This window comes from Salmo salar, unplaced genomic scaffold (assembly GCF_905237065.1).
Source record: "Salmo salar unplaced genomic scaffold, Ssal_v3.1, whole genome shotgun sequence".
Lineage (NCBI taxonomy): Eukaryota > Metazoa > Chordata > Actinopteri > Salmoniformes > Salmonidae > Salmo > Salmo salar.
In genome coordinates this window covers 455-72,543 of record NW_025549392.1, presented here as the reverse complement: position 1 = coordinate 72,543, position 72,089 = coordinate 455, and the positions used below count along the sequence as shown (strand labels likewise).

The window sequence follows — 72,089 nt, the reverse complement described above, 5'->3', positions numbered from 1 at the left end:
TGGGCATTAATTCACTCTTGTTCCAATTTATTCTGTATCCCGAGAAGGTACCAAACAAATTAATCACCTCTAGAATAGCTGGAATACTATCTTGGGGTTCTGTTACATAGAGGAGAATGTCATCTGCGTATAGGGAAATCTTATTTAGAGTATGTTTAGTATTATAGCCGTGTATTGCTGCATGAGATCTGATCGCTTGAGCGAGAGGTTCAATAATTAGGGCGAAGAGCATAGGCGACAGCGCACAACCCTGCCTTGTCCCTCTGTGAAGGTTAAATCGGGGCGACAATGATTGGTTAGTGAGTATTCTCGCACAGGGGTTCCTATATAAAAGCTGGATCCACTTTATGAACCCATCTCCAATATTAAATTTCTGTAGGACCTTGAATAGATAGGGCCACTCAACTTGGTCAAAGGCCTTTTCAGCGTCAAGAGATATAACGGCTAGGTCCACGTTAGGTAACCTCTGAGAATACATAATGTTGAATAGGCGCCTGAGATTGAAGAATGAGTTTCTGTTAGGGATAAAGCCGGTCTGGTCTGAATGGACCAATTTGCCAATTAAAGTGCTCAGCCTGTTAGCCAAAGTTTTTGCTAAAATCTTTTGGTCTGTATTAAGGAGGGATATTGGTCTGTATGACCCTACCTCTTCCGGATCCTTACCCTTCTTATGTATAACTGTAATAAACGCCTCATCCAAAGTGGATGGGAGCACTCCATCCTCGTTGGCCTGAACCAACATTTTGTGTAGGTAGGGAGAGAGCATGTTGCTGAATGTTTTGTAGAATTCACTCGGGTATCCATCTGGGCCCGGGGTCTTGCCACTCTTTAGAGATTTTATTGTTTCTGTAATTTCTTCAAGAGATATTTCCTTATTCAGGAAGTTAGAGTCTTCCTGGTTCAGGGCAGGAAGATTACAGTTCTCCAAAAAGTTTTGCATAATTAAGGGTTAGGATCCGCTTTAGATGTATATAAAGTCTCATAAAACTGACGGAATCTGTCATTTATGTCTTTGGGGGAAGAGAGTAATTCCCCAGATGCAGATTTAACTTTGTGAATCATTCTTACGAAGTTGTCTGGCGAGTAGTTTGTGTGGTTTGTCACCAAACTGAAAATATTTTTGCTTGGCATAGAGAAAAGATTTAGCAATTTTAGCAGAGAGGATCTGATTGTATTTCAATTTTAAAGACATAATTTTTTTTATGTTTCTCCCTAGATGGGTGTCTAGCATTCTCCCTATCCAGTAAGTGAATTTGTCCCTCCAATTCTACCAATTCTCTTCTGTTTTGCCTACTCCTGGCAGTCTGAAAGGAGATGATACAGCCTCTCAAATAAGCCTTCAGTGTTTCCCACAATAATGCTGGGGAAGTCTCTGTGTTGTCGTTGGTATCAAAGAAAAATGTAATTTGATCTTTAAGATGTTCACAGAATGTTTGTTCTGTGAGGAGCTGAGGATTCAACCTCCAGACCCTCTCGTTTGGTACGATGTCACCCAATCTCAGGGAGAAGGTGAGTGGACTGTGGTCAGAGATTATAATATCATGATACCTCACATTACAGGTATAGGGGAGTAGTTTAGCATCAACCAAAAAGTAGTCAATTCGAGTATAAACATTGTGAACATGAGAGTAAAAGGAGTATTCCCTACCCGTAGGGTTAGAGATCCTCCATATATCAAATAAGTTCGCATTTTTTATGTAGGTATTGAAGAATTCGCTTGAATAGGAGGTAGGGGTTCGCCGGGTAGAGGATCTATCCAAATATTGGTCTAGTACACAGTTGAGGTCTCCTCCAATGACCAGGTTAGTATGGGAGATATCTGGAATCAGGGCAAGGACTCTTTTGAAAAAAGAGGGGTTATCAATGTTTGGCCCATAGATATTAAGTAGAGTTACAGAAGTAGAGTGGATCTCTCCTATTACGATCACATAACGACCCTCTTTGTCCACAATAGTGGTTTTATGTTGAAAGGGAATTCCTTTCCATACCAGAATCGCTGTGCCTCTCGTTTTGGCAGAGAAGTTAGAGTGATACACTTGCCCCACCCACTTACATTTAAGTCTGTTATGAGAATTGTTTTTCAGATGGGTTTCTTGCAAAAATATAATATCAGACGAGAGTGCTTTCAAGTGGGCTAGGACCTTGCCTCTCTTAATTGGTTCATTTAAACCCTTGACATTCCAGGAAGTGAATGTAAGCCCCGCCCTCCTCTCATTTGTAGTTCCTATGGTGGCCTGCATAGCATGTAAGTTACTAAAAAGGTAAGAAAGTGCACCAAACTATCACGATCAGCATATGTAGCACCTACACCCGAGCAGTATCCAACCCACCCCTCCCCCCTGCAAGCACCTTTACTCTCCACTCTATTCCCCTACTTACCCCAACATTTACCCCTCCCATCAACCCACATTTAACAGGCATACACAAAAAGGAGAGAAAAAAAACATGAAAATAAAAATAATAAACACATTGTCTGGCCGATGCCAAAAAAGCACGGCGCGACCTCGAACAAGAGGTAAAACAAAAATAAAATCCCAACTGTACGTTCACCTCTCATTATCCTAGAACTTCTACTAACATCTGAACTGAGGAGGCTCCCCGCGATTAAAGTGTTCAATTAGCATCTATTAAACCTAAACAGAATAAGTTGCAACTTAAACATATTGTGCACTTAAGCTTCATCTTGGGTCAATCCCTGAGAAAAGCAAGATATAGCATCACAAGATTACATTGCTAAGCAATGCCGGTCTAAACATAAACCATCCGCAACCGAGATAGACAGCAGTACAATTACATATTGTGGGTTAGGAGATGGGAACAAGGATTTCGATAAATTGAACGTACCCCCAATAAAAAAAAAAAAATAATAATAATAAAAATACATTTTTTCCCCCTTCTAAAAAAACAATAGTGATATATATATACACATACACATACATACACATATATATACACATACATACATACATACATACATACATACACACATACATACATACATACCTATATACACACACACATACACATACATCCATCCATACACATACCCACTTGTACATATACATACATACATACATACATACATACATACATACATACACACACGTGCCCATATATACACACACACACACGTGCATACCTACCTACACACACCCATGCGCAAGTATATACACGCATACCCACATACGTACACACGTGCATACATACACACACACATACACTTATGCACATACACCCAAAAATATATACTTATAGAAATAAATATTTAAAAAAATATATATATACACAGGTACACACACACACACACACACACACACATACACACGTCTACATACACACCCCAGAATAGTAATCTACACTAATTTAAAATATACACATACCTAATACTAAAAAGCTAAGAGAAAATAATAATAAAGTACACATAGTAATTACATGTACGCACACCTACACAGACACAAGCCCCACGGAGGTCTGGTGGGAATCTAATCGTGAGAGCGGACCAGGCTATGACAAAGGCAGAACAGCACAAAACATCAACTTGCTATCCAGGTGTCTGCGTCTGCCCCTTCCCAGCCATCACCCCCAGACCTCCGCAAGCAATAACTAACTGGTATGGTAATAGGAATAATGTAATAATTGAAAAATAAATAACGAAACAAAACAAAAATGGGGGAACATAAGTATATCCATCCGAAAGTGTCAATGATCAGACCTGGAAGGCCTCCCAAACAGGCACCACCACGAACCCAGTCGGAATTAAAGTGAAACTGACGTTAAATGAGAGCTCTAACCGCCCTCCATTGGTCATCTCAGCGTGTTACATGTTCGGCAAGCCCTGTCGAGACCGTTTAGTACGGTTTCACCCGTTATGGTATAGTATGGGTTCGAGTCCATGAGCAGACCCTAACACACAATGACAAGGCACTCTAACCTGTACGGGGGATTGGCGTATATTCCCGGATAAACTTCTCTGCGTCCAAAATCGAGGAGAGCCAAATCTTCTCTCCGGAAGGCGGGGTAATTCTTAGTCTTGCAGGGAAGAGCAAGGCTGGGCGAAGATGGAGTTTGTAGAGTTTGGTCATGACATCTCTGTAGCCGGCGCGGTGCTTTGCCACATCGGGCGCATTATCCTCGTAGACACGGAAGGGGTGCCCTTTATGTAACAGGTTGCCCCTCATTCGAGCCTCGCGCAGGATAAGATCCTTGGTCTTGAAACTGTGACAGCAGATGATTACTGGGCGAGGACGTTGGCCCGGTCGAGGCACTGGGACAAGGGCGCGATGTGCACGGTCCAGTTGGGGATCTGAAGCCAAAACATCCGATCCCATTGCATCCTTCAATAGCTTGGCGAAGAAGTCGGTGGGGCGAGAGCCAGCCTCTATCCCCTCTGCCAGCCCAACAACGCGAAGGTTCTGACGTCTGGATCGACCCTCCAGGTCGACCACTTTCACAGAAAGCCTCTGCACACTATCCTGCAATGACGTGCATAGCTTCTCCAACTCGTCGATCCTACCAGCGTTGAATTCAGAGGCTTTCTCAAGGTCCACAATACTCTGGCCCTGCGAGGCGACCGTTCGAATGGTGCTCTCAATTTTAGTGTCCAGTTCAGCAATAGTAGCCTTAAGATCCTCAGCTATAGCAACACGTAGTTCTCCCAAAGCCCGGGTAAGTTCTGTAAGTGTCACGTTGTTACCTGTGCCTTCCGCCATGTCTGTCTCGTTGTTTGGCGGGGAGTAGGCCTCCGAAGTGGATTTATTGTCCTTTGGTCGCTTATTACTCGGCATTTTCACATAGAAAGTTACAATATTGTATTAGAAAGAAACGTTTGTTGTAAAAAGTGCTATAAAGTAGGTTAAGTTAGATTATTTCGCAAAAAAGTTGCAGGAGCCTAATTAGGTAGTGGTGTGTTCTCCAGAGGCTGTGACATTTAGTAACGTTAAGACTCTTTAAGTAAGAGTGATTGAGGTTTGTATATTGTTTTGTGTTTTCAGTGTTCTATATTAAAAGTTAACATGAGCACTCAACCCGCTGCGCCTTGGTCCCTTTCATACGACGACCGTTACAGAACTTCCCACCACCAGCGGACCAAGCAGCGGGGCCCAGGAAGAGGAAGGATCCTGGGCCAGGGAGAGAAGGGAGTGGAGGACATTTTGGACATGGGAGGAGGTAATGGCAGGGGACAAGACCCTGCCATGGAAACAGGTGGAGACAGCAAGGGAGAAACGGCGAAAGTGGAGTGAAGAGCGGGCCCAACGGGGGGGGGCACACGGGTAGTTTGGCTGGGCCAGGGTTAAGCCCCAAGCCAACTCCCCGTGCTTATCGGAAATAGCTTGTTACTGGTCAGGCCCCGTGCTATGGGGTGATGCGCACGGCGTCGAGGCCGAGCATTCACAGGCCGGTGTGCGCGGTGCCAGCGCCCTGCATTTACCAGGGGGAAGCGGGCATCCAGCCAGTAAGGGTGGTACCAGTACTGCGCTCAAGACCGCCAGTGTGCCTTCACGGTCCAGTGTATCCTGTTCCTGCTCCTCGCACTAGCCCTGAGGTGCGTGAAATCCAGTCTGGCACATCCAAAGCCAGCACCACGCACCAGGCCTCCAGTGCGTCAGCCCAGTCCAATTCGTCCTGTTCCTGCTCCCCGCACTAGCCTTGGGGTGCGTGTATCCAGTCTGGCATCTCCAGTACCAGCCCCACACACCAGGCCTCCAGTGCGTCAGCCCAGTCCAACTCGTCCTGTTCCTGCTCTCCGCACTAGAACTTGGGGTGCATGTCTCAAGTCTGGTACCTCCACTACCAGCCCCACGCACCAGGCTTTCAGTGCGCAGTCCCCGTCCAGAGCTTCCGACGACAGTGCCCCGTCCAGAGCTTCCGACGACAGTGCCCCGTCCAGAGCTTCCGACGACAGTGCCCCGTCCAGAGCTTCCGACGACAGTGCCCCGTCCAGAGCTTCCGACGACAGTGCCCCGTCCAGAGCTTCCGACGACAGTGCCCCGTCCAGAGCTTCCGACGACAGTGCCCCGTCCAGAGCTTCCGACGACAGTGCCCCGTTCAGAGCTTCCGACGACAGTGCCCCGTCCAGAGTGTCCGACGACAGTGCCCCGTCCAGAGTGTCCGACGACAGTGCCCCGTCCAGAGTGTCCGACGACAGTGCCCCGTCCAGAGTGTCCGACGTGTCTGACGTCTCCAGTCTGGTGCGTGGGGCTGGTTTTCAGTGTTCTATATTAAAAGTTAACATGAGGACTCAACCCGCTGCGCCTTGGTCCCTTTCATACGACGACCGTTACACCTGCATCGAAATCGCTAAGCAGTTTATTTTGAAGCAGTGTGCCGATGCTTGTATCGCTTTATCGTAAACATGTGTTCAATGACGTCCAAAGCTTCGAAAACAACCACCTGATTGGTTTGGTATTGGTTTTGGTGGAAGACCAAAAGTCTGCACTACGGCGTGTGCCACGTCATTTATAATCATTTGACGATTAAACGATGAAACGTTTGTGGAGGACTGATTTGCGGTTGGTAACTTTTGACTAGTAATTCATTTGATTAATATTACGGTGTTTTCTATTCCATGAAAAATAAAAAAACCTCTTGGTTTCTGTTACGGCTTGGTAGTCGTGGTGGAGGAATGAGGTGCAGGAAGCAGCGAACACAGGGTAGTGGTGTTTTTAATATACACTCACACAAAAACAAATGTTCCCAAACACAGGGGAGAAAACAAATACGGCGTAAAACAACGCCGACACGAACATAAGCCGTCTGACAAGAAACAATCCCGCACAACACGGAAGCGGGCCAGCTAAATTAAATAGCCCCGCTAATTAACCTGTTAGGGCTAGGGGGCAGTATTTACACCGCCGGATAAAAAACGTACCCGATTTAATCTGGTTACCACTCCTACCCAGTAACTAGAATATGCATATACTTATTACATATGGATAGAAAACACCCTAAAGTTTCTAAAACTGTTTGAATGGTGTCTGTGAGTGTAACAGAACTCATTTGGCAGGCAAAAACCTGACAAGGTTTCAGGCAGGAAGTGGCCTGTCTGACAAGGTGTCGTTCTTCTTGTCTCTGTTTATTGAAGAGTGAGGATCTTAGCTGTCCCGTGAAACTTCCTACGCTTGCCATAGGGTCTCAGAAGGCGGCAAAAAGCGGAATCGTGGCTTTGCAGGCTCTGGCTGAAAAAAAAGTAGCGCGTTTGGGTAGTGGCTGGTTACAGTACTGTGAGACTCAGGCTCGTGCCCGCGTCGACCGAAAGCTTTGTTTACTTTCCTCTGTTTAGCTAAATGGACATTCCCGGTCGGAATATTATCGCTTTTTACGAGAAAAATGGCATAAAAATGGATTTTAAACAGCGTTTGACATGCTTCGAAGTAGGGTAATGGAATATTTAGATTTTTTTTGTCACGAATTGCGCCATGCGCGCGACCCTGATTTACCATTTCAGATAGTGTCTGGGACGCACGAACAAAACGCCGCTATTCGGATATAACGATGGATTATTTTGGACCAAACCAACATTTGTTATTGAAGTAGCAGTCCTGGGAGTGCATTCTGACGAAGACAACAAAAGGTAATCAAACTTTTATAATAGTAAAGCTGATATTGGTGAGTGCTAAACTTGCCGGGTGTCTAAATAGCTAGCCTGTGATGCCTGGGCTATGTACTTAGAATATTGCAAAATGTGCTTTCACCAAAAAGCTATTTAAAAATCGGACATATCGAGTGCATAGAGGAGGTCTGTATCTATAATTCTTAAAATAATTGTTATGCTTTTTGTGAACGTTTATCGTGAGTAATTTAGTAAAATGTTAGCGAATTCCCGGAAGTATGCTAGTTCTGAACGTCACATGCTAATGTAAAAGCTGGTTTTTGATATAAATATGAACTTGATTGAACAAAACATGCATGTATTGTATAACATAATGTCCTAGGGTTGTCATCTGATGAAGATCATCAAAGGTTAGTGCTGCATTTAGCTGTCTTCTGGGTTTTTGTGACATTATATGCTAGCTTGAAAAATGGGTGTCTGATTATTTCTGGCTTGGTACTCTGCTGACATAATCTAATGTTTTGCTTTCGTTGTAAAGCCTTTTTGAAATCGGACAGTGTGGTTAGATTAACGAGAGTCTTGTCTTTAAATAGCTGTAAAATAGTCATATGTTTGAGAAATTGAAGTAATAGGATTTTTAAGGTTTTGAAAATCGCGCCACAGGCTTCAAGTGGCTGTTACGTAGGTGGGACGAATTCGTCCCGCCTAGCCCATAGAGGTTAACTAAACTGAACACAGGTGCCCAAAACCAAAAAAGGGGAAAACCAAAAAGGAAATCGGTGGCAGCTAATAGGCTGGTGACGACGACCGCCGAGCGCCACCCGAGCAGGAGGGGCGCCACCGTCGGTGGGAATCGTGACAGTTTCTGTTAGGATGGAACGGAAAATGTGGCGCTGTACAACGTGACGGTCGGCAGTACAGTACTGGGCTATTTAGCTAAAGAAACCCTGTGTAGTGCGGACAGGAGACTGGGGTTCAATTCCCTGACGGGGAAGAAGGAGTAGGCTGTCCTTGTAAATAATAATTTGTTCTTAACCTCTTGAGGATATCCTAGGATAGGGGCGCCACAGCGCATTTTGAAAAAAATGTGTTCCCATTTTCAACGGCCTACTAATCAAACTCAGAAGCTAGGACATGCATATACTTATTATATATGGATAGAAAACACCCTAAAGTTTCTAAAACTGTTTGAATGGTGTCTGTGAGTATAACAGAACTCATATGGCAGTCAAAACCCCGAGACCGATTGAACCAGGAAGTGGAATTCTGAATTGTGGACTCAACTTCACGTCATCGCCTATAATTCACATCAGCAAGCTAATTGAACATAAACGATGGACTTTTTCGACCGAAAATACATCTGTTGTGGACCTGGGATTCCTGGAAGTGTTTTCTGATGAAGACAACTAAAGGTAATGGATTATTGACAATATTATACAACATTAGATGTGAAATGCGATTGTTCCAAGATGGCGCCGAGCTGTATTTACTAGGTCATTTTCTGAGTATCGCATCCCCTTTTATCGCTAAGTGTGATTACCCAGTAAAGTTATTTTTAAATCTGGTATGACAGGTGCCTTCAAGAGATATTCATCTATAAATCTTAGAATGACAATATTACATTTTAAAAATGTTTTCGAATAGTAATTCAGTAAAATGTAGCACTGTTTCCCTGGATGCATTTGACGGGAAAATAGTTAGTCAACGTCAGACGCCGATGTAAAATGCTGTTTTCATATATAAATATGAACTTTATTGAACAAACGAATGCATGTATTGTGTAACATGATGTCCTAGGTGTGTCATCTGATGAAGTTTGTAAAAGGTTAGTGCTGCATTTAGCTGTTTTTTGGTTATTTGTGATGCATGTGGTTGGTCGGAAAATGGCTATGTTGCTGCATTTTACGATGGACTCCTCTAACATAATCTAATGATTTGCTTTTCCTGTTAAACCTTTTTGAAATCGGACGACGTGGGTCGATTCAGGAGAGGTGTATCTATAAAACAAAAAAAACTAAATTTTTAATTAAAATAAAAAAATTATTACATTTTGTAATGCTAATGGCGATATGATTTTTCGCTGGATTTTGATCCCGCTGACGGGATGAGACGCTGTTAACTGATTCCATATGTGTTATTTCATAGTTGTGATGTCTTTACTATTATTCTACAATGTAGAAAATAGTAAAAATATAGAAAAATCCTGGAATGAGTAGGTGTGTCCAAACTGGTACTCTACGTAACTCAACATTTTTATTATGTATCTCGACAGAATAGACAGATCAGAGCAAATGGCTGTCACACTATCTAATGTCACGTAAGACAATTTTTTTTCAATTTTTTATTTAACCTTTATTTAACTGGGCAAGTCAGTTAAGAACAAATTCTTATTTACAATAACAGCCTAGGAACAGCCTAGGAACTGCCTTGTTCAGGGGCAGAATGACTAAACTTTACATTGTCAGCTCAGGGATTAGATCTAGCAACATTTTCGGTTACTGGCCCAACGCTCTAACCACTACCTGTCGCCACGAAATGTATGTATCTTTCCAAGATTGACGAAGTGTAACATGAAAAAGGAATTTGAAGTAAATGGCAACCAAAGTCAAATTTAAGAATCATTGTGGAAAAAGAGGATCTTAACAATGACCCCCAGGCTCTTCCACATCAGGAAAATAATAAATACTGGTATCAGAATCACTTTATTTGACAAGTACATTTGCACATAGGCCTACCTGTAATGTAACTTAATGAATAGCTGCTGCCAGCAATAGACAATGTACAAACAGAATACAGACACAAAGTCAACACATAAAACTCTGGAGTAAAGCTGATTGACAGTGAGGATATTTACAGATGGGAAATATCTGCAGACTCAAGCTCAACTGGTAGAACTGGTAAACTGTTGAACAGCAAACTTTAAAGCTGACAAAGTACTATGTGAAACAGTCTAGTTACCTCGTTGCAGAAGAAGCTGTGGCCAGGCAAAGGCATATGTTTTGATTCTCACATTGATTTATGATGTATAGACTCATTCTTTAGATAATATTACATTTATTTTGTGTTTTTTACATTTTCATGACATTATCAATCATTTCAGATAGCTATATGTATTCATGTGTTAAAGCTACATTCAAATCTTTTAATTTGACAAGTTAATTAATTTCACTCGTACATTTTAGCCCAGTATGTCTTTACTCTTTTGGCCCGTTGTCATCCCATCCCTCCTGACAGTCCCACTGCATGCTTCCAGAGGGAGGAGAGAGAGGATTGGACTGGACTTCCCATCCCTCTTGTGGCTCGTTTGTCTCTGTGTCCCATTGTTTGCATTGTTTGTGTGTGTGTGTGTGTTTGTTTCACACCTCTGTGTGAAGCACTGTCCAGACATTGTCCAAATAATCGTATTCATTATGATGGAAAACTGCTCCTAGATCAGCACTCCTAATCTGAGATGCTTTGTGGACAGAGCTGATCTTGCTGCTGCTCTCTCTCACCTGGCCAGTTGTGAGGGCCAGTTTACAATTCCCTTGACCTGCTACGTCCAGTATGGGAAGGGAGCTCACTGAAGGAGATGATGTGCTTAATGTCACCAGCAGGGAATTTGTAACAAAGTGTCATTTTTTTTGTGTATTTATTTTGCATTACAGTAATGTAGATTTGTAAAATGTGTCAACTGTAATGATCTTACAGCAATATTGATCCCTTTATATTAATTATGTTATTCCCCACAGAGAAGATGAGGATTCCCCCCCACTGCTGTCTCTAATGCTGCCTGTACTGAAGGTTCAACCTCCATCACTCCACAAAGGCCCCAGTCCTCTTCCACTACCCCCACTGCGGGCACTGGCACCACTCCCCTCTGGTGCCAGTTCATCTCAACCCTCAGTTTCCTGTAATCCATGATCAGCTCCTTTGTCTTGCTGATGTTGAGGGAGAGGTTTTTGTCCTGGCACCAAACTGCCAGGTCTCTAAGCTGTCTCGTCATCGTCAGTGATCACCGCCGTGTCATTGGCAAACTTAATGATGGTGTTGGAGTCATGTGCTGCCACGCAGTCCTGGGTGAACAGGGAGAACAGGAGAAGGCTAAGCACACACCCCTAAGGGGCCCCCGTGTTGAGGCTCAGCATGGCGGATTTGTTTTTGCCAAACCTCACAACCTGGGTGCGGCCCTTCAGGAAGTCCAGTGGTCGATTTCAGAGGGAGGTGTTTATTCCCTGGGTCCTTAGATTAGTGAGGAGCTTGGAGGGCACTATGGTGTTAAACACTGAGCTGTAGTCATTGAACAGCATTCTCACATAGGTGTTCCTTTTGTCCAGGTGGGAAAGGGCAGTGTGGAGTACAATAACGACGTGGGAAGTGTCACGTTACCGCAGAGATCCTTTGTAATGGAATGAGATGTCAAAGAAAGACAATAAATGGTCAGACAGGCCACTTCCTGTAAAGGAATCTCTCAGGTTTTGACCTGCCATTTGAGTTCTGTTATACTCAGACACCATTCAAACAGTTTTAGAAACTTTGGAGTGTTTTCTATCCAAAGCCAATAATTATATGCATATTCTAGTTACTGGGCAGGAGTAGTAACCAGATTAAATCGGGTACGTTTTTTTTATCCAGCCGTGTCAATACTGCCCCCTAGCCCTAACAGGTTAAAAAGGCCCTAAAGATTGATGTTTTACAACGTTTGACATGTTTCAACGAACGTAAATATAACTTTTTGTTGTGAAATTTTCTGTGCGCTTCCTACATTTGGATTAGCTTACTGAACGCACAAACAACAAGGAGTTATTTGGACATAAATTATGGACTTTATCGAACAAAACAACATTTATTGTGGACCTGGGATTCCTGGAAGTGCCTTCTGATGAAGATCAAAGGTAAGTGAATATTTCTAATGCTATTTATGATTTTAAATGACTCCAAAACGGCGGGTATCTGTATAGCCTGGTGTATTTTTCTGAGCGCAGTACTCAGATTATTGCAAAGTGTGCTTTCCCGTGAAGCCTTTTTGAAATCTGTCACAGCGGTTGCATAAAGGAGATGTTCATCTATAATTCTTTGAATAACAGTTTAATATTTTATCAACGTTTATGATGAGAATTTTTGTAAATTGCTGTGCTGATTCACCGGCAGTATTGGAGGCAAAATATTTTCTGAACGTCAGGCGCCAATGTAAAATGCTGTTTTTGGATATAAATATGAACTTTATGGAACAAAACATACATGTATTGTGTAACATAATGTCCTAGGAGTGTCATCTGATGAAGATCGTCAAAGGTTAGTGTTTCATTTAGCTGTGTTTTGGGTTTTATTGACACATGTCCTTGCTTGGAAAATGGCTGTGTGATTATTTTTGTCTATGTACTCTCCTAACATAATCTAATGTTTTGCTTTCGCTGTAAAGCCTTTTTAAAATCGGACAATGTGGTTACATCAAGGAGACGTGTATCTTTAAAATGGTTTAAAATAGTCGTATGTTTGAGAAAGCTGAATGACATTTTGTTGTTTTTCAATTTGCCGCCCTGATATTTCACTGGCTGTGTCCCGCAGGTGGGACGCTACCGTCCCACCTAGCCCATAGAAGTGATGTCATCTCTGAAAATGATCTAACGGGTAACATTAAGGAAATAGAAAGGAGTGTTTATTAAAAGTATCAAGTACCATGACTTGTTGCCAGAATTTCTCAGTTTATATCAACTAACCTGGTGTTCCTCTGGTCCTCATCAACTGGGATATGTATTTTGGAAGTGTCAAACCAAACCCTGTGAATAAGAATCAATCAGAAAATCCACATCACATTATAGCATCATTAGGGTGTAATAAATTAACAGAAACTTAAGCTTACATGTTTTGCCTTTCATTGAAGTGGTTGAAGACCATATACCTTTGGGGAGAGAGGAGAGAATCAGTTCAAGTCTGTCATGGAAACATTTCAGCCCACTACGCTATGAAACCACACGCTATTACAGAGACTGACATTACCTGCCACAATTGATATGGTGAAAACAATGTGTAGAAAGGAACAGAAACTCACATCAATACCTTTGTCAGATACAGTGAGGGGAAAAAAGTATTTGATCCCCTGCTGATTTTGTACGTTTGCCCACTGACAAAGAAATTATCAGTCTATAATTTTAATGGTAGGTTTATTTGAACAGTGAGAGACAGAAAAACAACAAAAAAAATCCTGAAAAACATGTCAAAAATGTTATAAATTGATTTGCATTTTAATGAGGGAAATAAGTATTTGACCCCCTCTCAATCAGAAAGATTTCTGGCTCCCAGGTGTCTTTTATACAGGTAACGAGCTGAGATTAGGAGCACACTCTTAAAGGGCTAGGGGCAGTATTGACACGGCTGGATAAAAAACATACCTGATTTAATCTGGTTACCACTCCTACCCAGTAACTAGAATATGCATATACCTATTACATATGGATAGAAAACACCCTAAAGTTTCTAAAACTGTTTGAATGGTGTCTGTGAGTATAACAGAACTCAAATGGCAGGTCAAAACCTGAGAGATTCCTTTACAGGAAGTGGCCTGTCTGACCATTTCTTGAACTTTTTTCCATCTCTATCTTTTACTAAGGATCTCTGCTCTAACGTGACACTTCCCACGTCGTCCATAGGCGCTCAGAGCCCGGGAAAAAACAGAATGTCGTCATTCCAGCCCCAGGCTGAAACACATTATCGCCTTTCTCAAGTGGCCGATCAAGGGACTCTGGGCTTATGCGCGTGACCCGACCGCCCCGCCTTTGTGATTTTTTCCTCTGTTTGCCGAAAAGTAGATTCCCTGTTGGAATATTATCGCTTTCTACGAGAAAAATGGCGTAAAATTGATTTTAAACAGCGGTTGACATGCTTCGAAGTACGGTAATGGAATATTTAGAATTTTATTGTCACGAATTGCGCCATGCGCGCGACACTTCTTTACCATTTCGGATAGTGTCTGGAACGCACGAACAAAACGCCGCTATTCGGATATAACGATGGATTATTTTGGACCAAACCAACATTTGTTATTGAAGTAGCAGTCCTGGGTGTGCATTCTGATGAAGACAACAAAAGGTAAATAAACTTTTATAAAAGTAAATATGATTATGGTGAGTGCTAAACTTGCCGGGTGTCTAAATAGCGAGCCCGTGATGCCTGGGCTATGTACTTAGAATATTGCAAAATATGCTTTCACCAAAAAGCTATTTTAAAATCGGACATATCGAGTGCATAGAGGAGGTCTGTATCTATAATTCTTAAAATAATTGTTATGCTTTTTGTGAACGTTTATCGTGAGTAATTTAGTAAAATGTTAGCGAATTCCCCGGAAGTTTGCGGGGGGTATGCTAGTTCTGAACGTCACATGCTAATGTAAAAAGCTGGTTTTTGATATAAATATGAACTTGATTGAACAAAACATGCATGTATTGTATAACATAATGTCCTAGGGTTGTCATCTGATGAAGATCATCAAAGGTGAGTGCTGCATTTAGCTGTCTTCTGGGTTTTGGTGACATTATATGCTGGCTTGAAAAATGGGTGTCTGATTATTTCTGGCTTGGTACTCTGCTGACATAATCTAATGTTTTGCTTTCGTTGTAAAGCCTTTTTGAAATCGGACAGTGTGGTTAGATTAACGAGAGTCTTGTCTTTAAATAGCTGTAAAATAGTCATATTTTTGAGAAATTGAAGTAATAGGATTTTTAAGGTTTTGAAAATCGCGCCACAGGCTGCAAGTGGCTGTTACGTAGGTGGGACGCAAGCGTCCCACCTAGCCCATAGAGGTTAAAGGGAGTGATTGGATTGAATGCACTTAGCTGTTTCTCTGTGCATGACAATTCTCCCTAGTTGTTACCACCCCTTGTTAGTGGGCAAGACTGGCCATGATTGAAAATTTAAACCCAACCCTAAAATATCCAAGGATTTAGGAACATCATAGTTTTCCCTAAATATTGCAAATCTTTGGAAGATATATCTTTATTTTAAGACCAGAATTATGCTATTTACACTTTGTAGTCAACTTTGGCCCTTGAATCAATGTTTGACTAATATTGATGCCACAGGATGATTTCAACCAGTGAAGTTGTTTTTCTGGTTCAGATTCTGTATGAGGTGGGTATTGCAAGTATACTTTAAGGTGGGACAAATTAGCACGCAAAGTACACTTAGTTGACATGAAATAGTACAAAAACACTACTTGAATTCTACTTTAAATGTAGGTGTCCCAAAGTAACACCATTTAAGTAACATTAAATACATGCATAGTATATAAAAATACAACCATGAAAAGTATACTGACATAGTACACCAAAGCCAGATAAAGTGCACCTTTAGTGTACATGGGATATGCTAGCGACATTACTATTTGCAATTATCTTTCAGTGCCACTACAAATTCACCGAATGTATATTGAGAACACTCAAATAAAATCTTTCAAGTACAGTTTAAGGTGGGTAGATAAGGTGGGTATTACAAACACTTTTAGGTGGGTCAGTATACTTTACTCAGTACACTTAGTTGACATGAAATTGTACTATATCACTTTAATTCAACTTCAATTTATTTAGTACAGATTTAGCTGTTCCAAAATAACACCATTTACATACACACATAGTACATGCATAGTAATTACATAAAATATAGAAAAACACATACCCCAGAAGCAAGAAGATTCCAACAATGATAAGGAGAACAAACTGCTTTACATTTGAACTGAAACGCATTGTTCTTCCAATAGTGTCAGCAAATATTTAGTTTATCCTACACTAGAAGCAATGTCCAATCAAATGAAGATATCTCAAATGAAACTAGTGGATCTAATCAGCACGCCTAGTCAAATGAGGAGGAGGAGCCTCAGCCCTTTGAACTGTACCTCCATGGACATATACACACATCACCACGGTAACCCACACCCAAACCAGAAATAACCTGAAAATAGAGTCCTTTACCAACCAACCCTAACCACTTGTACATGTAGTATCCATCCAAATAAGAAAGTAGAGTCAAATAAGGTCAAATATGACCAAATAAGGTCAAATAAGGCCTCATATTTAGCATTAATTAGGATTCCTAATTAGCTACTCTTCATTGGGACCAAACAGGAAACAACACAACAAATACATAACCTACATAATATACATAGCACTACATTTACATTACAATGTAGTCATTTAGCAGATGCTCCCATGGATTGGCAACAAGTGTAATATTAAATAACTCTTTCACCAGTAAGTAAATCCTTGGCGAGAACTTAGGTCCTAGTTAAAGTTATTTGTTTTAAGTTAAAAAGTCAGATATCAAATGTACATTCTGTCCTTTGTTTGCAAATACAGGTTTCTCTATCTGGTCATCTCTCCCTTATCCCAGTCTCAGGGGCTCTTAAAGGGGGCAGACACCCATTTAACATGAACATCACATCCCTCCTAACTTCTCAAAGACAAAACCTTTTGGACATTTGTTCAACAGCAGTAATAATAATAATAATAGTAAATAGATGGTAAAATGTACATGAAGTACAATTTATGAGACTTGCTTTAACTCTAAAAGTATTTTGTGGTAATGGTAGAAGTTTTTTAAATGTTTTAAATAACTATTTAAAGCGAATCAGTTTTAAGTATGTTTGGTTTTGAAAAAAACTTATAGTAGTATTAGTGTCTGCAATAGTAATTCTGGTGACTGGTTATAGTTGAAAAGGTAGGTAGATGAAAAGTTAAAATAGCCTGAACATATGAAAGTTGGTTCAGTGTATCTCGCTTGAACAGTTTAAGACTTACTGCTGGTGAGTTATTTCATGGAAATGTATGCAAATATACAGTACCAGTCAAAACATTTGGACAGACCTACTCATTCCAGGTAAATGTTTTATTTTTACTATTATCTACTTTGTTGAACAATAGTGAAGTCATCAAAACTATGAAATAACACATATGGAATCATGTAGTAATTAAACAAATAGATTTTATATTTGAGATTCTTCAAAGTAGCCACCTTAGCCACCAGTAGTTTGCCTTGATGACAGCTTTGCTCACTCTTGACAAGGGAAAACCCTTGAATGAGTATACATTCATTCATACAGCCAGAAGAAGACTGGCCACCCCTCATAGCCTGGTTCCTCTCTTGGTTTCTTCCTAGGTTTTGATTTGATTTGAGTAGGTGTGTCCAAACTTGATTGGTAATGTATATAGTTATGTTTGATACAAGTTTTAAAGAATTTAAAGTTAGGATAGCCTGAACCTGTGAACGTTGTTTTGGTGTATCTAACTTGAACAGTTCAAGAGTTACAATTATTGTTGCTAGGTAATATATGCTGATTTATGCACATTTATGTACTTATAATTTATAGCGCAGACCAGAGCTAGTGTGAGCCAGACCTAGCTAGCTACGCCCAGGACCAGAGCTAGTGTGAGCCAGACCCAGCTAGCTACGCCCAGGACCAGAGCTAGTGTGAGCCAAACCTAGATAGCGATGCACAGGACCAGAGGTAGTGTGAGCCAGACCCAGCTAGCTATGCCCAGGACCAGAGCTAGTGTGAGCCAAACCTAGCTAGCTTTGCCCATGACCAGAGCTAGCACAGAACAGAGCAGTACAGTGCATTTGGAAAGTATTTAGACCCCGTGACTTTATGGAGTCAAGTAAGGTCAAATATGATAGCCTCATATTTAATAATAAATATTTATATTATTTATTAGGATCCACAATTTCACAGAACAAAAATATAAAACGCAACATGCAAGAATATCTACATTACATTGCAGTTCATATAAGGACATCAGTCAATTGAAAGAAAGAAATTTGTCCCTAATCAATGGCTGTGCGAAGACGCTGGATAGTGGTGGGAACTGGAACATGCTGTCGTACACATTGATCCAGAGCATCCCAAAAATGCTCAATGGGTGACGTGTAACAGGGCTGGTTGTGTTGCCACTTGCCTTTAAAGAAAGGTGTATTTAATGTTCAAGCATTCTTATTGGTTGGTTCAATTCCGATGACAATAAGGCGTGTTGTTATTGGCCCCACTTGCAGATTAGGGGAGATGGCGAACGTCAGGTCTCGCCAGTATGAAAATGTGATGCAAGGGGTCACGTTCTGAATACTGGTTTTCTATTGGTGCATTTTAACATTTTGTTTACAAGTTTGCTGTACATTGCTGATTTATACATGTGTGGGTATATGGTACCTGTTAGGGATTGAGGGGCTTTCTGGGATGTTCTTTGGTATATGATTGCTGTATATAAGTGTGTTAGCTAGCATGCTAGCATGCACCGATGTAATGGTCACATAAGCCCACTGCTAACACAGTTGTTTTCATGCTACAGATTTTACCATCGACAGCCATCAACATCATTAAGCCCGGCACAACTAACATGCTGTTTCCTATTTAACAACAGATAATAAATAATGCTCAACTGGGACCACTGGCTGGGGTGATTTATTTGAACAAAACACAACACAAGGAGAGTACGTTTAACATCTGTTACACATGTCAATCCAGAGCATCCCAAACATGCTCAACGGGTGACATGTCTGGTGAGTATGCAGGCCATGGATGAACTGGGACAATTTCAGCTTCCAGGAATTGTGTACAGATCCTTGTGACATGGGGCCGTGCATTATCATGCTGAAACATGAGGTGATGGCGGCGGCTGAATGGCACAACAATGGGCCTCAGGATTTTGTCAGGGAACCTCTGTGCATTTAAATTGCCTTTGATAAAATGCAATTGTTTTCACTGTCCGTAGCTTATACCTACACATACCATAACCCAACTGCCACCTTTGGGCACTTTGTTAACAACGTTGACATCAGCAAACCGCTTGCACACATAACACCATACACATTGTTGTGCGGTAGTGAGGCCAGTTGGTGGCTTATGGAAGAGAAATAAACATTAAATTCTCTGGCAACTGCTCTGGTGGACATTCCAGCAGTCAACATGCCAATTGCACGCCCCCTCAAAACTTGAGACATCTGTGGCATTGTGTTGTGTAACAAAACTGCACAATTTATAGTGGCCTTTTATTGTCCCCAGCACAAGGTGCACCTGTGTAACGATCATTCTGTTTAATCAGCTTCTTGATATGCCACTCCTGTCAGGTAGATGTGTAATCTCGGTAAAGGAGAACTGCTCACTAACAGGGATGTAACCACATTTGAGTCTAGCATTGGAGAGAAATAAGCTTTTTGTGCATATGGAACATTTCTGGGATCTTTTATTTCAGCTCATGGAACCAACACCTTACATGTTGCGTTTATATTTTTGTTCAGTGTACAAGTGCTGCATCTCCTCATCTCTCCTTTGACCCAACGACACACCATTCTGAGTGCACACCAGCGGGGAACATAGTCAAAAACAACACATCTTACATGTCCTACATTCACGGACTGAAACCTATCATTGGGGTTATGTTAAATGTATTATCGTGGACATAATAATCAAGAAATATTTTAGCTCCTGCCACCTTTGGGCACTTTTTTCACAACGTGCTAATCTATTCCAAGCAGAAACAGTCTCACATACATTTACACAACAGTTATATGGTTTCAGGGTGGAATACTTTAGTCATTATCTTTAAACATATAAATTCCTTTATCACATACATGCGCTGAGACATGTCATACGCACAGCGTAGTTGGACAGGCTGGCCATAGCTAGCTGAAATACAAGAGGAAAGAGGAGCAGCAAACATCGGTCAAATAGTTAGGGTTAGTTGACAACGTCACGAAAACCACACAATCGCTACATTGGGGAAATACATTTGTATTGTCGTATTTCTGGATGGCCAGATATCGTTTCTATTGGCTTATATTGGACCTAAGCTTGTCGCCTTTGTGACAACGATTCCTAATGGTAGAGCAGAGGCATGAGCATCTCGTAATTAAAGAAGATCTCAGTTTTATCACCTACCACAGTGTAGGAACATAAAATCTAATCAGTTAATTCACCTGCCCTACCCGGAACGTAATAATATTCCACCTGCCCTACCCAGAACGTAATAATATTCCACCTGCCCTACCCGGAACGTAATAATATTCCACCTGCTCTACCCAGAACGTAATAATATTCCACCTGCTCTACCCAGAACGTAATAATATTCCACCTGCCCGACCCAGAACGTAATAATATTCCACCTGCCCTACCCAGAACGTAATAATATTCCACCTGCCCTACCCAGAACGTAATAATATTCCACCTGCCCTACCCAGAACGTAATAATATTCCACCTGCCCTACCCAGAACGTAATAATTTTCCACCTGCCCTACCCAGAACGTAATAACATTCCACCTTCTCTACCCAGAACGTAATATAGATTCTTTCCAGACAAGGCATTTTTTTAGTTGCTTGCATCTTTTTATTCAGACCTTATTTGGAAGTACATAAAGGTCGTGACGGCAGTAATGACGATAGTTGCTCAGAGAAACTCCATTCTTTGGAAGCTAATTCCCATATATATTTTGACAGTATTAAGCTTGAAAAGCTGGTGAATGTCAAATTAAAAGGCTGCTTCCTGGGTTTAAAATGGAACTGACTGCGTTTTAGAAACATGAAATCATATTAAAATCTGTTCATTTACAACCCAGGAATTTCTGACAAGAGAGCACTTAGATTTGGTAATTTTCACGGTTTCATAAATTCATAGAATGTTTGGGAATTATGTATAGTAAGTCATTTGTGAAAATTCCATAGCAATATAGAGTGGGAAAGTGGCCTTGCGTTTGGACAATTTAATAGACACTGCAGTAAATAAACCATCTTTCTTGTCTAGGACCAGAGTCTATGCAGACTGGTGCACCATAGCCAATCAGAACTACAGTAGGACTATATACAAACATGCCATTTGCACACAGGCCTGTCATCATTCACTATGAACTGGACTGTGTTTACAGGCAGTAGGGCCTGCCATCATTCACTATGAACTGGACTGTGTTTTAACAGGCAGTAGGGCCTGCCATCATTCACTTTGAACTGGACTGTGTGTTAACAGGAAGTAGGACCTGTCATTATTCACTATGAACTGGATTGTGTGTTTACAGGAAGTAGCAACAGAGCGACTTTAGATCAATAGAACACATTCACCAAAAGCCACAAAATACACCTGAATGGATTTCTGTTAATATGTAAATACCATGGGAGTCCTCTTACATTTGGGAACTTTTATAGTCCTGTTGATCAAACAATCATGACAAGGTAGGCTATCTTTTCCAATATGCACATCGACAACAAGATCAACAACTAATGCTAGTCAGAGCAAGATTATCTCAAATCTAATGGAGGAACATTAGATAAACCCTCTCAAACTGTTTCAGCAAGTTGGTCGTCAAAACTGCACTGATAAGTGACGGGGAATTGTAGCCTCCTCGTCCTTCTGCTGCTTGTCCCAACCAAGCACCCAGGCTAACTGGCCAAAGTTGGGCGGCAGGTAGCCTAGTGGTTAGAGTGTTGGGCCAGTAACCGAAAGGTTGGTGGATCAAGTCCCTGAGCTGACAAGGTTAAAAATCTGTTGACAAGGTAAAAATCTGCCCCTGAACAAGGCAGTTAACAAACTGTTCCTAGGCTGTCCTTGTAAATAAGAATGTGTTCTTAACTGACTTGCCTAGTCAAATAAAGGTTAACTAAAAATAAAAGTTGGCTAGCTAGCTACACAAATGAGAGAACACCTCACTCTGACCTTTTGACTCACCCCAGAATGCAAACACCCTTGTTAGGCTGTTTGCATGTTATTTAGCATGTTTGTGACTAACTTACTTTCATTGCCTACATTTACTGACACCAGTCATATTCAGCAGGTGTTGCATTGGTAAATTCATCAGTTATTTTGCGCTCTGGTGAGAGTGCTCTGAAATCGAAGTAGATAGTCAAGAGTGAATTTGCAAAACGCAAGAGATATGCTAACTGGATAACAGTCGTTCAATTTCAGAATAGCTAAACGATTAACATGTCTTGCTAGCTAACCAAATGACACCTGCATCCCCATCTCTGTAGCCACCGGAAAATTCAGTCACTCACCCACTCCTCCGATGACATCCTCCTAGCAGCTAGCTATCTAGCTAAGTTCAGTCTCTGTGTTTTAGCTTGCTACATAAATAGATACGTTAGCCTATCAGCCACATTTTAACTGACTTGTGACCACTGGCCTTGGCCTTGCTAGTTTGATTGTATTGACATTCCCAGCCTTAGTTACATTTGTCAAATTCTGTCCAAAATATTGAGTCTTTGAAAGTGAAACAGTATATATCGAATGGAGGCAGGAACAATGTTCCAGGGCAGCTGTAATTTACATTGTGATAGCAATATGTTTTGGCCGACCAAAAACAATGCCTTCATGTGTGTCATGGAATGTTGAGTCAAATATAACCTATTTTTAAAACCTGGTTTCTGAGCATAAACTGAGAATTTGATATTTTTGACTGCAAAGTAGTTAAAACGCTGTCAGTTCCACTTTAAACAGTCCAAGGGACACTCACCAAAAATGTGTTGTTCCTTGACCCAAGTAACAAAACTGCAAAAGGTCAACAACATCACCGAGATAATGTTATGAATTTATACAACGGGTGGGTCTAATCCTGAATGCTGATTGGTTAAAAGCGCATTCCAGCCGCTTTTACTGAGAATTTGTCTATTTCACAAATTACCACCGGCTAAATCTATCACGTTAAAATGCCTTTTTATGCTCTTAAATCTGTGAAGAAGGGCAAAGCACCTGGAACAGATAGTCTTTCTGTGGAATTTCATTTACACTTTTGGGAACATTTAGAGGGACCCATATTCAACATGTTCCAATAATGCCTTGCTAAGGGTGAGCTGATTACTATCATTATCCTGTTAGGGCTAGGGGGCAGTATTTGCACGGCTGGATAAAAAAAATGTACCCGATTTAATCTGGTTACTAATCCTACCCAGTAACTAGAATATGCATCTACTTATTATATATGGATAGAAAACACTCTAAAGTTTCTAAAACTGTTTGAATGGTGTCTGTGAGTATAACAGAACTCATTTGGCAGGCAAAACCCTGAGACATATTCTGACAGGAAGTGGATACCTGATGTGTTGTATTACCTTTAAACCTATGCCATTGAAAAACACAGGGGCTGAGGAATATTTTGGCACTTCCTATTGCTTCCACTAGATGTCACCAGCCTTTACAAAGTGTTTTGAGTCTTCTGGAGGGAGATCTGACCGAACAAGAGCCATGGAACGATGATGGCCCATTAGACACCTGGCGCGGAGTTCATGTTGGGTACCCTCGTTCCAATACGGTATAAAAGAGAATGCATTCGTCCACCTTGAATATTATTCATGTTCTGGTTAAAAAAGGCCCTAATGATTTATGCTATACAATGTTTGACATGTTTGAACGAACGTAAATATATTTTTTTCCCCTCGTTCATGACGAGAAGTCCGGCTGGCTTAGGTCATGTGCTAACAAGACGGAGATTTTTGGACATAAATGATGAGCTTTTTTGAACAAAACTACATTCGTTATGGACCTGTGATACCTGGAAGTGACATCTGATGAAGAGAATCAAAGGTAATGGATTATTTACATAGTATTTTCGATTTTAGATCTCCCCAACATGACGTCTAGTCTGTATCGCAACGCGTATTTTTCTGGGCGCAGTGCTCAGATTATTGCAAAGTGTGATTTCCCAGTAAGGTTATTTTTAAATCTGGCAAGTTGATTGCGTTCAAGAGATGTAAATCTATAATTCTTTAAATGACAATATAATATTTTACCAATGTTTTCTAATTTTAATTATTTAATTTGTGGTACTGACTTGACTGCCGGTTATTGGAGGGAAACGATTTCCTCAACATCAATGCCATAGTAAAACGTTGTTTTTGGATATAAATATGAACTTGATAGAACTAAAAATGCATGCATTGTCTAACATAATGTCCTAGGAGTGTCATCTGATGGAGATTGTAAAAGGTTAGTGCATCATTTTAGCTGGTTTTATGGTTTTGGTGACCCTGTCTTTGAATTGACAAAACATTACACACAACTCTTGTAAATGTACTGTCCTAACATACTCTAAATTTATGCTTTCGCCGTAAAACCTTTTTGAAATCGTAAAACGTGGTTAGATTAAGGAGATGTTTATCTTTCAAAGGGTGTAAAATAGTTGTATGTTTGAAAAATTTGAATTTTGACATTTATTTGGATTCAAATTTGCCGCTCTTGAAATGCACCTGCTGTTGATGGAGTGCACCACGGGTGGGACGCTTGCGTCCCACCTAGCCCATAGAGGTTAAACAAATCCAACAATACTTATATGTGACTTGTTTCAAGAAACTAGGCGTAAGTCCCGTGTCACTGCTAATAACATGTATTTGTTTTTAAATCAAAATGCGTTTTGGGACAGAAATGCCTTCTAGAACATGTGAACTTTCATGTGCCTTAAGTCTCCTCGCTGCCCGAATATACTCCAGGTTACGGTGGTCGGTCCAGATGAGAAAAGGGTGACGTGCCTCCTCAAGCCAATATCTCCACACCGTCAAAGCCCTGACCACGGCTAACAGCTCCCGGTCCCCGACATCATAGTTGCGCTCCGCCAGGCTCAGCTTCTTAGAAAAGAACGCACATGGGCGGAGCTTCGGAGGAACGCCCGAGCGCTGCGATAGCACAGCTCCTACTCCAGCCTCGGACGCGTCCACCTCCACTATGAATGGCAAAGAGGGGTCCGGATGCGCCAGGACAGGTGCATTGGTAAACAGAACCTTCAGACGATGGAAGGCTCTGTCCGCCTCTGCTGACCATCGTAGCCGCACCGGCCCCCCCTTCATCAGTGAGGTAATGGGAGCTGCCACCTGGCCAAAACCCCGGATAAACCTCCGATAATAATTAGCGAACCCCAAGAACCGCTGCACCTCCTTCACAGTGGTTGGGGTTGGCCAATTACGCACAGCCGTCACACGGTCACACTCCACCTCCACCCCCGAGGTGGAAATGCGATATCCTAGAAATGAGACGGCTCGTTTGAAGAACTCACATTTCTCAGCCTTGACGTATAGGTTATGCTCCAGCAGCCGCCCAAGCACTTTAGGCACCAGGGACACATGCTCGGCACGTGTGGCGGAGCAGATCAGGATGTCATCGATGTACACCACCACACCCTGCCCGAGCATGTCCCTAAGGACCTCGTCCACAAAGGATTGGAAGACAGTGGGAGCATTCTTTAACCCATGCGGCATGACGAGGTACTCATAATGGCCCGATGTGGTACTAAATGCGGTTTTCCACTCGTCTCCATCTCGGATACGCACCAGGTTATACGCACTCCTGAGATCCAATTTCGTGAAGAAGCGCGCCCCGTGAAATGACTTCACTGCCGTAGCAATGAGAGGTAGCGGGTAACTGAAACCCACTGTGATAGCATTTAGACCTCTATAGTCAATGCACGGGCGCAGACCTCCCTCCTTCTTCTTCACAAAAAAGAAGCTCGAGGAGATGGGGGACTTAGAGGGCCGAATGTATCCCTGTCTCAAGGACTCAGTGACGTATGTATCCATAGCCACTGTCTCCTCCTGAGATAGAGGATACACGTGACTCCTAGAAAGAACCGCGTCGGCCTGGAGGTTTATCGCACAATCCCCTCGTCGATGGGGGTAATAGAGTGGCTTTCATCTTACTGAAAGCGATAGCCAAATCGGCATACTCTGAGGGAATGTGCACGGTGGAGACTTGGTCTGGACTCTCCACCGTAGTCACACCGATGGAAACTCCTATGCACCTACCTGAGCACTCCCTCGACCACCCCGTCAGAGCCCTCTGCCCCCACGAAATCTGGGGGTTGTGTGTGGCTAGCCAGGGGATTCCCAGTACCACCGGAAACGCTGGGGAGTCAATGAGGAACAGGCTGATACGCTCCTCATGACCCCCCCACGTCTGCATAACCAGTGGCACGGTGACCTCCCCTACTTGGCCTGACCCTAGCGGTCGACTATCTAGGGCGTGCATGTGGAAGGGGTGGTCCAGCTGAACCAGGGGAATCCCTAACCTCTTAGCTAACCCACGGTCCATAAAACTCCCAGCTGCACCTGAATCGACTAGCGCCTTATACTGGAAGTGAGGGGAAAAAGTAGGAAAACAAATGTGGTCGACAGGGGGCTCTGGGTGTGGCTGGTGCGGACTCACCTGGGGGGTCGAAGTAGTGCTCTGCCTACACTCCGAACTCCCGGAGGGACCTCTCCAGCACCGGTCCACAGTGTGTCCTCTGCGCCCATATCGGGTGCAGGAGAGACCCCCCCTCCGGTCCTCCTCGATGAAGCCCCCCCAATCTCCATGGGCTGTGGAGCGGGAGGACTGGGAGGCGGAACGAACAGGCCCCGACTGGAACGTCCCCGGGCAGCCAGCAGGTTGTCCAATCTAATGGACAAATCCACCAGTTGGTCCAGAGGGGAGGTGTTGTCCCTACAAGCCAGCTCCCGGCGGACGTCCTCGCGAAGGCTGCACATATAGTGGTCTATCAGGGCCCGCTCGTTCCACCCCGATCCAGCGGCGAGAGTCCGGAATTCCAATGCGAAATCCTGAGCTCTCCTCGTCTCCTGTCTCAAAAGGAATAGTCGCTCACCCGCCGCCCTGCCCTCCGGGGGATGATCGAAAACCGGTGAACTCAGGGTAGTCACCCCGGGCCATCCCAGACCGCATTGGCCCATTCCAGGGCTCGACCCGTGAGACACGAGACGAGGACGCTCAGCCTCTCTTCGTCGGAGGGAGGGGGGCGGACGGTCGCCAGGTACAGTTCTAGTTGGAGCAGGAACCCCTTGCACCCAGCGGCCGTCCCATCGAACTCCCTGGGAGGTGAAATCCGGATCCCGCCGGCACCCGCTTCAGTGGGTGTGGGTAGGGGCGCAGGGTCCCACCGTCCTGAGTGGACAATAAACAATCCCGCACAAAACCCCAACTGAAAACACACACTAAATAAGCCCCCACTAATGACAGACACAAAACAGGTGCGGAACAGACAGACAAAACCAAAAGACACAGAAACAACTATCGGTGGCAGCTAATAGGCCGGCAACGACGACCGCCGAGCGCCGCCCGACCGAGGAGGGGCGGCACTTTCGTTGGATCCTGTGACAGTTACCTGTCTGGTTATTTTAATTTCATTACAGACTCTCATAGCCATCACACCAGAGCCAGTGTTGCCAATATCAGACCGCTGCACTATAGGAGCCTGGCTGGAAAAAGCTATTTCCTTAACACTTGTGCAGAGGAATGGAGTTGTGTACCAAAACAGATCAAAATCCATCCATAAGGTATTAAGTTATAAGGCAAACCTTAAGGAATGTTTTAAGACAGAACAGGCTAAGAGAAAGTATAATATTCTGAACAAAAATATAAACACAACATGTAAAGTCAAAGATCCCAGAAATGTTCCATACACACAAAAAGCTTATTTCTCTCAACATGTTGTGCACAAATTTATATGCATCCTTGTTAGTGAGCATTTCTCCTTTGACAAGATAATCCATCCACCTGACAGGTGTGGCATATCAAGAAGATGATTAAACAGCATGATCATTATACAGGTGTACATTCTGCTGGGGACAATAAAAGGCCACTCTAAAATGTGCAGATTTGTCACACAGCATAAAGCCACAGACGTCTTAAGTTTTGAGGGAGCATGCAATTGTCATGCTGACTGCAGGAATGTCCAACAGTGCTGTGGCCAGATAATTTAATGTAAACTTCTCAACCATAAGCCACCTCCAATGTCATTTTAGAGAATTTGGCAGGACATCCAACAGGTCTCACAACTGTAGAACATGTCTGACCACCCCTGCACAGGAGCTCCACATCCGGCTTCTTCACCTGCTGGATCATCTCAGACCAGCCACCCGGACAGCTGATGAAACTGTGGGTTTGCACAACCAAAGAATTTGTGCTCAAACTGTCAGAAACCGCGTCAGGGGAGCTCATCTGCGTGCTCGTCGACCTCGCCGGTATTTTGACCTGACTGCAGTTCGGCATTGTAACTTACTTCAGTGGACAAATGCTCACCTTTGATGGCCACTGGCAGCTGGAGAAATGTGCTCTTCACAGATGAATCCTGGTTTCAACTGTACCGGGCAGATGGCAGACAGCGTGTTTGGTGTCGTATTGGTAAGTGGTTTGTTGATGTCAACGTTGTGAACAGAGTGTCCCACGGTGGCAGGGGGGTTATGGTATGGGCAGGCATAAACTACAATGAACACAATTGCATTTTATCAATGGTAATTTGAATGCATAGAGATACCTTGACAAGATCCTGAGGCCCCTTGTCGTGCCATTCATCCGCCGCCATCACCTCATGTTTCAGCATTATTATGCACGGCCCCATGTCGCAAGGATCTGTACACAATTCCAGGAAGCTGTGCATGTCTCAATTCTTCCATGGCCTGCACACTCACCAGATATGTCAATCAGTGAGCATGTTTTGGGATGCTTTGCATCAACAGAATTCCACATGCCACAATCAACAGCCTGACCAACTCTAGGCGAAGGAGATGTGTGAGGCAAATGATGGTTACACCAGATACGGACTAGTTGTCTGATCCACACCCATACCTTTTTTAAAGTTATCTTTGACCAACAGATGCATATCTGTATTTGCAGTCATGTTGAATCCATAGATAAGGGCCTGATGAATGAATTTACATTGACTGGTTTCCTTATAAGAACTGTAACTCAGTAATATCTTTTAAATTGTTGCATGTTGAGTTGATATTTTTTGTTCAATGTAGTATTAATGAAACTATTTGTTTTCATATTATAATTTTGTGTACGTATTTGGTTTTTATGTATTTTCAATTTTAACTTGTCATCTTCAATCATTTTAAATGGATTTTATACATCTGTGGTTGTATTGTGTTTTTACATTGTTAAATCTAATCCTCAAGCGGGTCACGGAACACACCTTCCACGTTGTTCATTATTTTCCATTGAACCCATAGCCCCTGGTTGATTATCCCTCACATAACATTGATTAGATGGTATGACTTGAAATGAAGGATTTTCCCTTTTGCCTTGACATTGGCAGGATGTTTTTACACAAGGAAGTGAATCCTCCATATTACCTTTTTAAAAGGGTATTTTTCTGTGTTTTCTTACAGTTTACAGTATATGTATTGTGGTTAGGGGTTGTTTCTGGACAGGAATGCCAGGTCCACTTTGACATTATGCTGAAGTTTTTCTTAATGGAAATTCAGTCCACCACTGTGTCTTGTCTGATGTACAAATCTATAGATGGAATCCATTTAACATTCCCTATTTCTCCACTAAACCACTGGTTTGTTACTCATACACCGCATATCGTTGTAACAGGGGAGATGTTGTTTTTAGTTAGGCTATAGAAAATATAACAAGTAGTGAAATAACACAAACATTCTGAAAGCGGTTAAATATTTATTTCAAGAAAAATACACATAATCGTATTTAAAAAAAAAACATTTTAGATTTTTCCCAGTAATCAACATACACAATAGATAATCTACAGAATACAGGATGAATGAGGTTATAAAATATATATATTTTCCTATAAATGAAGAATGTTATTATCCCTAAACTACAACAGTGACTGATATATATAGTACATTAAAAATAGTAGTTTTATGTTGGTGTATATATTTCATGAAAATAAAGGAGAGCCGCACACTCTAGGAGCTCAGATGCAAAAATGTAATATCGAACCTTTCGACAGCCAAGCTGTCTTCATCAGGGTATAAAACAAAGTGTATGTATTTCACCAACAGAAAATGAATGGCGCCAGACATCTGTATACCCAATGTAACATTTTATGCCTTTCCCTAACCTTAACCCAAACCTCAGTGAAGCAATACTTGAAATTAACCTAACATTCACCATAATCAATAAAGTTTTTTTTTCGGCCGGTTGAATATCCAATTCCTAGTCCTATACATTGGGACGAATTTCAGCATAGTTTTTAATGACAGAAGAGAAGCGAATGACTTTGACCTCATTGGTTTTGGTCTTCTTGTCATCCCACTGGTACTCTGGAGACAACAGCTTGCTGGGCTTGTTGTAAAGCAGGTACCTGTTGAGGTGACTCTCCTCCTGCCAGGCAGCCTCGATGGAATTCCTCGCGTCCTCTTCAAGCTGGTTCCGACAAACCTTTGTTAGTGTGTACACATCCTCCACGGACCCTCCGAACACAGCCCCGGCGTAGTAGTAGTCTCCCTCATCCATGGGGATGTAGGCTGTCGAGGCTGGGCGCCGTTCATATGTGAAGAGGTCACGGGTCGCCTGGTAAAACCATGGGTGAATCACAGCAACCAGCCTGCCCAGAGACTCGGCCCCCCAGCGAGCGTGGAACTTGCTGTCCACGTCCAGACAGAAGATGTAGTCGGCCTCCCTGCTGATCTGACGTTCTATGGCTGTCTGAATGATCTCCATCCTCCGGGCTGATATCTCCTGCCAGCGGTTTGAACCTGGGACCTGGATCACACTCAAATGTCTCCCCTGGGACAGGTTCACTGATGGAACATCATCGGGACGATCAGTGAAAACGTAGTAGCGCACGTTGAAGTCGACCATGAAGTGCTTCTCTGCTGTCTCCAGGAAATCTTGGAGAAAGCGGACGTATCTGTCAGAATTTAAAGACACACAGGTAACTGACAAAATATAGGAAACATCAACATAAAGGGTACTTAATAGAGAGTTGGGCCACCACCAGCATCCTTGGGCCACCACGAGCCACCTTTGGCCACCACCAGCCACATTGGGCCACCACCAGCCACCTTGGTCCACCACCAGCCACCTTGGTCCACCACCAGCCACCAGAACAGCTCTAATGCACCTTGGCAAAGATTCTACAAGTGTCTGAAACTCTATCGGAGGGATAATTTGGTGTTTTGTTGATGGTGGTGGAAACACTATCTCAGGCTCATTTGGATTGAGATCTGGTGACTGGCATAGGGTTTACATCGTTTTCATGCTCATCAAACCATTAGGTGACCACTTGTGCCCTGTAAATGGGGGCATTGTTGATCTGGGGGCATAGCCATGGTAGCAAAAAGAATGAATGAAATAATGGTCAGCCCAGACTTTTTATACATGACCGTTAGCATAATGGGATGTTCATTGCTTAATTAACTCAGAAACCACACCTGTGTGGAAGCACCTACATTCAATATACTTTGTATCCCTCATTTACTAGTGTTTTCCACTATTTTGTCAGTTACCTGTACATAACATAAGGGTTTAAGGTGCCTTGCTCAAGTGCACAATGGCAGTATCAGGCTCCTGCGATTCTGATGCCAGAAACCCTCTGTAAAAGTATGGTCATTTTCATTGGACTGTATAGGACATACTCAACTGTTTCTGACCAGAAATTACAGTCTACCAAGAAATAAACAAAGTAGTACAGTTATTCAAATATTAGCCAAGCTGTGAATCATGACATCATGATATTGTATTACCTGCCATGTGACATTAGCTGGTTATGTCCTCATACACTGAGTGTTTTTTTGTTGTCTTGCCCATTCACCATCGGAATGGCACACATACACAATCCATGTCTCAATTGTGTCGAGGCTTAACAATCCTTCTTTAACCTGTCTCCTCCCCTTCGTCTACACTGATTGAAGTGGATTTAACAAGTGACATCAATAAGGGATCATAGCTTTCACCTGGATTCACCTAGTCAGTCTGTTATGGAGAAAGCACGTGTTCATAATGTTTGTACACTCTGTGTAGTTTCAGTGTTGTAAAAATATTGATCGTTTAATTTCCCTTTTGAATATTTGGGAAAAGTTGTAGGCTACTCACTTTCCAACGGCAAACACTGTTGTTGCTATGGTGAGGTTCATGGACTTGTAGATTATGTCGACGAGGTCAGGGTCAAAGGTTCCTTCCCAGACGATGGGTGCCAACCATGGGGTGACTGCCACCACATCAGTACGACTAAAGAAACAGAACAAGATCAAGCCTGACTGTGTGGTACTGATTATGATCTCAATGTTTACAGATATTCAGATCAAGCCTGACTGTGTGGTACTGATTATGATCTCAATGTTTACAGATATACAGATCAAACCTGACTCTGTGGTACTGATCATGATCTCAATGTTTACAGATATTCAGATCAAGCCTGACTGTGTGGTACTGATTATGATCTCAATGTTTACAGATATTCAGATCAAACCTGACTCTGTGGTACTGATTATGATCTCAATGTTTACAGATATACAGATCAAGCCTGACTGTGTTGTACTGATTATGATCTCAATGTTTACAGATATACAGATCAAACCTGACTGTGTTGTACTGATTATGATCTCAATGTTTACAGATATACAGATCAAGCCTGACTGTGTGGTACTGATTATGATCTCAATGTTTACAGATATTCAGATCAAGCCTGACTGTGTGGTATTGATTATGATCTCAATGTTTACAAATATACAGATCAAGCCTGACTGTGTTGTACTGATTATGATCTCAATGTTTACAGATATTCAGATCAAGCCTGACTGTGTGGTACTGATTATGATCTCAATGTTTACAGATATACAGATCAAGCCTCACTGTGTGGTACTGATTATGATCTCAATGTTTACAGATATTCAGATCAAGCCTGACTGTGTGGTACTGATTATGATCTCAATGTTTACAGATATACAGATCAAGCTGGAATGTGTTGTACTGATTATGATCTCAATGTTTACAGATATACAGATCAAGCTGGAATGTGTGGTACTGATTATGATCTCAATGTTTACAGATATACAGATCAAACCTGACTCTGTGGTACTGATCATGATCTCAATGTTTACAGATATACAGATCAAGCTGGAATGTGTTGTACTGATTATTATCTCAATTGTTTTTCAAATAAAGGTCCTTGAAAAGATGTGTGGTATACTAGGCTACACGCTGATGTGGAAGTTAACAATGATAAGTAACTAACATAAGATAACAACACTACTCACCCCACCAAGACACTGGGCTGCTTGTACAATAGCCTGGGAGAACAAAACGTAATTCATTAGTTAATGAAGATATGGGCTGATGTTATTGCTCTCTCAAAAAAAGGTGCTAGTACCAAAAAGGGGTTTTAACTTCACTATAAGGGAAACCTTTTTTGGGCTGTGGAGAACCTTTTTATATCTTTTCTTTGGATAATAATTCATAAAAAAATTGAATAATAGGATAGTAGTTCATTTTTTTTATTTTGTTTTGTTTCACCTTTATTTAACCAGGTAGGCAAGTTCAGAACAAGTTCTCATTTACAATTGCGATCTGGCCAAGATAAAGAAAAGCAGTTTGACAACATACAACAACACAGAGTTACACATGGAGTAAAACAAACATACAGTCAATGATAGAGTAGAAAAATAAGTCTATGTACAATGTGAGCAAATGAGGTGAGTATGGGAGGTAAAGGCAAAAAAAAGACCATGGTGACAAAGTAAATACAATATAGCAAGTAAAACACTGGAATGGTAGATTTGTAGTAGAAGAAAGTGCAAAGTAGAAATAGAAATAATGGTGTGCAAAGGAGCAAAATAAAATAAATAAAATAAATAAATACAGTAGGGGCTGAGGTAGTAGTTTGGGCTAAATTATAGATGGGCTATGTACAGGTTCAGTGATCTGTGAGCTGCTCTGACAGCTGGTGCTTAAAGCCAGTGAGGGAGATAAGTGTTTCCAGTTTCAGAGATTTTTGTAGTTCGTTCCAGTCAACCCAGTCTAATCTAGGTTGCTTTTAAAAAAAATTTATAAGGGTGGTTGCGATAATAACATTTGTATAATTTCCGTGTAGTTTTTTAATCCACGTGGTTTCACCCTTGGACGTAAACATGAAGTTTGTGGAGAACTGATTTGGGGGGTTGGTAATTAGGTAGTGGTGTGTTCTCTAGAGTCTGTGAGATTTAGTTACGTTAAGACTCTTTAAGTTAGAGTGATTGAGGTTTGTATATTGTTTTGTGTTTTCAGTGTTCTATATTAAAAGTTAACATGAGCACTCAACCCGCTGCGCCTTGGTCCCTTTCATACGATATATTATTGAATACACAAGAATGGTGTATAATAAAAGACAAGTTTACAGTTCTTATCTAAACATAAGAGAACAGACATTAACCAAAAGACCCAGAGTTCTGGGCACAAAACAAATAATACAAAACAAGACATACAAAACAAGGACAGGTAGAAAAAAAATAATAATAATAAAAAAAATGAAAAAGGGTCGATGTAGCCCCCCCACTTATACCCCACTTTATCCCCCCTTATTCCACCCTATTCCCCTCCCAACTGCTCGGGTGGCGGGGCCAGCACACGCTGCCCAAAGGTAGATTACCGTATGACAATTAAGAGTGCGTTAAGTGCAAATTCACAGAGCCGCCTGGTCCAAGTAAGAGAGGAAAGGCTGCCAGATTTGATCAAATGTTGATAATTTATTGTTCAAAATCTATCTAATTCTTTCTAAGTGTACAGTGTTTGCCAATTCGCTGAGCCATAATTTGGTAGAGGGCGCTTCCCTCTTTTTCCAAAACAACAAGATTAATTTTTTGCCGAAATGAGACTGTAAGAGATGAGTTGTTTTTGGGAGTTGGTTAATCCGTTTAGGGAATCGGACACTCCCAGGATTATCAGAAGCGGGTCTGGGTCTATTGAAGTCTCCAGAACTTCAGAGAGGACCCCAAAATTCCACACCAATACCCATACAAGTTAGAGCATAGGGCAAAGCAGTGGAGTAGTGTACCCTGCTCAGCCTGACATTTATCACACATAGGGGATGTACCAGGAAATATCCTATGCAGTTTGGTTTTGGAATAGTGTAATCTGTGTAATACCTTGAATTGTATGAGACGATGTCTGGAGTTAATGGAGCAGGTGTGGATATACACCAAGCTATCTTCCCAGTCTGCCACCGAAATGTCAGTACCTAGTTCTTCCTCCCATTTCGCCTTAATGGCATCAGTAGAGGGTGCGCTAACAGATTGAAAAGCATTATATATACGAGATATCAGTTTGTCTGAGGTGGGGCATATTTGTATGCATCCGTCAAACGTGGAAGGTTTAGCATTCCCAAATGTTGGGAGGTATTTTCTAACATAGTCTCTAATCTGTAGGTATCTGAAAAAGTTACTTCTGGGAAGATTATAAGTTTCCCTCAGCGATTCAAAGGAAGCAAAGGTTCACCCTATATATAAATCCCCTATGGTACTTATCCCCAACTCTCCCCACCGCTCAAAGGTGTTATCAAGGTTAGAGGGGGCAAAGGAGGGATTCCTGGCAACAGGAAGCATGAACGATATTGGTCTAAGATCAAAGTGGACTTTAATTTGCTTCCAGATTCGGACTGTGCTATGTATAATAGGATTGTTACGGTAAAGTGACATCTCCAGATTGACAGGTGACAAAATCACAGCACCAATAGAGAAGGGGTGGCACTCCTCTCGCTCCATACTAAGCCAGCTGGATGGCGGGAGTGCGTCATCCAGCAGAAACGTAACAGCGCGGAGGTTGGCGGCCCAGTAGTAAAATATAAAGTTTGGGAGAGACAATCCTCCTTCCATCTTGGATTTACAGAGGTGTTTTTTACCTATCCTGTGTGTTTTATAATCCCAGATGAAAGGATTGATAATAGAGTCCAGTTGTTTATGAAAGGATTTAGGTATGAATATTGGGATGTTCTGGTATAGGTAGAGCAGTTGTGGGAGGAAGACCATTTTAATGGCATTAATTCTTCCGAGCAGAGAAATTGGGAGAGTTCTCCAAAATTGTATGTTTGCCTTAAGTTTTTGCATCAGGGAGGGGGAAATTCTCTTTAAATAGTAAGGAGTATTGTTTGGTAACTACAATTCCAAGGTAGGTAAATTTATCTGAAGATAGCTTAACTGGAAGATGTTCTAGCCAGGAGGTGTTTTGCAACCGAATGGGCATTAATTCACTCTTGTTCCAATTTATTCTGTATCCCGAGAAGGTACCAAACAAATTAATCACCTCTAGAATAGCTGGAATACTATCTTGGGGTTCTGTTACATAGAGGAGAATGTCATCTGCGTATAGGGAAATCTTATTTAGAGTATGTTTAGTATTATAGCCGTGTATTGCTGCATGAGATCTGATCGCTTGAGCGAGAGGTTCAATAATTAGGGCGAAGAGCATAGGCGACAGCGCACAACCCTGCCTTGTCCCTCTGTGAAGGTTAAATCGGGGCGACAATGATTGGTTAGTGAGTATTCTCGAACAGGGGTTCCTATATAAAAGCTGGATCCACTTTATGAACCCATCTCCAATATTACATTTCTGTAGGACCTTGAATAGATAGGGCCACTCAACTTGGTCAAAGGCCTTTTCAGCGTCAAGAGATATAACGGCTAGGTCCACGTTAGGTAACCTCTGAGAATACATAATGTTGAATAGGCGCCTGAGATTGAAGAATGAGTTTCTGTTAGGGATAAAGCCGGTCTGGTCTGAATGGACCAATTTGCCAATTAAGGTGCTCAGCCTGTTAGCCAAAGTTTTTGCTAAAATCTTTTGGTCTGTATTAAGGAGGGATATTGGTCTGTATGACCCTACCTCTTCCGGATCCTTACCCTTCTTATGTATAACTGTGATAAACGCCTCATCCAAAGTGGATGGGAGCACTCCATCCTCGTTGGCCTGAACCAACATTTTGTGTAGGTAGGGAGAGAGCATGTTGCTGAATGTTTTGTAGAATTCACTCGGGTATCCATCTGGGCCCGGGGTCTTGCCACTCTTTAGAGATTTTATTGTTTCTGTAATTTCTTCAAGAGATATTTCCTTATTCAGGAAGTTAGAGTCTTCCTGGTTCAGGGCAGGAAGATTACAGTTCTCCAAAAAGTTTTGCATAATTAAGGGGTTAGGATCCGCCTTAGATGTATATAAAGTCTCATAAAACTGACGGAATCTGTCATTTATGTCTTTGGGGAAGAGAGTAATTCCCCAGATGCAGATTTAACTTTGTGAATCATACGGTCACTCACATTCTTACGAAGTTGTCTGGCGAGTAGTTTGTGTGGTTTGTCACCAAACTCAAAATATTTTTGCTTGGCATAGAGAAAAGATTTAGCAATTTTAGCAGAGAGGATCTGATTGTATTTAAATTTTAAAGACATAATTTTTTTATGTTTCTCCCTAGATGGGTGTCTAGCATTCTCCCTATCCAGTAAGTGAATTTGTCCCTCCAGTTCTACCAATTCTCTTCTGTTTTGCCTACTCCTGGCAGTCTGAAAGGAGATGATACAGCCTCTCAAATAAGCCTTCAGTGTTTCCCACAATAATGCTGGGGAAGTCTCTGTGTTGTCGTTGGTATCAAAGAAAAATGTAATTTGATCTTTAAGATGTTCACAGAATGTTTGTTCTGTGAGGAGCTGAGGATTCAACCTCCAGACCCTCTCGTTTGGTACGATGTCACCCAATCTCAGGGAGAAGGTGAGTGGACTGTGGTCAGAGATTATAATATCATGATACCTCACATTACAGGTATAGGGGAGTAGTTTAGCATCAACCAAAAAGTAGTCAATTCGAGTATAAACATTGTGAACATGAGAGTAAAAGGAGTATTCCCTACCCGTAGGGTTAGAGATCCTCCATATATCAAATAAGTTCGCATTTTTTATGTAGGTATTGAAGAATTCGCTTGAATAGGAGGTAGGGGTTCGCCGGGTAGAGGATCTATCCAAATATTGGTCTAGTACACAGTTGAGGTCTCCTCCAATGACCAGGTTAGTATGGGAGATATCTGGAATCAGGGCAAGGACTCTTTTGAAAAAAGAGGGGTTATCAATGTTTGGCCCATAGATATTAAGTAGAGTTACAGAAGTAGAGTGGATCTCTCCTATTACGATCACATAACGACCCTCTTTGTCCACAATAGTGGTTTTATGTTGAAAGGGAATTCCTTTCCATACCAGAATCGCTGTGCCTCTCGTTTTGGCAGAGAAGTTAGAGTGATACACTTGCCCCACCCACTTACATTTAAGTCTGTTATGAGAATTGTTTTTCAGATGGGTTTCTTGCAAAAATATTTCTTGCAAAAATATAATATCAGACGAGAGTTGATAGACAACCCTTGTGTTGTCCAGGGTTTGTCTCCTCCTTTTCTGAGGAGCAGCTTTAACTGCTATGAGATGTACAGACGTCTGCCTTCCCTAAAGCTGCTATAAAGCTATAAAAGCTGCTTTCACTCACTCCTCTCTACATTCTCCTCTTCTGTCTCTGCTGCTAAAGCCACTTTCTACCACTCTAAATTCCAAGCATCTGCCTCTAACCCTAGGAAGCTCTTTGCTACCTTCTCCTCCCTCCTGAATCCTCCTCCCCCTCCCCGCGGATGACTTCGTCAACCATTTTGAAAAGAAGGTTGACGATATCCGATCCTCGTTTGCTAAGTCAAACGACACCGCTGGTCCTGCTCACACTGCCCTACCCTGTGCTTTGACCTCTTTTGCCCCTCTCTCCAGATGAAATCTCGCGTCTTGTGACGGCCGGCCGCCCAACAACCTGCCCACTTGACCCTATCCCCTCCTCTCTTCTCCAGACCATTTCCGGAGACCTTCTCCCCTTCCTCACCTCGCTCATCAACTCATCCTTGACCGCTGGCTACGTCCCTTCCGTCTTCAAGAGAGCGAGAGTTGCACCCCTTCTGAAAAAAACCTACACTCGATCCCTCCGATGTCAACAACTACAGACCAGTATCCCTTCTTTCTTTTCTCTCAAACTCTTGAACGTGCCGTCCTTGGCCAGCTCTCCTGCAATCTCTCTCAGAATTACCTTCTTGATCCTAATCAGTCAGGTTTCAAGACTGGGCATTCAACTGAGACTGCTCTTCTCTGTGTCACGGAGGCTCTCCGCACTGCTAAAGCTAACTCTCTCTCCTCTGCTCTCATCCTTCTAGACCTATCTGCTGCCTTTGATACTGTGAACCATCAGATCCTCCTCTCCACCCTCTCCGAGTTGGGCATCTCCGGCGCGGCCCACGCTTGGATTGCGTCCTACCTGACAGGTCGCTCCTACCAGGTGGCGTGGCGAGAATCTGTCTCCGCACCATGCGCTCTCACCACTGGTGTCCCCCAGGGCTCTGTTCTAGGCCCTCTCCTATTCTCGCTATACACCAAGTCACTTGGCTCTGTCATATCCTAACATGGTCTCTCCTATCATTGCTATGCAGATGACACACAATTAATCTTCTCCTTTCCCCCTTCTGATAACCAGGCGGCGAATCGCATCTCTGCATGTCTGTCAGACATATCAGTGTGGATGACGGATCACCACCTCAAGCTGAACCTCGGCAAGACGGAGCTGCTCTTCCTCCCGGGGAAGGACTGCCCGTTCCATGATCTCGCCATCATGGTTGACAACTCCCTTGTGTCCTCCTCCCAGAGTGCTAAGAACCTTGGCGTGATCCTGGACAACACCCTGTCGTTCTCCACTAACATCAAGGCGGTGATCCGATCCTGTAGGTTCATGCTCTACAACATTCGCAGAGTACGACCCTGCCTCACACAGGAAGCGGCGCAGGTCCTAATCCAGGCACTTGTCATCTCCCGTCTGGATTACTGCAACTCGCTGTTGGCTGGGCTCCCTGCCTGTGCCATTAAACCCCTACAACTCATCCAGAACGCTGCAGCCCGTCGTGTTCAACCTTCCCAAGTTCTCTCACGTCACCCCGCTCCTCCGCTCTCTCCACTGGCTTCCAGTTGAAGCTCGCATCCGCTACAAGACCATGGTGATTGCCTACGGAGCTGTGAAGGGAACGGCACCTCCATACCTTCAGGCTCTGATCAGGCCCTACACCCAAACAAGGGCACTGCGTTCATCCACCACTGGCCTGCTGGCCCCCCACCTCTGAGGAAGCACAGTTCCCGCTCAACCCAGTCAAAACTGTTCGCTGCTCTGGCACCCCAATGGTGGAACAAGCTCCCTCACGACGCCAGGACAGCGGAGTCAATCACCACCTTCCGGAGACACCTGAAACCCCACCTCTTTAAGGAATACCTGGGATAGGATAAAGTAACCCTTCTAACCCCCCCAACAAAAAGATATAGATGTACTATTGTAAAGTGGTTGTTCCACTGGATATCATAAGGTGAATGCACCATTTTGTAAGTCGCTCTGGATAAGAGCGTCTGCTAAATGACTTAAATGTAAATGTAATGTAAATGAGAGTGCTTTCAAGTGGGCTAGGACCTTGCCTCTCTTAATTGGTTCATTTAAACCCTTGACATTCCAGGAAGTGAATGTAAGCCCCGCCCTCCTCTCATTTGTAGTTCCTATGGTGGCCTGCATAGCATGTAAGTTACTAAAAAGGTAAGAAAGTGCACCAAACTATCACGATCAGCATATGTAGCACCTACACCCGAGCAGTATCCAACCCACCCCTCCCCCCTGCAAGCACCTTTACTCTCCACCCTATTCCCCTACTTACCCCAACATTTACCCCTCCCATCAACCCACATTTAACAGGCATACACAAAAAGGAGAGAAAAAAAACATGAAAATAAAAATAATAAACACATTGTCTGGCCGATGCCAAAAAAGCACGGCGCGACCTCGAACAAGAGGTAAAACAAAAATAATATCCCAACTGTACGTTCACCTCTCATTATCCTAGAACTTCTACTAACATCTGAACTGAGGAGGCTCCCGTGATTAAAGTGTTCAATTAGCATCTATTAAACCTAAACAGAATAAGTTGCAACTTAAACATATTGTGCACTTAAGCTTCATCTTGGGTCAATCCCTGAGATAAGCAAGATATAGCATCACAAGATTACATTGCTAAGCAATGCCGGTCTAAACATAAACCATCCGCAACCGAGATAGACAGCAGTACAATTACATATTGTGGGTTAGGAGATGGGAACAAGGATTTCGATAAATTGAACGTACCCCCCAATAAATTTTTTTTAAAAAAAATAATAATAATAAATACATTTTTTCCCCCTTCTAAAAAAACAATAGTGATATATATATACACATACACATACATACACATACACATATATATACACATACATACATACATACATACATACATACATACATACACACATACATACATACATACCTATATACACACACACATACACATACATCCATCCATACACATACCCACTTGTACATATACATACATACATACATACATACACACACGTGCCCATATATACACACACACACACGTGCATACCTACCTACACACACCCATGCGCAAGTATATACACGCATACCCACATACGTACACACGTGCATACATACACACACACATACACTTATGCACATACACCCAAAAATATATACTTATAGAAATAAATATTTAAAAAAATATATATATACACAGGTACACACACACACACACACACACACACATACACACGTCTACATACACACCCCAGAATAGTAATCTACACTAATTTAAAATATACACATACCTAATACTAAAAAGCTAAGAGAAAATAATAATAAAGTACACATAGTAATTACATGTACGCACACCTACACAGACACAAGCCCCACGGAGGTCTGGTGGGAATCTAATCGTGAGAGCGGGCCAGGCTATGACAAAGGCAGAACAGCACAAAACATCAACTTGCTATCCAGGTGTCTGCGTCTGCCCCTTCCCAGCCATCACCCCCAGACCTCCGCAAGCAATAACTAACTGGTATGGTAATAGGAATAATGTAATAATTGAAAAATAAATAACGAAACAAAACAAAAATGGGGGAACATAAGTATATCCATCCGAAAGTGTCAATGATCAGACCTGGAAGGCCTCCCAAACAGGCACCACCACGAACCCAGTCGGAATTAAAGTGAAACTGACGTTAAATGAGAGCTCTAACCGCCCTCCATTGGTCATCTCAGCGTGTTACATGTTCGGCAAGCCCTGTCGAGACCGTTTAGTACGGTTTCACCCGTTATGGTATAGTATGGGTTCGAGTCCATGAGCAGACCCTAACACACAATGACAAGGCACTCTAACCTGTACGGGGGATTGGCGTATATTCCCGGATAAACTTCTCTGCGTCCAAAATCGAGGAGAGCCAAATCTTCTCTCCGGAAGGCGGGGTAATTCTTAGTCTTGCAGGGAAGAGCAAGGCTGGGCGAAGATGGAGTTTGTAGAGTTTGGTCATGACATCTCTGTAGCCGGCGCGGTGCTTTGCCACATCGGACGCATTATCCTCGTAGACACGGAAGGGGTGCCCTTTATGTAACAGGTTGCCCCTCATTCGAGCCTCGCGCAGGATAAGATCCTTGGTCTTGAAACTGTGACAGCAGATGATTACTGGGCGAGGACGTTGGCCCGGTCGAGGCACTGGGACAAGGGCGCGATGTGCACGGTCCAGTTGGGGATCTGAAGCCAAAACATCCGATCCCATTGCATCCTTCAATAGCTTGGCGAAGAAGTCGGTGGGGCGAGAGCCAGCCTCTATCCCCTCTGCCAGCCCAACAACGCGAAGGTTCTGACGTCTGGATCGACCCTCCAGGTCGACCACTTTCACAGAAAGCCTCTGCACACTATCCTGCAATGACGTGCATAGCTTCTCCAACTCGTCGATCCTACCAGCGTTGAATTCAGAGGCTTTCTCAAGGTCCACAATACTCTGGCCCTGCGAGGCGACCGTTCGAATGGTGCTCTCAATTTTAGTGTCCAGTTCAGCAATAGTAGCCTTAAGATCCTCAGCTATAGCAACACGTAGTTCTCCCAAAGCCCGGGTAAGTTCTGTAAGTGTCACGTTGTTACCTGTGCCTTCCGCCATGTCTGTCTCGTTGTTTGGCGGGGAGTAGGCCTCCGAAGTGGATTTATTGTCCTTTGGTCGCTTATTACTCGGCATTTTCACATAGAAAGTTACAATATTGTATTAGAAAGAAACGTTTGTTGTAAAAAGTGCTATAAAGTAGGTTAAGTTAGATTATTTCGCAAAAAAGTTGCAGGAGCCTAATTAGGTAGTGGTGTGTTCTCCAGAGGCTGTGACATTTAGTAACGTTAAGACTCTTTAAGTAAGAGTGATTGAGGTTTGTATATTGTTTTGTGTTTTCAGTGTTCTATATTAAAAGTTAACCTGTTGGGTCTAGGGGGCAGCATTTGCACGTCTGGATAAAAAAAATGTACCCGATTTAATCTGGTTACTAATCCTACCCAGTAACTAGAATATGCATATACTTATTATATATGGATAGAAAACACTCTAAAGTTTCCAAAACTGTTTGAATGGTGTCTGTGAGTATAACAGAACTCATTTGGCAGGCAAAACCCTGAGACATTTTCTGACAGGAAGTGGATACCTGATGTGTTGTATTGACTTTAAACCTATCCCATTGAAAAACACAGGGGTTTAGGAATATTTTGGCACTTCCTATTGCTTCCACTAGATGTCACCAGCCTTTACAAAGTGTTTTGAGTCTTCTGGAGGGAGATCTGACCGAACAAGAGCCATGGAACGGTGATGTCCCATTAGACACCTGGCGCTACTTCATGTTGGGTACCCTCGTTCCAATACGTTATAAAAGACTATGCATTCGTCCACCTTGAATATTATTCATGTTCTGGTTAAAAAAGGCCCTAATGATTTATGCTATACAACGTTTGACATGTTTGAACGAACGGAAATATATTTTTTCCCCTCGTTCATGACGAGAAGTCCGGCTGGCTTACATCATGTGCTAACGAGACGGAGATTTTTGGACATAAATGATGAGCTTTTTTGAACAAAACTACATTCGTTATGGACCTGTGATACCTGGAAGTGACATCTGATGAAGAGAATCAAAGGTAATGGATTATTTACATAGTATTTTCGATTTTAGATCTCCCCAACATGACGTCTAGTCTGTATCGCAACGCGTATTTTTCTGGGCACAGTGCTCAGATTATTGCAAAGTGTGATTTCCCAGTAAGGTTATTTTTAAATCTGGCAAGTTGATTGCGTTCAAAAGATGTAAATCTATAATTCTTTAAATGACAATATAATATTTTACCAATGTTTTCTAATTTTAATTATTTAATTTGTGACGCTGACTTGACTGCCGGTTATTGGAGGAAACGATTTCCTCAACATCAATGCCATAGTAAAACGCTGTTTTTGTATATAAATATGAACTTGATAGAACTAAAAATGCATGCATTGTCTAACATAATGTCCTAGGAGTGTCATCTGATGGAGATTGTAAAAGGTTAGTGTATCATTTTAGCTGGTTTTATGGTTTTGGTGACCCTGTCTTTGACTTGACAAAACATTACACACAACTCTTGTAAATGTACTGTCCTAACATACTCTAAATTTATGCTTTCGCCGTAAAACCTTTTTGAAATCGTAAAACGTGGTTAGATTAAGGAGATGTTTATCTTTCAAATGGTGTAACATAGTTGTATTTTTGAAAAATTTGAATTTTGACATTTATTTGGATTCAAATTTGCCGCTCTTGAAATGCACCTGCTGTTGATGGAGTGCACCACGGGTGGCACGCTAGCGTCCCACCTAGCCCCAAGAGGTTAACATGAGCACTCAACCCGCTGCGCCTTGGTCCCTTTCATACGACGACCGTTACAGAACTTCCCACCACCAGCGGACCAAGCAGCGGGGCCCAGGAAGAGGAAGGATCCTGGGCCAGGGAGAGAAGGGAGTGGAGGACATTTTGGACATGGGAGGAGGTAATGGCAGGGGACAAGACCCTGCCATGGAAACAGGTGGAGACAGCGAGGGAGGAACGACGAAAGTGGAGCGAAGTGCGGGCCCAACGGAGGATGCATGAGAGGCAGCCCCAATACATTTTTTTGGAGGGGCACACGGGTAGTTTGGCTGGGCCAGGGTTAAGCCCCAAGCCAACTCCAGGTGCTTATCGGAGGCAGCTTGTTACAGGTCAGGCCCCGTGCTATGGGGTGATGCGCACGGCGTCGAGGCCGAGCATTCACAGGCCGGTGTGCGCGGTGCCAGCGCCCCGCATTTACCAGGGGGAAGCGGGCATCCAGCCAGTAAGGGTGGTACCATTACTGCGCTCAAGACCGCCAGTGTGCCTTCACGGTCCAGTGTATCCTGTTCCTGCTCCTCGCACTAGCCCTGAGGTGCGTGTATCCAGTCTGGCACATCCAAAGCCAGCACCACGCACCAGGCCTCCAGTGTGTCAGCCCAGTCCAATTTGTCCTGTTCCTGCTCCCCGCACTAGCCTTGAGGTGCGTGTATCCAGTCTGGCATCTCCAGTACCAGCCCCACGCACCAGGCCTCCAGTGCGTCAGCCCAGTCCAATTCGTCCTGTTCCTGCTCTCCGCACTAGCCTTGGGGTGCGTGTCTCCAGTCTGGTACCTCCACTACCAGCCCCACGCATCAGGCTTTCAGTGCGCAGTCCCCGTCCAGAGCTTCCGACGACAGTGCCCCTCCGTCCAGAGCCGGCGCCCGTCCGACGACAGTGCCCGTCCAGACCCGCCCAGAGCGTCCGACGACAGTGCCCGTCCAGTGTCCGGCGACAGTGCCCGTCCAGAGTGTCCGACGACAGTGCCCGTCCAGAGTGTCTGGCGACAGTGCCCCGTCCAGAGTGTCTGGCGACAGTGCCCCGTCCAGAGTGTCCGACGACAGTGCCCGTCCAGAGTGTCCGACGCGTGTCCGACGTCTCCAGTCTGGTGCGTGGGGCTGGTTTTCAGTGTTCTATATTAAAAGTTAACATGAGGACTCAACCCGCTGAGCCTTGGTCCCTTTCATACGATGACCGTTACACCTGCATCGAAATAGCTAAAAAGTTTATTTTGAAGCAGTGTGCCGATGCTTGTATTGCTTTATCGTAAACATGTGTTCAATGACGTCCAAAGCTTCGAAAACAACATTACATTTACATTTAAGTCATTTAGCAGAAGCTCTTATCCAGAGCGACTTACAAATTGGTGCATTCACCTTATGATATCCAGTGGAACAACCACTTTACAATAGTGCATCTAAATCTTTTAAGGGGGGGTTAGAAGGATTACTTTATCCTATCCTAGGTATTCCTTAAAGAGGTGGGGTTTCAGGTGTCTCCGGAAGGTGGTGATTGACTCCGCTGTCCTGGCGTCGTGAGGGAGCTTGTTCCACCATTGGGGTGCCAGAGCAGCGAACAGTTTTGACTGGGCTGAGCGGGAACTGTGCTTCCTCAGAGGTAGGGGGCCAGCAGGCCAGAGGTGGAGGAACGCAGTGCCCTTGTTTGGGTGTAGGGCCTGATCAGAGCCTGAAGGTATGGAGGTGCCGTTCCCTTCACAGCTCCGTAGGCAATCACCATGGTCTTGTAGCGGATGCGAGCATCAACTGGAAGCCAGTGGAGAGAGCGGAGGAGCGGGGTGACGTGAGAGAACTTGGGAAGGTTGAACACCAGACGGGCTGCGGCGTTCTGGATGAGTTGTAGGGGTTTAATGGCACAGGCAGGGAGCCCAGCCAACAGCGAGTTGCAGTAATCCAGACGGGAGATGACAAGTGCCTGGATTAGGACCTGCGCCGCTTCCTGTGTGAGGCAGGGTCGTACTCTGCGAATGTTGTAGAGCATGAACCTACAGGATCGGGTCACCGCCTTGATGTTAGTGGAGAACGACAGGGTGTTGTCCAGGATCACGCCAAGGTTCTTAGCACTCTGGGAGGAGGACACAAGGGAGTTGTCAACCATGATGGCGAGATCATGGAACGGGCAGTCCTTCCCCGGGAGGAAGAGCAGCTCCGTCTTGCCGAGGTTCAGCTTGAGGTGGTGATCCGTCATCCACACTGATATGTCTGACAGACATGCAGAGATGCGATTCACCGCCTGGTTATCAGAAGGGGGAAAGGAGAAGATTAATTGTGTGTCGTCTGCATAGCAATGATAGGAGAGACCATGTGAGGATATGACAGAGCCAAGTGACTTGGTGTATAGCGAGAATAGGAGAGGGCCTAGAACAGAGCCCTGGGGGACACCAGTGGTGAGAGCGCATGGTGCGGAGACAGATTCTCACCACGCCACCTGGTAGGAGCGACCTGTCAGGTAGGACGCAATCCAAGCGTGGGCCGCGCCGGAGATGCCCAACTCGGAGAGGGTGGAGAGGAGGATCTGATGGTTCACAGTATCAAAGGCAGCAGATAGGTCTAGAAGGATGAGAGCAGAGGAGAGAGAGTTAGCTTTAGCAGTGCGGAGAGCCTCCGTGACACAGAGAAGAGCAGTCTCAGTTGAATGCCCAGTCTTGAAACCTGACTGATTAGGATCAAGAAGGTCATTCTGAGAGAGATAGCAGGAGAGCTGGCCAAGGACGGCACGTTCAAGAGTTTTGGAGAGAAAAGAAAGAAGGGATACTGGTCTGTAATTGTTGACATTGGAGGGATCGAGTGTAGGTTTTTTCAGAAGGGGTGCAACTCTCGCTCTCTTGAAGACGGAAGGGATGTAGCCAGCGGTCAAGGATGAGTTGATGAGCGAGGTGAGGTAGGGGAGAAGGTCTCCGGAAATGGTCTGGAGAAGAGAGGAGGGGATAGGGTCAAGTGGGCAGGTTGTTGGGCGGCCGGCCGTCACAAGACGCGAGATTTCATCTGGAGAGAGAGGGGAGAAAGAGGTCAAAGCACAGGGTAGGGCAGTGTGAGCAGGACCAGCGGTGTCGTTTGACTTAGCAAACGAGGATCGGATATCGTCAACCTTCTTTTCAAAATGGTTGACGAAGTCATCCGCAGAGAGGGAGGAGGGGGAGGGGGAGGAGAAGGTAGCAAAGAGCTTCCTAGGGTTAGAGGCAGATGCTTGGAATTTAGAGTGGTAGAAAGTGGCTTTAGCAGCAGAGACAGAAGAGGAGAATGTAGAGAGGAGGGAGTGAAAGGATGCCAGGTCCGCAGGGGAGGCGAGTTTTCCTCCATTTCCGCTCGGCTGCCCGGAGCCCTGTTCTGTGAGCTCGTAGTGAGTCGTCGAGCCACGGAGCAGGAGGGGAGGACCGAGCCGGCCTGGAGGATAGGGGACAGAGAAAATCAAAGGATGCAGAAAGGGAGGAGAGGAGGGTTGAGGAGGCCGAATCAGGAGATAGGTTGGAGAAGGTTTGAGCAGAGGGAAGAGATGATAGGATGGAAGAGGGGAGAGTAGCGGGAGAGAGAGAGCGAAGGTTGGGACGGCGCAATACCATCCGAGTAGGGGCAGAGTGAGAAGTGTTGGATGAGAGCAAGAGGGAAAAGGATACAAGGTAGTGGTCGGAGATTTGGAGGGGAGTTGCAATGAGATTAGTGGAAGAACAGCATCTAGTAAAGATGAGGTCAAGCGTATTGCCTGCCTTGTGAGAGGGTGAGGTCAAAAGAGGAGAGGAGTGGAAAGAAGGAGGCAGAGAGGAATGAGTCAAAGGTAGACGTGGGGAGGTTAAAGTCACCCAGAACTGTGAGAGGTGAGCCATCTTCAGGAAAGGAACTTATCAAGGCGTCAAGCTCATTGATGAACTCTCCAAGGGAACCTGGAGGGCGATAAATGATAAGGATGTTAAGCTTGAAAGGGCTGGTAACTGTGACAGCATGGAATTCAAATGAGGAGATAGACAGATGGGTCAGGGGATAAAGAGAGAATGTCCACTTGGGAGAGATGAGGATTCCAGTGCCACCACCCCGCTGGCTCGATGCTCTAGGGGTATGCGAGAACACGTGGGCAGACGAAGAGAGAGCAGTAGGAGTAGCAGTGTTATCTGTGGTAATCCATGTTTCCGTCAGCGCCAGGAAGTCTAGGGACTGGAGGTTAGCATAGGCTGAGATGAACTCAGCCTTGTTGGCTGCAGACCGGCAGTTCCAGAGGCTGCCGGAGACCTGGAACTCCACGTGGGTCGTGCGCGCTGGGACCACCAGGTTAGAGTGGCAGCGGCCACGCGGTGTGAAGCGTTTGTATGGCCTGTGCAGAGGGGAGAGAACAGGGATAGACAGACACATAGTTGACAAGCTACAGAAGTGTTGTTTCTTGTATTATTGTCTCTTGTGTCTTTAGAGAACTGTTTCACTTTGATATCCTTTTTCTTCTGTCCTGATTTTCTCTTTCTTTTCTTCTGTTAAAAAGATATTCTTTGTTGTTCTTCGTTAGCTAGCTAGCTTCTTCCAAAAGAGTCCCTAGCAACTGCTTAGCAACTGGTAAACAATTCAGCTAGCTAAGATAACTACAATTTTATGAAAAATAGTTATTTTTCAAAAGCCTATCTTCTTTGTTTGTTGCTTGTTTTTTTCTCCTCTTCAGTCTTGCAGTTTCTTTTGCTTTTTTCCAACCACCATTGGTGGTCAAACTGGTACTCTTTGTAACTCAACATTTTTATTATGTATCTCGACAGAATAGACAGATCAGAGCAAATGGCTGTCACACTATCTAATGTCACATAAGACAATTTTTTTCTATTTTTTATTTAACCTTTATTTAACTGGGCAAGTCAGTTAAGAACAAATTCTTATTTACAATAACAGCCTAGGAACAGCCTAGGAACTGCCTTGTTCAGGGGCAGAATGACTAAACTTTACATTGTCAGCTCAGGGATTAGATCTAGCAACATTTTCAGTTACTGGCCCAACGCTCTAACCACTACCTGTCGCCACGAAATGTATGTATCTTTCCAAGATTGACGAAGTGTAACATGAAAAAGGAATTTGAAGTAAATGGCAACCAAAGTCAAATTTAAGAATCATTGGGGAAAAAGAGGATCTTAACAATGACCCCCAGGCTCTTCCACATCAGGAAACACATAAATACTGGCATCAGAATCACTTTATTTGACAAGTACATTTGGACATAGGCCTACCTGTAATGTAACTTAATGAATAGCTGCTGCCAGCAATAGACAATGTACAAACAGAATACAGACACAAAGTCAACACATAAAACTCTGGAGTAAAGCTGATTGACAGTGAGGATATTTACAGATGGGAAATATCTGCAGAATCACACTCAACTGGTAGAACTGGTAAACTGTTGAACAGCAAACTTTAAAGCTGACAAAGTACTATGTGAAACAGTCTAGTTACCTCGTTGCAGAAGAAGCTGTGGCCAGGCAAAGGCATATGTTTTGATTCTCACATTGATTTATGATGTATAGACTCATTCTTTTGATAATAATACATTTATCTGGTGTTTTTTTACATTTTCATGACATTATCAATAATTTCAGATAGCTGTATGTATTCATGTGTTAAAGCTACATTCAAATCTTTTAAGTTGACAAGTTAATTAATTTCACTCGTACATTTTAGCCCAGTATGTCTTTACTCTTTTGGCCCGTTGTCATCCCATCCCTCCTGACAGTCCCACTGCATGCTTCCAGAGGGAGGAGAGAGAGGATTGGACTGGACTTCGAAGACAAGAGAATAAAGAATCTCAGCAGCATGCCACCAAATCTGCCTTTACTCTTTTGGACAGTAATGTCATTTTGTTGTAGTTGTGGTCTGCTTTTTTGTATTTTGGACTGTATGTATGGCCAACATACTAGTATAAGCCATGTAACTATGTCCTGTTGGTGCAATATCTTTAATTCGTTTTCAACTGAGAAGCCATCCCTCTTGTGGCTCGTTTGTCTCTGTGTCCCATTGTTTGCATTGTGTGTGTGTGTGTGTGTGTGTGTGTGTGTGTGTGTGTGTGTGTGTGTGTGTGTTTCACACCTCTGTGTGAAGCACTGTCCAGACATTGTCCAAATAATCGTATTCATTATGATGGAAAACTGCTCCTAGATCAGCACTCCTAATCTGAGATGCTTTGTGGACAGAGTTGATCTGGCACCACTCCCCCTCTGGTGCCAGTTCATCTCAACCCTCAGTTTCCTGTAATCCATGATCAGCTCCTTTGTCTTGCTGATGTTGAGGGAGAGGTTTTGTCCTGGCACCTTCAGGAAGTCCAGTGGTCGATTTCAGAGGGAGGTGTTTATTCCCAGGGTCCTTAGATTAGTGAGGAGCTTGGAGGGCACTATGGTGTTAAACACTGAGCTGTAGTCATTAAACAGCATTCTCACATAAGTGTTCCTTTTGTCCAGGTGGGAAAGGGCAGTGTGGAGTACAATAGAGATTGCGTCATATATGGATCTGTTGGGACAGTATGCAAATTGGAGTGGGTCCAGGGTGTCTGGGATGATGGTGTTGATATGAGCCATGACCAGCCTTTCAAACGATTTCATGGACACAAATGTGAGTGCTACGGTGCAATAGTCATTTAGAAGGAAAAGGGGATACTTCATTGGTAGTACAACTGAATGCATTCAACTGAAATGTGTCTTCCGCATGTAACCCAACCCCTCTGAATCCGAGAGCTGCTGGGGGCTGCATTACTCAACATCCACATCATCAGCACCCGGGGAACAGTGAGTTAACTGCCTTGCTCAGGGGCAGAACGACAGACGGCTTAACTTGGCGTTCTTGGGTATGGGGATTATGGTGGTCTGCTTGAAACATCTGGACATTACAGACTGGGCCATGGAGAGGTTGAAAATGTCAGTGAAGATACTTGCCAGCTGGTCAGCGCATGCTCTGAGTACACGTCGTGGTAATCCATCCCTGTCCTGCAGCCTTGTGAATGTTAACCTGTTTAAAGGTCTTACTCACATTGGCTACGGAGAGTGTAATCACACAGTTGTACATAACAGCTGGTGCTCTCATTCATGGTTCAGTGTTGCTTGCCTCGAAGCGAGCATAGAAGGCATTTAGCTTGGTTGTTAGGCTCGCGTCACTGGTGCAGCTTGCGTCTGGGTTTCCCTTTATAATCCGTAATAGTTTCCAAGCCCCGCCACATCTGACGAGCAACAGAGCCGGTGTAGTAGGATTCAATCTTAATCCTGTATTGATGCTTTGCCTGTTTGATGGTTCATCTGAGGACTTTGTGAGATTTCTGGATTAGTGTCCCACTCTTTGAAAGCGGTAGCTCTAGCCTTTAGCTTAGTGCAGATGTTGCCTTTAATCCATGACTGTTGTTTAGGATATGTACGTACGGTCACTGTGGGGACGACGTTGTCGATGCATAATCCAATCGGTGCAAAACGGTCCTGAAACTTACTGTCTGCTATGGACAACTTCCGTATCGCTGGTACATCTTGTTTGAGTTTTTGCTTGTAAACAGAAATTAAGAGGATGGTGTTATGGCCAAATTTGCCAAATGCAAGGTGAGGAAGAGCTTTGTATGTGTCTCTGTGTGTAGAATAGCAGTGATCTAGAGGTTTTTTTGCATGTTGTCTGTTGATAAATGGATTTTGTCTGCTTGAGATTGGAGTCTGCGGTTTGATGGCTGGTCTGGTGGAATATTTAACTGTTTGTCTGTGTCCTTGTGTTTGGGGAGGGGAAGGGGTTGGGTCTGGGTTGGCAGTTAAATGTGCAAGAGATTTTCATCCATGTGGATAAAAAAAACTACATTAAAATTCCACTAATTATTTTGTTCTAGAAATTGTTGCTGATGTACTCAGAGCCAGATTCATTGCGGTGAAGAAACTAACGCCCATGGGCGTGGCGTAGAGTTTGGCCAGGAGCATGGAGTTTGGGTTGCCAGCCAAATGGTGAATGATGGTACAGTAAAATACTGATACACACCTTTCTGGAGAGACGATGTTCTGTACTCTGCTCCTGAATATGGGCTTACTCAGGCTGTATGAGTAGAAAGACATAGTACAATGATTAATGACAGCTATGGCTGTACAGTATACATAATACACATACAGTATCTGTGTAGCTCTTAGTGATGGGCACCCGATATGGAAACTCTATATCGATGTCAGTTGCATTTTTTCAAACTGATATCAATGTCATATCGATTTTTATGAGTAACGTAATTATACATCATATTGGTTTTTATGAATAACCTGAGGGTGTGCTAGCGAATCAGATGCCTCTTCCATAGAGCTAAAAACCATTGATGTTACAGATGCTGTGAGACATGCAAGCTGAGAACGGATCAAAGACTGTTGTGTTGTGGACAAATGGTTTCCTCTATGTTTTTTTATTTACATTCCAAGTAGAATAGCAGCCTTTATGAGTATTATAATAGTAATAACACTGTATCTAAAGATTATTAAAAAACATCCTGAACACTTAACTAACTCTCCCAGCTTCACACACACACAGGAGGGGGAAGCGGCAGCAGAGGGAGAAAAATATTATAAAGTAGAGAATCCCACACACACGTGCAGAAGGTTAATTTGTTTTGCCACCAGGAAGAAGAGTCCTATGTTTTCTGCAACTCAGCCAATCCATTGGGAATAACATTGCAACTGTGTCAATGTTTCATTGTCTGTTCACTTCCATGGCTTTGTGAAGTCCAGACAACTGCATGCTGATTTCCCATTTGGACAACTGGGAATTTTCTGTCGGCATAACTTTATTTCAACAAACATAATTGTTAATGGATAGTTCATGGATAGCCTACTCACAGACACAATGAGAGAACCAATACATGATGGTTTAACCTTAATACACATTGGAAACTGTTGAGCATGAAAAACCCAGCAACGTTGCAATTCTTGACACAAACCGATGAGCCTCTCACCTACTACCAAACCCCGTTCAAAGACACTTAAATCTTTTGTTTTTTCCATTCACCCTTTGAATGGCACACATATGCAATCCATGTCTCAATTCTCTCGAGTCATAAATCCTTCTTTAACCTGTCTCCTCCCCTTCATCTACACTGATTGAAGTGGATTTAGTAAGTGACATCAGTAAGGGATCATAGCTTTCACCTGGATTCACCTGGTCAGTCTGTTATGGAAAGACAGTGTCCTTAATGTTTTGTACACTCAGTGAGTAAACGCAGCATGTAAAGTGTTGGTCCCATGTTTCATGAGCTGAAATAAAACATCTCAGAAATGTTATTTCTCTCAAATGTTGTGCACAAATGTGTTTACATCCCTGTTGGTGAGCATTTGTCATTTGCCAAGATATCCATCCACCTGACAGGTGTGTCATATCAAGAAGCTGATTAAAGATCATTACACAGGTGCACCTTCTGCTGGGGACAATAAAAGGCCACTCTAAAATGTGTAGTTTTGTCACACAACACAATGCTACAGATGTCTCATGTTTTGAGGGAGTGTGCAATTGGCATGCTGACTCCACCAGAGCTACTGCCAGAGAATTGAATGTTCATTTCTCTAACATAAGCCGCCTCCAATGTTGTTTTAAAGAATTTGGTAGTACGTCCAACAGGCTCCAAGTGTGAGCCAAGTCAGGAAGAACTGGTACTCACTAAGCAAGTAGTGTGACGTCCGATACACACATATGGTTTTGATTAAGTATTGTAGTTTGTTAAACCATTTTTTCACAATGTGAAAACAACCAAACCAAATGGAAGAAATACTATGGAACAAATAATCAAACCTTGATTTCACTATAGCAAACAAACTGTAAGAAAATGCCCCTTTTTTATGCATGCCATTGTGATAACAACAGACTGATCCAAATTGCTAGTTGGGTCATGGGGTTGGGATTTTCCGATGGGTCTGGGTTTGTTGGAACCAAAGCTAATGGTTGTTGGTTTGCTCTTAGTGGGACTATAATTTGTTGGTTTTATCCAGTTGAACCTCTGAACCAGTTTGAAAGCAATGGGAAGCTTGTTGATGGCCCATCAGCAGGCCGTTAAGTATGCTACGTTGAAGGCCTATGAGATGGTTTTGTTCCTCCAGGAACAGTCATGTATGCTCTCTTTCATAATAGTGTAGGGTAACAGCAACGATGAACCAATGTCACAATGTGACTTGTTCACATCCTTATTGGTGCTCACCATTAGTAACTGTGTACAGTACATCTCTGTTATCCTGTCTGGGCTAGGGGGCAGTATTTTCACGGCCGGATGAAAAACGTACCCAATTTAAAACAGGTTACTACTCTGGCTCAGAGACTAGAATATGCATATTATTAGTAGATTTGGATAGAAAACACTCTGAAGTTTCTAATACTGTTTGAATGGTGTCTGTGAGTATAACAGAACTCATATGGCAGGCAAAAACCTGAAAAAAATCCAACCAGGAAGTGGATTGTAGTTTTTCAAGACTGGGCCTATTCAGTATACAGTGACTTAGGGTTCAGTTTGCACTTCCTAAGGCTTCCACTAGATGTCAACAGTCTTTAGAACGTGTTTCAGGCTTTTGCAGTCAACAGAGAGCGATCAAGACCTCCTGGAGTCTGATGACCGAGAGAATGACAGGCCACAATTACGCTCATTCACGTGAGGAGGTAGCTGTGTTCCAAAACGTTTTTCAAGACACTGGAATCGTCCGGTTGGAATATTATTGAAGTTCTAAGTTAACCTCTATGGGCTAGGCGGGACGTAATCGTCCCACCTACGTAACAGCCAGTGTAATCCAGTGGTGCGATTTTCAAATACCTTAAAAATCCTATTACTTCAATTTCTCAAACATATGACTATTTTACAGCATTTTAAAGACAAGACTCTCGTTAATCTAACCACACTGTCCGATTTCAAAAAGGCTTTACAACGAAAGCAAAACATTAGATTATGTCAGCAGAGTACCCAGCCAGAAATAATCAGACACCCATTTTTCAAGCTAGCATATAATGTCACAAAAACCCAGAAGACAGCTAAATGCAGCACTAACCTTTGATGATCTTCATCAGATGACAACCCTAGGACATTATGTTATACAATACATGCATGTTTTGTTCAATCAAGTTCATATTTATATCAAAAACCAGCTTTTTACATTAGCATGTGACGTTCAGAACTAGCATACCCCCCGCAAACTTCCGGGGAATTTACTAACAATTGACTAAATTACTCACGATAAACGTTCACAAAAAGCATAACAATTATTTTAAGTATTATAGATACAGAACTCCTCTATGCACTCGATATGTCCGATTTTGAAATAGCTTTTTTGTGAAAGCACATTTTGCAATATTCTAAGTACATAGCCCAGCCATCACGGGCTAGCTATTTAGACACCCGGCAAGTTTAGCCTTCACCAAAATCAGATTTACTATTACAAAAGTTTGATTACCTTTTGTTGTCTTCGTCAGAATGCACTCCCAGGACTTCTACTTCAATAGCAAATGTTGGTTTGGTCCAAAATAATCCATCGTTATATCTGAATAGCGGCGTTTTGTTCGTGCGTTCCAGAAACTATCCGAAATGGTAAATCCGGGTCGTGCGCATGGTGCATTTCGTGACAAAAAAAATCTAAATATTCCATTACCGTACTTCGAAGCATGTCAACCGCTGTTTAAAATCAATTTTTATGCAATTTATTCAGACCGGGAATCTCCTTTTCGGCAAACAGAGGAAAAAACACAAAGACGGGGGCGGCCAGTGCACGCTCCTAAGCCCACAGTCCCTTGATCGGCCACTTGAGAAAGGCGATAATGTGTTTCAGCCTGGGGCTGGAATGACGACATTCAGGTTTTTCCCGGGCTCTGAGAGCCTATTGGAGCCGTGGGAAGTGTCACGTTACCGCAGAGATCCTTTGTAATGGAATGAGATGTCAAAGAAAGACAATAAATGGTCAGACAGGCCACTTCCTGTAAAGGAATCTCTCAGGTTTTGACCTGCCATTTGAGTTCTGTTATACTCACAGACACCATTCAAACAGTTTTAGAAACTTTGGAGTGTTTTCTATCCAAAGCCAATAATTATATGCATATTCTAGTTACTGGGCAGGAGTAGTAACCAGATTAAATCGGGTACGTTTTTTTATCCAGCCGTGTCAATACTGCCCCCTAGCCCTAACAGGTTAAAAAGGCCCTAAAGATTGATGTTTTACAACGTTTGACATGTTTCAACGAACGTAAATATAACTTTTTGTTGTGAAATTTTCTGTGCGCTTCCTACATTTGGATTAGCTTACTGAACGCACAAACAACAAGGAGTTATTTGGACATAAATTATGGACTTTATCGAACAAAACAACATTTATTGTGGACCTGGGATTCCTGGAAGTGCCTTCTGATGAAGATCAAAGGTAAGTGAATATTTCTAATGCTATTTATGATTTTAAATGACTCCAAAATGGCGGGTATCTGTATAGCCTGGTGTATTTTTCTGAGCGCAGTACTCAGATTATTGCAAAGTGTGCTTTCCCCGTGAAGCCTTTTTGAAATCTGTCACAGCGGTTGCATAAAGGAGATGTTCATCTATAATTCTTTGAATAACAGTTTAATATTTTATCAACGTTTATGATGAGAATTTTTGTAAATTGCTGTGCTGATTCACCGGCAGTATTGGAGGCAAAATATTTTCTGAACGTCAGGCGCCAATGTAAAATGCTGTTTTTGGATATAAATATGAACTTTATGGAACAAAACATACATGTATTGTGTAACATAATGTCCTAGGAGTGTCATCTGATGAAGATCGTCAAAGGTTAGTGTTTCATTTAGCTGTGTTTTGGGTTTTATTGACACATGTCCTTGCTTGGAAAATGGCTGTGTGATTATTTTTGTCTATGTACTCTCCTAACATAATCTAATGTTTTGCTTTCGCTGTAAAGCCTTTTTAAAATCGGACAATGTGGTTACATCAAGGAGACGTGTATCTTTAAAATGGTTTAAAATAGTCGTATGTTTGAGAAAGCTGAATGACATTTTGTTGTTTTTCAATTTGCCGCCCTGATATTTCACTGGCTGTGTCCCGCAGGTGGGACGCTACCGTCCCACCTAGCCCATAGAAGTGATGTCATCTCTGAAAATGATCTAACGGGTAACATTAAGGAAATAGAAAGGAGTGTTTATTAAAAGTATCAAGTACCATGACTTGTTGCCAGAATTTCTCAGTTTATATCAACTAACCTGGTGTTCCTCTGGTCCTCATCAACTGGGATATGTATTTTGGAAGTGTCAAACCAAACCCTGTGAATAAGAATCAATCAGAAAATCCACATCACATTATAGCATCATTAGGGTGTAATAAATTAACAGAAACTTAAGCTTACATGTTTTGCCTTTCATTGAAGTGGTTGAAGACCACATACCTTTGGGGAGAGAGGAGAGAATCAGTTCAAGTCTGTCATGAAAACATTTCAGCCCACTAAGCTATGAAACCACACACTATTACAGAGACTGATATTACCGGCCACAATTGATACGGTGAAAATAATGTGTAGAAAGGAACAGAAACTCACATCAATACCTTTGTCAGATACAGTGAGGGGAAAAAAGTATTTGATCCCCTGCTGATTTTGTACGTTTGCCCACTGACAAAGAAATGATCAGTCTATAATTTTAATGGTAGGTTTATTTGAACAGTGAGAGACAGAATAACAAATAAATCCAGAAAAACGCATGTCAAAAATGTTATAAATTGATTTGCATTTTAATGAGGGAAATAAGTATTTGACCCCCTCTCAATCAGAAAGATTTCTGGCTCCCAGGTGTCTTTTATACAGGTAACGAGTTGAGATTAGGAGCACACTCTGAAAGGGGAGTGATTGGATTGAATGCACTTAGCTGTTTCTCTGTGCATGACAATTCTCCCTAGTTGTTACCGCCCCTTGTTAGTGGGCAAGACTGGCCATGATTGAAAATTTAAACCCTAAAATATCCAAGGATTTAGGAACATCATAGTTTTCCCTAAATATTGCAAATCTTTGGAAGATACTATCTTTATTAAGACCAGAATTATGCTATTTACACTTTGTAGTCAACTTTGGCCCTTGAATCAATGTTTGACTAATATTGATGCCACAGGATGATTTCAACCAGTGAAGTTGTTTTTCTGGTTCAGATCCTGTATGAGGTGGGTATTGCAAGTATACTTTAAGGTGGGACAAATAACCTACATAATATACATAGCACTAAATTTACATTACAATGTAGTCATTTAGCAGATGCTCCCATGGATTGGCAACAAGTGTAATATTAAATAACTCTTTCACCAGTAAGTAAATCCTTGGCGAGAACTTAGGTCCTAGTTAAAGTTATTTGTTGTAAGTTAAAAAGTCAGATATCAAATGTACATTCTGTCCTTTGTTTGCAAATACAGGTTTCTCTATCTGGTCATCTCTCCCTTATCCCAGTCTTAGGGGCTCTTAAAGGGGGCAGACACCCATTTAACATGAACATCACATCCCTCCTAACTTCTCAAAGACAAAAACCTTTTGGACATTTGTTCAACAGCAGTAATAATAATAATAATAGTAAATAGATGGTAAAATGTACATGAAGTACAATTTATGAGACTTGCTTTAACTCTAAAAGTATTTTGTGGTAATGGTAGAAGTTTTTTAAATGTTTTAAATAACTATTTAAAGCGAATCAGTTTTAAGTATGTTTGGTTTTGAAAAAAACTTATAGTAGTATTAGTGTCTGCAATAGTAATTCTGGTGACTGGTTATAGTTGAAAAGGTAGGTAGATGAAAAGTTAAAATAGCCTGAACATATGAAAGTTGGTTCAGTGTATCTCGCTTGAACAGTTTAAGACTTACTGCTGGTGAGTTATTTCATGGAAATGTATGCAAATATACAGTACCAGTCAAAACATTTGGACAGACCTACTCATTCCAGGTAAATGTTTTATTTTTACTATTATCTACTTTGTTGAACAATAGTGAAGTCTATGAAATAACACATATGGAATCATGTAGTAATTAAACAAATCAAAATATATTTTATATTTGAGATTCTTCAAAGTAGCCACCTTAGCCACCAGTAGTTTGCCTTGATGACAGCTTTGCTCACTCTTGACAAGGGAAAACCCTTGAATGAGTATACATTCATTCATACAGCCAGAAGAAGACTGGCCACCCCTCATAGCCTGGTTCCTCTCTTGGTTTCTTCCTAGGTTTTGATTTGATTTGAGTAGGTGTGTCCAAACTTGATTGGTAATGTATATAGTTATGTTTGATACAAGTTTTAAAGAATTTAAAGTTAGGATAGCCTGAACCTGTGAACGTTGTTTTGGTGTATCTAACTTGAACAGTTCAAGAGTTACAATTATTGTTGCTAGGTAATATATGCTGATTTATGCACATTTATGTACTTATAATTTATAGCGCAGACCAGAACTAGTGTGAGCCAGACCTAGCTAGCTACGCCCAGGACCAGAGCTAGTGTGAGCCAGACCCAGCTAGCTACGCCCAGGACTAGAGCTAGTGTGAGCCAAACCTAGATAGCGATGCACAGGACCAGAGGTAGTGTGAGCCAGACCCAGCTAGCTATGCCCAGGACCAGAGCTAGTGTGAGCCAAACCTAGCTAGCTTTGCCCATGACCAGAGCTAGCACAGAACAGAGCAGTACAGTGCATTTGGAAAGTATTTAGACCCCGTGACTTTATGGAGTCAAGTAAGGTCAAATATGATAGCCTCATATTTAATAATAAATATTTATATTATTTATTAGGATCCACAATTTCACAGAACAAAAATATAAAACGCAACATGCAAGAATATCTACATTACATTGCAGTTCATATAAGGACATCAGTCAATTGAAAGAAAGAAATTTGTCCCTAATCAATGGCTGTGCGAAGACGCTGGATAGTGGTGGGAACTGGAACATGCTGTCGTACACATTGATCCAGAGCATCCCAAAAATGCTCAATGGGTGACGTGTAACAGGGTTGGTTGTGTTGCCACTTGCCTTTAAAGAAAGGTGTATTTAATGTTCAAGCATTCTTATTGGTTGGTTCAATTCCGATGACAATAAGGCGTGTTGTTATTGGCCCCACTTGCAGATTAGGGGAGATAGCGAACATCAGGTCTCGCCAGTATGAAAATGTGATGCAAGGGGTCACGTTCTGAATACTGGTTTTCTATTGGTGCATTTTAACATTTTGTTTACAAGGTTGCTGTACATTGCTGATTTATACATGTGTGGGTATATGGTACCTGTTAGGGATTGAGGGGCTTTCTGGGATGTTCTTTGGTATATGATTGCTGTATATAAGTGTGTTAGCTAGCATGCTAGCATGCACCGATGTAATGGTCACATAAGCCCACTGCTAACACAGTTGTTTTCATGCTACAGATTTTACCATCGACAGCCATCAACATCATTAAGCCCGGCACAACTAACATGCTGTTTCCTATTTAACAACAGATAATAAATAATGCTCAACTGGGACCACTGGCTGGGGTGATTTATTTGAACAAAACACAACACAAGGAGAGTACGTTTAACATCTGTTACACATGTCACTCCAGAGCATCCCAAACATGCTCAACGGGTGACATGTCTGGTGAGTATGCAGGCCATGGATGAACTGGGACAATTTCAGCTTCCAGGAATTGTGTACAGATCCTTGTGACATGGGGCCGTGCATTATCATGCTGAAACATGAGGTGATGGCGGCGGCTGAATGGCACAACAATGGGCCTCAGGATTTTGTCAGGGAACCTCTGTGCATTTAAATTGCCTTTGATAAAATGCAATTGTTTTCACTGTCCGTAGCTTATACCTACACATACCATAACCCAACTGCCACCTTTGGGCACTTTGTTAACAACGTTGACATCAGCAAACCGCTTGCACACATAACACCATACACATTGTTGCGCGGTAGTGAGGCCAGTTGGTGGCTTATGGAAGAGAAATAAACATTAAATTCTCTGGCAACTGCTCTGGTGGACATTCCAGCAGTCAACATGCCAATTGCACGCCCCCTCAAAACTTGAGACATCTGTGGCATTGTGTTGTGTAACAAAACTGCACAATTTATAGTGGCCATTTCTTGTCCCCAGCACAAGGTGCACCTGTGTAACGATCATTCTGTTTAATCAGCTTCTTGATATGCCACTCCTGTCAGGTAGATGTGTAATCTCGGTAAAGGAGAACTGCTCACTAACAGGGATGTAACCACATTTGAGTCTAGCATTGGAGAGAAATAAGCTTTTTGTGCATATGGAACATTTCTGGGATCTTTTATTTCAGCTCATGGAACCAACACCTTACATGTTGCGTTTATATTTTTGTTCAGTGTACAAGGGCTGCATCTCCTCATCTCCCCTTTGACCCAACGACACACCATTCTGAGTGCACACCAGCGGGGAACATAGTCAAAAACAACACATCTTACAAGTCCTACATTCACGGACTGAAACCTATCATTGGGGTTATGTTAAATGTATTATCGTGGACATAATAATCAATAAATATTTTAGCTCCTGCCACCTTTGGGCACTTTTTTCACAACGTGCTAATCTATTCCAAGCAGAAACAGTCTCACATACATTTACACAACAGTTATATGGTTTCAGGGTGGAATACTTTAGTCATTATCTTTAAAAATATAAATTCCTTTATCACATACGTGCGCTGAGACGTGTCATACGCACAGCGTAGTTGGACAGGCTGGCCATAGCTAGCTGAAATACAAGAGGAAAGAGGAGCAGCAAACATCGGTCAAATAGTTAGGGTTAGTTGACAACGTCACGAAAACCACACGCTCGCTTCAATGGGGAAATAAATCTGTATTGTCGTATTTCTGGATGGCCAGATATCGTTTCTATTGGCTTATATTGGACCTAAGCTTGTCGCCTTTGTGACAACGATTCCTAATGGTAGAGCAGAGGCATGAGCATCTCGTAATTAAAGAAGATCTCAGTTTTATCACCTACAACAGTGTAGGAACATAACATCTAATCAGTTAATTCACCTGGCCTACCCAGAACGTAATAATATTCCACCTGCCCTACCCAGAACGTAATAATATTCCACCTACCCTACCCAGAACGTAATAATATTCCACCTGCCCTACCCAGAACGTAATAATATTCCACCTGCTCTACCCAGAACGTAATAATATTCCACCTGCCCTACCCAGAACGTAATAATATTCCACCTGCCCTACCCAGAACGTAATAATATTCCACCTGCCCTACCCAGAACGTAATAACATTCCACCTGCTCTACCCAGAACGTAATATAGATTCTTTCCAGACAAGGCATTTTTTTAGTTGCTTGCATCTTTTATTCAGACCTTATTTGGAAGTACATAAAGGTCGTGACGGCAGTAATGACGATAGTTGCTCAGAGAAACTCCATTCTTTGGAAGCTAATTCCCATATATATTTTGACAGTATTAAGCTTTAAAAGCTGGTGAATGTCAAATTAAAAGGCTGCTTCCTGGGTTTAAAATGGAACTGACTGCGTTTTAGAAACATGAAATCATAATAAAATCTGTTCATTTACAACCCAGGAATTTCTGACAAGAGAGCACTTAGATTTGGTAATTTTCACGGTTTCATAAATTCATAGAATGTTTGGGAATTATGTATAGTAAGTCATTTGTGAAAATTCCATAGCAATATAGAGTGGGAAAGTGGACTTGCGTTTGGACAATATAATAGACACTGCAGTAAATAAACCATCTTTCTTGACCAGGACCAGAGTCTATGCAGACTGGTGCACCATAGCCAATCAGAACTACAGTAGGACTATATACAAACATGCCATTTGCACACAGGCCTGTCATCATTCACTATGAACTGGACTGTGTTTACAGGCAGTAGGGCCTGCCATCATTCACTATGAACTGGACTGTGTTTTAACAGGCGTAGGGCCTGCCATCATTCACTTTGAACTGGACTGTGTGTTAACAGGAAGTAGGACCTGTCATTATTCACTATGAACTGGATTGTGTGTTTACAGGAAGTAGCAACAGAGCGACTTTAGATCAATAGAACACATTCACCAAAAGCCACAAAATACACCTGAATGGATTTCTGTTAATATGTAAATACCATGGGAGTCCTCTTACATTTGGGAACTTTTATAGTCCTGTTGATCAAACAATCAAGACAAGGTAGGCTATCTTTTCCTATATGCACATCGACAACAAGATCAACAACTAATGCTAGTCAGAGCAAGATTATCTCAAATCTAATGGAGGAACATTAGATAAACCCTCTCAAACTGTTTCAGCAAGTTGGTCGTCAAAACTGCACTGATAAGCGACGGGGAATTGTAGCCTCCTCGTCCTTCTGCTGCTTGTCCCAACCAAGCACCCAGGCTAACTGGCCAAAGTTGGGCGGCAGGTAACCTAGTGGTTAGAGTGTTGGGCCAGTAACCGAAAGGTTGGTGGATCAAGTCCCTGAGCTGACAAGGTTAAAAATCTGTTGACAAGGTAAAAATCTGCCCCTGAACAAGGCAGTTAACAAACTGTTCCTAGGACGTCCTTGTAAATAAGAATTTGTTCTTAACTGACTTGCCTAGTCAAATAAAGGTTAAACAAAAAATAAAAAGTTGGCTAGCTAGCTACACAAATGAGAGAACACCTCACTCTGACCTTTTGACTCACCCCAGAATGCAAACACCCTTGTTAGGCTGTTTGCATGTTATTTAGCATGTTTGTGACTAACTTACTTTCATTGCCTACATTTACTGACACCAGTCATATTCAGCAGGTGTTGCATTGGTAAATTCATCAGTTATTTTGCGCTCTGGTGAGAGTGCTGTGAAATCGAAGTAGATAGTCAAGAGTGAATTTGCAAAACGCAAGAGATATGCTAACTGGATAACAGTCGTTCAATTTCAGAATAGCTAAACGATTAACATGTCTTGCTAGCAAACCAAATGACACCTGCATCCCTATCTCTGTAGCCACCGGTAAATTCAGTCACTCACCCACTCCTCCGATGACATCCTCCTAGCAGCTATCTAGCTAAGTTCAGTCTCTGTGTTTTAGCTTGCTACATAAATAGATACGCTAGCCTATCAGCCTCATTTTAACTGACTTGTGATCACTGGCCTTGGCCTTGCTAGTTTGATTGTATTGACATTCCCAGCCTTAGTTACATTCGTCAAATTCTGTCCAAAATATTGAGTCTTTGAAAGTGAAACAGTATATATCGAATGGAGGAAGGAACAATGTACCAGGGCAGCTGTAATTTACAATGTGATAGCAATATGTTTTGGCCTACCAAAAACAATGCCTTCATGTGTGTCATGGAATGTTGCGTCAAATATAACCTATTTTTAAAACCTGGTTTCTGAGCATAAACTGAGAATTTGATATTTTTGACTGCAAAGTAGTTAAAACGCTGTCAGTTCCACTTTAAACAGTCCAAGGGACACTCACCAAAAATGTGTTGTTCCTTGACCCAAGTAACAAAACTGCAAAAGGTCAACAACATCACCGAGATAATGTTATGAATTTATACAACGGGTGGGTCTAATCCTGAATGCTGATTGGTTAAAAGCGCATTCCAGCCGCTTTTACTGAGAATTTGTCTATTTCACAAATTACCACCGGCTAAATCTATCACGTTAAAATGCCTTTTTATGCTCTTAAATCTGTGAAGAAGGGCAAAGCACCTGGAACAGATAGTCTTTCTGTGGAATTTCATTTACACTTTTGGGAACATTTAGAGGGACCCGTATTCAACATGTTCCAAGAATGCCTAGCTAAGGGTGAGCTGGTTACTATCATTAAACAAGGGATTATTTCCTTAATACCAAAACCTGATAAAGATCCCATTTTCATAGATAATTGGAGACCTATTAGATTATTTAATACAGTTTATAAACTGATAATTTTAGCATAAGCTAATAGACTTAAAATGGGCCAAAAACCACCTTATTAATGAAACCCAAATTGGTTTCATGAAATGTCGCCACATCAGCTGTAACGTTAGTTTAGTTTTAGACTTGATTGTTCGCGCTGATTCAGTTGACTCCGACAGTATTATAATATTCCTCAACTTTTGTAAAGCATTTTATACAATAGAACACAAGTCCCTAATACATTCGTAGCACACGTTTGGTTTCGGTACTAGCTTTTCTCTGTGATCGATCTGTTTTTATAACGATATTAATTGTGTTAAGATGAATCATAATAGAACATCTAAAATATTTAATATTCACCATAGTGTACGCCAGGGTTGCCCTTTTTCAGCTTTCTTATTCCTTTTAGTTGTAGAATTACTATTTATTAGCATTTTAAACAACCCTTGAATTACAAGGTATTTCAATTTTTGGAAAATAAATACAAATATCTCAATTAGGAGACGATACAGCTCTGCTTCTAAAAGACAAGAATCAAGTTGCAATTGGACTTAATATTATCAAATCATTATCTTCTGCTTCTGGTCTGGAACTTAACTTAAATAAATGCGAAATATTGTCCCATAATAACTCAAATTACCAATCTGTTGAGAATATTCCAGTGAAAGGTAATGTGAAATATTTAGGGGTGCACATGGCGAAAAATCATATTGTCCGTCAACATCTCAATTTCTCTCTCTATTATTGGAAGGGTTTTACTGTCCAAAGCAGATGGTCTGTCACGGTTTGTCTACCATGCTCTATCCCTATCTGATCAAACCAGCAAGGATATCAACAAAACTTTCCTAGACTTTATATGGAAAAATAAACGACGCAAACTTAATAAGTCTGTAATATCAAACCATAGAGCTTATGGTGGGCTTGATGTACTAGAATTCATTGATATCAACAATACCTTTTTTAAAGGTAAACTGGATAAAAAGCTGTATGCTTCGCTCTGAATCTATATGGTTCTTCATTCCCTGTCATATTTTTATGAAATGGGGAGGTCTTCAATTTTTTTGTGGATGTGCAATTATTCTCCAGCAGAATTACCATCAAACTGTCCAAATTTCATGAACTGGCTCTTCTATCCTGGAAACTATGTTGTCTACAACTCTTCAACCACACAAGGCACTTCTGTGGAACAACAAAGATATTGTTGTTAAAAAACCAAGTCTTTGTTCTTAAGTGGTTTGTAATAAATATTATATTTGTGCTTGATTTTTTTGATAAAGAAGGGAATATACTATCTTATAGGAAGGTCTTAGAAACATATAACTTACCAATACATTATAAATTATTTAAATTCTATATGCAAAGCAATACCTTCAGGATTTACTCAATTAATTAAATCTGATTTGTGTTTTGGAAAACACGTCAAGATAGATGCACAATTTATGTTAGAAGGTTGCCCCCTGCTGGATAGGAAATGTAATAATACTTTTTCACTCCAACAACAAGATCCCTCCTTGATGGAAAATCTTCTGGAACGCATATATTACTGAAATTTAATGGAAGAAAGCTTGGTTGCTCCCGCACACATTTTTTTTGTTCAAATCAAATAAAGTAAAAGAAATTCACTTTAAAATCTTGCACAAAATATACCCTTGCAATATCTTGTCTACTCATGGACTTACAAGAAATATGCCTTTTCTGTGATAAAGAAGGGGAAACTGTTTTACAATTTTTTTTATGAGTGTGACTCTGTGAAGTTATTTTGGAGCGAGTTAAGTATGTACATTTTTTATTTAATCAATAAGACCCAGGTATTTACAATGAAAAATGTAATGTTATTATTCAAATGAAAACAAAACCACTGAATTAGTCATTCATTCCTCATTCTCTCTGGTAAATTTAATATACACAAAAACAAATATTTGAAATCTGTCCCCAAATGCAATACATTTTTAGTTGAAATCCAATATTTAATAAAATTTCTAGAATTCATCAATAACAAAAAAAACACTGTATTCTTACAACTCTATCATATGTTTGTACAACTGTAACCCCTGGCCTTTATTTGATTATATTAACTTTAACTTTTGAAAGTACATTTTTGTGTTTTTTTTTTTTATTTCTTACTTTTAATGTCATTTTATGTTTCTTCAGAGAAAATATACATGTATTGATGTCCTACGTTTGTATTGTAATTTGAAATGTTATAATAAAAAAATATATATGAAAAATCTATTTAAAAAAATATATACTAAATAAAGATCTGACTGCACAATCAATCCACTGTCTCATCAACCCAGCCAGGCAATTTATAAACTTGATCTCCACTATAAAAAGCATCTAGACATTATCTCACATTTCTTTTAGACTACAATTTAGTTTTCAACAGCGGAGATTTGCGGCATGGAAATCATAGTGCATCTTGGGTTATTTCCTTAACAACGTTCCGGCGTTGTCGTTTTACCTTGGTTACTTTTGTTGCACACAGAACGATTTGTGCGTTCGGTGTCCGTCCTTGCAATACCTGAAGAAACATACGTTACCGATGTATTTGTGGCCCTTGGACTAAAATAACAATCACTATGTTGAACTTAGCCACATAGTTTCTAAACAACCAACCCGATTATCAAAAAAGCTTCATTGGTCATGGTTTAATACCAATCACATTTTTATTTAAACTTTATTTAACCAGGTAGGCTAGTTGAGAACAAGTTCTCATTTACAACTGCGACCTGGCCAAGATAAAGCAAAGCAGTGCGACACAAACAACAACACAGAGTTACACATGGAATAAACAAGCGTACAGTCAATAACACAATAGGAAAAAAAAGAAAGTCTATATACAGTGGGTGCAAATGGCGTGAGGAGGTAACGCAATAAATAGGCCATAGTAGCAAGTAATTACAATTTAGTAAATTAACACTGGAGTGATAGATGTGCAGATGATAATGTGCAAGTAGAAATACTGGTGTGCAAAAGAGCATAGCCAACACATCATAAACGTTCATGATCAGTTTCAAAACATGCTCATCTGTCCTTTGGTCTGATGAGTCCAAATTTGAGATTTTTAGTTCCAACCACCTTGTCTTTGTGAGACCAGAGTAGGTGACTGGATGATCTCTGCATGTGTGGTTCCCACTGTGAAGCATGGAGGAGGAAGTGTAATTGTGTTGGGATGCTTTGCAGTCTGTGATTTATTTTGAATTCAAGGCACACTTAACCAGCATGGCTACCAAAGCATACTGCAGTGATACGCCATCCCATCTGGTTTGGGTTTAGTGGGACTATCATTTGTTTTTCAACAGGACAATGACCCAACACACCTCCAGGCTGTGTAAGGGCTATTTGACCAAGAAGGAGAGTGATGGAGTGTTGCATCAGATGAACTGGCCTCCACAATCACCCGACCTCAACCCAATTGAGATGGTTTGGGATGAGTTGGACCGCAGAGTGAAGGAAAAGCAGCCAACAAGTGCTCAGCATATGTGGGAACTCCTTCAAGACTGTTGGAAAAGCATTCCAGGTTAAGCTGGTTGAGAGAATGCCAAGAGTGTGCAAAGCTGTCATCAAGGCATAAGGTGGCTACTTTGAAGAATCTAAAATATATTTTGATTTGTTTAACACTTTTGGTTACTACATGATTCCATATGTGTTATTTCATAGATTTGACATCTTCACTATTATTCTACAATGTAGAAAATAGTACAAATAAAGAAAAACCCTTGAATGAGCCGGTGTGTCCAAACTTTTGACTGGTACAGTATGCTTCAGTAAGATTGGATTTTTAGCATTTATAGCAATGGTTATCAACTGTACTGTAGGGATGGAACGTAAGTCTCTGGATGTTGAGGTTGTGGTGGCAGCTGCAGTGAGGTATTTGAGTGTACAAGACTTTACCTCAGAAGAGTTACAGGGTGTGTTGAGTGGTGGTGTCCCGTCCTTTCAGGCTGTTGGTCTGAAGTAGAACTAGATAGATTTAAATAGTGGATTAAGGTGGTGGGTTTTTAGTGAGTGTAGGGGTATTAATGTATTTATTTGACATTTTCAAGCCAACTATAAGGGAGTTATACTCCAGTCTAGTAGGTGGCGGTAATGCAACATGTATTGGATGCCAACCCGCCGTTAAACCTCATCGAAGAATAGCAGTGGTGGCATGCTTGAAGGTTAGCGACATATTTAACGAAATACAATAATAACTACTAGTGACACACATACTGAGTAGCAAGGTATAGCATTATCGTGTAGAACATGGTAACATATCAACATTGGATATAACAAAGCCAGTCCACACGTCGCGGTGATTCCAGGTCTGTATTTGGCTGTGGACACAGTGAGCCATTTTGTTATTCAGTATGTGCTTTCCTCTGTCTGGTGCATGTTTTCACACTGATCATCAACTTTATGATGTGTTTGTTGGCTATGATTTTTCCATTGGTTTTAAAACCATGAAGCTGTTTCATTAACGGGTTGGTTGTTTAGCTACTATGGGGGAAATACTGGGTTTTACACAAGACGTTCAATATGGCGATTATTATTTTAATCCAAGGCCCAAAAAGACCGGTAACATGTGTTTTCAGTTTTTATTTATTTATATATATACCGAACTCACAAATAGTTCTGTGAAATTAATAGTAACTAAGGTAAAACGGCAACGCCAGGATGTTGTTAGGGAAATAACCCAATATGCGCTGGGATTTCAATGCTAACTTTAAGTAACTTTTATTAAAAAAATAAATGGCCACTTTTACAAGTTTTGAACCATACAGTGTTTATTTAAATGAAAAAATGCCCGAGAAGCTGGTGTTTTTGGAGGATATTGGTACGGGTGTTAGACCCGACATAACCGTTCTTCTCTCTTGTTTTGCTAGCTAGCCAACTACGGCTAACTTAGTCAGGTCAAAAACAATACACTAGCTACATTTGGCATTTGTTTAATCAGTTTTCTAGTGACATTTTATTTGGATACGTCCATAACAATGAGTTAATGAGGTGCGGTTTCTCCTGGCATAGAAAATGTTCTCTCTGGTCAGGACCCCTGTTGTTCAGAGCAGCTAGCAGACAACACAACTACAATCACTTCAAACACTGGAGCCAGAAAGACTGCTGCAATTCCTTTAGTTGGACCTTCTTTTTATTTCATTTTAAATGTATTTTTATATATCCATAAAAATGATGCCAGCTGATTCATGATTTCGACTGGCTGAGAAACGCTGTCTGTCTGGTCGCGACTTCTACTTGTTCATTACTATGATATGGGACAGCTGGAGGTGGAATTTGAATATTGAATCAATTTAGCAAATGTCGGAGAGACAGCAATGTTTATACAAATCTCTGCTGTTTAAAACTAATTGTTAATCTAAAAGAAATGTGAGATAATGTCTAGATGCTTTTATAGTGGAGATCAAGTTTATAAATTGCCTGGCTGGGCTGATGAAACAGTGGATTGCGTAGTCAGACGGAAGGTCCAACACATTTTTGGTGGGTGGCACTTGGACTATTTAAAGAGGAACTACTTTGCAGATATGAAACACACAGTGGTGGAAAAAGTACCCAATTGTTATACTTGAGTAAAAGTAAAGATTCCTTTTATAGAAAATTACTCAAGTGAAAGTCACCAAGTAAAATCCTACTTGAGTAAAAGTAAAAAGGGTTTTGGATTTAAATATACTTAAGTATCAAAAAGTTAAAGTATAACTCATTTCAAATTCCTTATATTAAGCAAACCAGACGGCACAATTCAATTTGTATTTTTATTTTTATTGACTGATAGCCAGGGGCACACCCCAACACTCAGACATAATATACAAACAAAGCATTTGTGTTTAGTGAGTCTGCCTGATCAGATGCAGTAGGGATGACAAGGGATTTTCTCTTTAAGTGCATGAATTAGATAATTTTCCTGTCCTGCTATGCATTCAAAATGCAACGAGTACTTTTGGTTGTCAGGGAAAATGTACAGAGTAGAAAATACATAATTTTCTTTAGGAATGTAGTAAAGTAAAAGTTGACAAATTGAAATAGTAAAGTACAGATACCCCCCCAAAAAACTACTTAAGTAAAAATACTTAAAAGTACTACTTAAGTACTTTATGCCATTGAAAACAGATAATCATAATATCAGTCAAAAATATCAAATTCACACTTTTATGCTACGAAACCAACTTCATAAGAGGTTTTATAAATAGGTTATATTTGACTTAACATTCCATGCCGTACACCAAGGCACTGTTGTCAGAATAGATAGATGC

General features: G+C 42.0%; 2 protein-coding genes across 2 annotated transcripts in view; both read right to left on the bottom strand.

The window, feature by feature from the left end:
- The window catches only part of LOC123738258 (globoside alpha-1,3-N-acetylgalactosaminyltransferase 1-like), a 22,275-nt gene extending 5,967 nt beyond the window's left edge, over positions 1-16,308 (bottom strand). The window contains exons 1-3 of the mRNA XM_045713296.1: positions 16,199-16,308; positions 13,392-13,430; positions 13,249-13,308 (exon numbers count right to left, since the gene is read on the bottom strand). Of these exons, the coding sequence (XP_045569252.1) occupies positions 13,249-13,308; positions 13,392-13,430; positions 16,199-16,266 (167 nt within the window). The 5' untranslated portion in view covers positions 16,267-16,308. The remainder of the gene's footprint in view (positions 1-13,248; positions 13,309-13,391; positions 13,431-16,198) is intronic.
- Positions 16,309-29,919: 13,611 nt separating this feature from the next.
- On the bottom strand, positions 29,920-58,372 carry LOC123738259 (globoside alpha-1,3-N-acetylgalactosaminyltransferase 1-like). The gene is made up of 6 exons (XM_045713297.1): positions 58,338-58,372; positions 58,195-58,254; positions 52,990-53,043; positions 33,478-33,510; positions 32,315-32,449; positions 29,920-31,130 (listed from the first exon to the last, which is right to left on the bottom strand). Coding segments are annotated over exons 1-6 (975 nt in total). The 5' UTR covers positions 58,340-58,372; the 3' UTR covers positions 29,920-30,439.
- Between the last annotated feature and the right edge of the window lie 13,717 nt (positions 58,373-72,089).

Bases quoted from the DNA above. Each gene is read 5' to 3' on its own strand.
- LOC123738259 (XM_045713297.1), bottom strand. The intron at 53,044-58,194 runs GTTAGTTGATAT...CTACTCATACAG, and splicing joins GAGGACCAGAGGAACACCAG to CCTGAGTAAGCCCATATTCA. The intron at 32,450-33,477 runs GTGAGTAGTGTT...CTGTTTCTTTAG, and splicing joins CAGCCCAGTGTCTTGGTGGG to TCGTACTGATGTGGTGGCAG.